General features: G+C 41.3%; 1 protein-coding gene across 6 annotated transcripts; it reads left to right on the top strand.

Moving 5' to 3' along the window:
* The first annotated feature begins 52,704 nt into the window (after positions 1 to 52,704).
* Positions 52,705 to 54,851, top strand: LOC147624785 (uncharacterized). Of its 6 annotated transcripts, none has more exons than XM_086818854.1 (2): positions 52,705 to 53,461; positions 53,862 to 54,087. In XM_086818854.1, the coding sequence occupies exons 1-2, from the start codon at positions 52,949 to 52,951 to the stop codon at positions 53,943 to 53,945; spliced, it is 597 nt and encodes a 198-aa protein (XP_086674980.1). In that variant the 5' UTR covers positions 52,705 to 52,948; the 3' UTR covers positions 53,946 to 54,087. The 6 variants fall into 6 exon arrangements, with proteins under 6 accessions (XP_086674980.1, XP_086674981.1, XP_086674978.1 ...); XM_086818855.1 differs by having other exon boundaries at positions 52,706 to 53,461; positions 53,948 to 54,851; XM_086818852.1 differs by having other exon boundaries at positions 52,706 to 53,461; positions 54,000 to 54,851.
* The last annotated feature ends 17,238 nt before the right edge of the window (positions 54,852 to 72,089 follow it).

Genomic DNA, 72,089 nt, shown 5'->3' on the forward strand with positions numbered 1-72,089 from the left:
TAAGTTCTGTGAAGAGCCTTGTGAACGTCAGGGTCAAGCTCTTCATCTCTTCAGAGAGAGGTTCTGGCTGCTGACGGCCATGGTTTCCTCATCTCATGATTCTACCAAAAATGATATATTATTAAATTTTTATTTTGATATCGTCCACGAGATCCTAATACTTAAGAGGTTTGGAAAACAATTTCTTAAACAAGATAAATGATCTTATTGGAGATCTATGACATATGTCCGGTAATAGATTTTTCTTTATCAGTTCGTCCATAAATAATCACTTATACTACATGGAATTTTTCTCCAAAAAACATTTCTTTATTTATATAAAATTTGCAATATGTACATAGAGCAACTCGGCTCCAGAAATCAAAATCTCCTCAGTAGATGCATAAGACGACGGTACAAGGCCATAGCCATAGCCATGCCTTGGTACAAACGTTCCCTGTGTTGTGTAGATTTGGCAGGCAAGTCTAAAATTTTGAGGCTTGGAGTGATATAAAATGACAGCATGTATCACTTTCAGCTTCATCAGAATCATGGCCAATGAGAGGTTCTGCGGTCGCAAGAGGCATGGACATACTGCCCTACAAACCACTTGTGCTGCCGTCTCTCCACTGGGTCAGGAAAATATAGATCCTCGAAATGGCATGTGAGACTTGCTCGGCTTGTTTGAGTTGTAGAGCAGAAGAGATGAGATGCTCGAAGGCGAATGCAGTCATATCTTGTGACTGGATGAGGTCAGGAACACCAGACAAGTATGGAACTTCCATCTATAAAACAATTTCTTTGATTAAAAATTCTTCATTAATGAAGCTCACGGAATGAAAATACAATATGAAGTTCGCTTATCCTTATTAGCTTTCAACAAGGCTCTGATACACCAGCTGCTGTGAGATCCATGTCCCCTCCGAGGCTCCTGCCGACGTCGGTCTCCCGCGCGGGGTGGGGATCCACACTCAAGGCCTCGCCCGTGGATGTCCGGGATGAGAGGCTAGCCCAGGCGGTTCCTCCGAAACTGGGCCCGAAAAAACTCCCCTCGCCCGAAACGCACAGGCGATTTCGCCATGGGAAAAATCTTCTATAACGGGGGAATTATTCTAACGAGTCAAGTCTTAACTAGCTAAACTGATTTGACCAAACCTGAAGTCACATGGTCAGATCAAGAAGAGACTTGCACTTGGTCCATGGAATCACCGCTTTTTTCCTCATTTACGAGGTAGAGCCGCTGATCCCCTCCCACAGAACAAGGTCTTCTCAGGATTTAATTTAATTAACGTAACTAATCGTATCTAATTGTTTCATAGGAATCCTCCGATCCAGCACCCCATCTGGCCCATGGGTTAGCCAACCACCCACCGACCAGTGTATTGGTGGGATTCCTTTATAAAGATTAGGTTGTGCTTTTGCTCGGGTACCGAGGAAAAGAGTTCCCAGGCCCCCTAGCCAGCGATTCATGCAAAATTTAAGGTAGGCATGCCACATACACACCCAATATGAAATTGCCATTTATAACAGATTAGACTGGCTTCAAAACAATCCTTCAAGAGAAATCATAATATTTCTGATCATCATTTTCTAAAATTTCAAGTCCATTGTATTACAAAATGTGTCCTCTGGACTCTCCATTGAAGACCAACTGGCCAACCAACGAGATCCAGTATCAAAATTTGGTTCCCAAAAATCTTTCATTTTAGTCCATCCGAAATCTTCTCCTCGATGTACGAATGGGTATCCTAGCAACCGCGAGCCTGTGCATCGCCTGGTCAAAACCCTCTAGGATCCTCCTTAGGTGTCCTAGCACTTCACTCAGGGTCGCTTCGTCGGTTCTCGCCCATCGTATCGAAAGCGCACCATTTTAACCGTACCGACGAGGCTGGTTAAGACCTTGGCAGGCTTTGCCGCGAGCGACATCCCTTGATGACTCCCCGCCAGCTTTTCCAACAAACCTCCTCTTAGTAAAACATATGCCAAATGCTTCCTCCGGCATTCTGGCGTAAAACAGTTCTTTAAATGAAAAACAGAGGTTCCAATGCAAGTAAAATTTCCAGTTTGAGATTAGTTCCACGAAGCCCTTTTCTCCATAATTTCCAGTTTCATAATGAGGATCCTTGATCTCTCATGAGGGTAATCTACCCATCATTTTGCCTGTCTGTCCAACTAGATTCTTGGTGAGTTCGGTCAAAGGAAAAACTAGTTTAGTTCTGATAGTCTATTCTTTGTATTTAGCAACTGGAATTGGTCTCAAAGTTTTTGCTTGATATCGAGAGATGGACAAGTAGGTTTACTGTCCGTCCCTCTGGTAGTCTAACCAAATTCATTCGGTTTAGTTTTAACAAGGATTCCCTTCAGAGATAAACATCTAGTTTTGGGTAAATATCAATTTAGTGATTTTACCAATTAAAATATCCAAGATATTCTCTCTGCCACATAATTTCTCAAACCTTAATTCATTAGTTAGAATTATGGTGGAAATTTATCTTTTGACACAAATTAATTCAAATCCATCTTTTCTTAAATATCATAAAAATTATTCTTTTAACTGAATACCAATTACCTATTTTTTTGAATAAACTTGAAATCCCTCTTTTTCTCATTTAATGAGTGCAATCCAATTATCATGGGAATTCCTCTTTTACCATAAATTAAATCTATCTAAAATTCTTCTTAAAAATTACATAAAAATATCCATTAATTCCATTAAGCTAGAAATTTCACTTTTTTCATTCAAATGATTGAATTCCAAATATGGTGGGAATTTCTCTTTCATCATTTAAATTATCTATGCAAAAAGATAAATTTAACTAAATTTTCTCTTAAAAATTAAATAAAAATCTCCATTAATTTCTTTACACTAGAAATTCCACTTTTCTCATTTAAATGGTTGAATTCCAATTATGGTGGGAATTCCTCTTTCATCATTTAAATTTATCTATGTAAAAATATAAATTTAACTAAATTTTCTCTTAAAAATAAATAAAAATCTCCATTAATTTCTTTACAGTAGAAATTCCATTTTTCTCATTTAAATGGTTGAATTTCAATTATGGTGGGAATTTCTCTTTCATCATTTAAATTTATCTATGAAAAAGATAAATTTAACAAAATTTTCTCTTAAAATTTAAATAAAAAAACCTCCATTAATTCTTTTACACTAGAAATTCCATTTTTCTTATTTAAATGGTTGAATTCCAATTATGGTGGGAGTTCCTCTTTCATCATTTAAATTTATCTATGCAAAAAGAAAAATTTAACTAAATTTTCTCTCAAATTTTAAATAAAAATCTCCATTAATTTCTTTACACCAGAAATTCCACTTTTCTCATTTAAATGGTTGAATTCCAATTATGGTGGAAATTCTTCTTTCATCATTTAAATTTATCTATACAAAAAGATAAATTTAACTAAATTTTCTCTTAAAAATTAAATAAAAATCTCCATTAATTCCTTTACACTAGAAATTCCATTTTTCTCATTTAAATAGTTGAATTCCAATTATGGTGGGAATTCATCTTTCATCAATTAAATTTATCTATGTAAAAAGATAAATTTAACTAAATTTTCTCTTAAAAATTAAATAAAAATCTCCATTAATTACTTTACACTAGAAATTTCATTTTTCTCATTTAAATGGTTGAATTCCAATTATGGTGAAAATTCCTCTTTCATCAATTAAATTTATCTATACAAAAAGATAAATTTAACTAAAATCTTTCTTTAATTTTTAAAATACATTATTTTAGTATTCTAATTTTTCTCTTACTTCATTGGAATACATGGATTTCCCTTGTCATGAGGATTTCTCTTTTATCATAAAAATGAATTACTAGAAATTTCTCTTTTTCTTAATTAACTAATTATGCATAAACATAAAAATCAATTTTTTCATGGTTATGATAAGAATTATTCAATTAGTAATCTAGGATGATTAATCCTAGAATATGGTAGGAAGTCCTCTTTTCATATTATGAATGAAAATGATTTATGTGTTAATTTTTCAAAAAATTTACCATAGCTCCGCTGCTGCTGCTATTACTGATAATTTTTAATAATTTTGAAAGCATAAAGTTTAGTAATACCATGTGATAGAATAACTATCATTAGGATCAATATCCAATTATGGACTTGATTCCTAAGTTTTTCATAAATTAAGTAGCATAAAAGCATTAAAAAGTCACTTCTTTGGCCTCAAATTTGACAAGCATAGAAATGACTTTTAGATTTGAGAAATGCTTCATGGAGAAGCATCATTTGAATATAGAATAGGTCATAGGAACGACCATTCTTTGGGGTGGGGAGAGATATGCTTAAAAAATATTTTAATTTAAGCATAAATGTAAAATTTATAAGATTTATCACTAAAATTCATTAGAGAGTTCCAATTGCATTAAAGAGCCATTCAATTGAATGCTTCTCAAGCTTGAGAGGGGTTAAGTGAGAAACATTTTGAGATTTAAGAAAAAAGACCATAAACCACACTTTACTTATTAATTTGCTTGATTCTTTAGTCAGTGGAGAGGCCCCCAACCAATCAATTGGTTTGGTATGTTGATGAAGACTCCAAGGAAGATTGAAGAGAGAGAGAAGCTCCAATCTCTTCAATTTGTAGAGGATTTTTAGAGGATAATAGAAAATAAGCTTAACTTAGAGTAATACCGGCATAGTTTAGTTCAGATGAGAATACAAAAGAATGAGGGTCTATTTATAGGTGAGGGGGGCCACTAACCAAGTCCAACTAAGTTCTAGAATTTTTCAGCTTTAGTTTGGCTAAATTTGGACCAGTTTGGCTTCCTTTTTTATTTGGTTTGATCCAGGGGAGAGAGGAGAGATAAAAATATCCTATTATTTTTTAGTTTAAAACTCCTCCATACATGTGAAATAGGCACCTCCTTGAAGGCCCCCCCCCTTTTCCTTACCAACGTGTCAAAAATGAATGATTACTCTAAAATATCTCATTTTTTTAGTAATATTTCATAATTTTTAACTAATAAATCTTGTACTCAGTCAACTCTTCATCTTATGTGGGCATTTACTCATTTTTGGGTATTTTCTTTTATTCATTGGATTTAGCTCATCCCAACACTTGGATTAATCTTATTGGTCCATAGGAACCTTAATTGGACCATAATCTAAAATTTTTAGAAAATCTTGACCCTTAGACTAAGGTCTTCTAAATCATTTTTAATTAATTCCAATTGCACCTTGGAAAATTTATTTTGATTTTTTGTTTCAGGGAAACATATTTTTGATATTTGTAGAATTTATATATCCAAAAATATCCCAATATTGAATTACCACTCTCTAGAAATGTTTATCTCACTAGGCAAAACAAGGAAAAATAATATTTTCTTGTATTCAGAAACATGGAATGATTACAGGGTAATGAAGTAAAGGCTTATTCATTATTCAGGCTGAGGAGAAATCTTACAGCAACACTACCAGCCCAATCAGCATTTGTGTATGCATGTAGTTGTATCTCTATACCAACCTCATAGAGAAAAGTCCATAATCAACTGTGGACTTTATGTACCTGAGAATTTGTCTAGCACAACCAAGTGTGCTTCCTAGGGGCCTGCATAAACTGGCTCACAAGTCCAACAACATAGCTCAAGTTTGGCCTAGTAATGGTCATGTAGATCAAACAACACACTATGTGCATGTATGTAGTGGGGTCCTCCAAAAGCTCACCTGTATCTGCAGAAAGCTTTGTGTTCTACTCCAATGGCACTAAAATAGGCTTACAGCCTATCATACCATACTTGGACAACATGCCCGTGCCATATTGCCTCTACAATAACAAAACGCCATGAGGTGATCTCACCACCTCTATGCCTAAAAAATACCGCAGCTTACCCAAATCCTTCATCTCAAACTTTTCTTCAAACTTTTCTTCAAAAGCCTCCTGACATCATATATGTCAACTTTTGCTTCAAAATCCTCCTGACATCATATATGTCAACATCACTATCACCAGTGATAATCAAGTCATCCACATATTTCACATGCTTGAATAAGTTTTAAACTCAAAAATAATGTGATATTTTTATCTCTCATCTCTCTTGAACCAAACCAAATCAAAATGGAACCAAACCGAATCAAAAAGTAACCAAACTAGGTCCAAATCTAGTCCAATTTCAACCAAACTGACTTGGAAAATTCTAGAATCAGTTTGTTTGGTTAGGAGCTCAATTTTTCCTATAAATAGAAGCCTTCCCTTGTTGAAAAAAATATAGTGTCCTATGCATTGTTACTCTACTCCACCTAAGCCAAGAACTATGAATTCTTTAATAATTCACTAGTTTTTGACACTTCTCTCTTTCTTAAATCCCCATTGGTGGCTCCATCAACATACTAAACCAATTGATTGGTTGGGGGCCTCTACCGTGAACAAAGAATCAAGCAAATTATAAGGTAAGTATAGTGAATTTTCATCTTTTCTATAATTTCTCAATGATTCTCTCTTCTCAATCCCTCTCAAGCTTGAGAAGCTTAATTGGTATGGTTTTTGAAATGCTTTTGAAGTTAATTAATTAATGATAGTAAAGAATTACATAAATTTCTATTTATGTTTAATTCTAATGGTTTTTTCTCTCTCTCACTTAAGAAATGGTCATACTCATTATCCATTCTCAATCCAAATGAAGCTTTTCATAAAGCTTTTTCTTAATTCAAGATTAATCTATGCTTGAGAATAAATTAATAGTTTTTTTTATCTATGCTTTTAGTTTATGATTATTTTTTTATTTAATCCATTAAGGGTTAATGATCCAATTAGGGATCATTCTAATCATTCCCTTAAAGATAACCTATCTTTTAAAATAATTGAGATTTATCAGTTATAGTAGCGGAGCTATGGCAAAATTTTATAAAAATTTACACATAAAATAAATTCATTCAAAGCATGAAAAGAGGATTTCCTACCATATTCTAGAAACTATCATCGTAGTTTAATTAAAAGAATTTTATTATGCATGGAGATGTGGATGTATGCATGTAGATGTAGATGTATGGATGTGAGTATGAATGTGGATGTGGATGTATGCATGGAGATGTGGATGTATGCATGTAGATGTAGATGTATAGATGTGGATGTGAATGGAGATATGGATGTATGCATGTAGATGTAGATGTATAGATATGGATGTGAATGGAGATGTAGATGTATGCATGTAGATGTAGATGTATAGATGTGGATGTGAATGGAGGTGTGGATGTATGCATGTAGATGTAGATATATAGATGTGGATGTGAATGGAGATGTGGATGTATGCATTTAGATGTATAGATGTGGATGTGAATGGAGATGTGGATGTATGCATGTAGATGTAGATGTATAGATGTGGATGTAGATGTATGCATGGAGATGTAGATGTATGCATGTAGATGTAGATGTATGGATGTGAGCGTGAATGTGGATGTGGATGTATGCATGGAGATGTGGATGTATGCATGTAGATGTAGATGTATAGATGTGGATGTGAATGGAGATGTGGATGTATGCATATAGATGTAGATGTATAGATGTGGATGTGAATGGAGGTGTGGATGTATGCATGTAGATGTAGATGTATAGATGTGGATGTGAATGGAGATGTGGATGTATGCATTTAGATGTATAGATGTGGATGTGAATGGAGATGTGGATGTATGCATGTAGATGTAGATGTATAGATGTGGATGTGGATGTATGCATGGAGATGTAGATGTATGCATGTAGATGTAGATGTATGGATGTGAGCATGAATGTGGATGTGGATGTATGCATGGAGATGTGGATGTATGCATGTAGATGTAGATGTATAGATGTGGATGTGAATGGAGATGTGGATGTATGCATATAGATGTAGATGTATAGATGTGGATGTGAATGGAGATGTGGATGTATGCATGTAGATGTAGATGTATAGATGTGGATGAGAATGTGGAGGTAGGTGTATGCATGTAGACGTAGATGTATGGATGTGAATATATGATATGTGATGTGAAGGAATCTAAAGTGAGGAGATGGAAAATGATGTGATTGGATGAGTACACATATAAATGGAATGTGGAATAAGTAATGTGGGTTGATGAGGGATAATGTGGAAAAATGAGAGTTAATATAGAAACTATATTTGTAAACTGTTTGTAAATGCTGTTTGTAAATGACTGTTTTATGTCAAGAATACTGGGGAAGCATTTTGACCGTCTTGTGATTAAGGTCGTGGACCTAACTGATAAAGTTGCAACTGCTGGATGGAGAGTCAATGGAGGACGTCTCGCGTAGCAAGGTCGGCCGAGGTCTTGACCAGCCTCGGTACGATTAAAATGGTGAGCTTCCGGTACGGTGGATGAGGGGCCAAGGAAGCGGCCTATGAATGAAGCGCTAGGTCACGTGCGCGACGAAGGATCCTAGAGGGTGCTAACCATACGGTGCTCGGGCTCTGGGTCACTTAGGATACCCACGCGTGCGTCGAGGAAGATATTGTAAGAGTTGTTTTCTGAAATCGGGCATGGATCTGGTTGATTGACCTTGCTGGTCTTCAATGGATGAGTCCATGGCTCTTTATATGGATCTGTTGGTTGATCTTGCTGATCTTCAACGAGAGTCCATCTTGATAAGTGATTATATTGCCGAGTATTATGGGCTAGGAACTATCCAAACGGCCCCTGAGCGTTCTAGTTGCCAATGATGCCATAGATACTCTGATGAAGGAATGATGGGAAATTAAGAATCAATTGGATAAATTGAAAGATGGTGATCAATGATACTATGGTTTTATTAAAAGATTGTTTTAAAACTGGTTGAATCTGTGAAAAGGCAATTTCATATTGGGTGTGTAAGTGGTGTGACTAGTTTTATTTTTGCATGAATTTCCGGCTAGGGGGCCTTGGAACTCTTTTCCTTGGTACCCGGGACAAAACTTAACCAAGTTCTTAATTGGATCCCATCACTACAGTGGTTGGGCGGTTGGCTAACCCATGGGATCGGATGGGGTTAGGCTGGACTGATGGATCCGTAAATCGAGACTCAAATTCTGTTACTACGATAGATAAAGCAAATCCCGGATAGTAATTGTTCTATGGATAGGAATCAACGGCTGTGCCTCTCTTGATGGGGAAAAAAGCATTGATCCCAATGATCCAAGTGCAAGTTTCTTCCTTGATCTGACCAAGTATCTTTATAGATGCAGTCGGATCTGTTTGATCAGTAAGGGCCTGACTACGTTAGAGTAAAAGTTTTCCTGGTGGAATCACCCGTGCTTTCCGGTAAAGGAAGTTTTTTCGGGTTTGGTTTTGGAACAACCGACGGGTTAGTCTCTTATCCGGATATCTGTGGATGAGGCCCCGAATGTGGGACCCCTGTCCCGCACGAGAAGTGCTACTTCCGTTGCCAGTATCCTGAATCCGTTGCGCTCGGTGGGAACAGGGATCTCACAGTTGGTATCAGAGCATTTGGTTAATAAAGATCAACTGAGAAGACAAATATGTCAAAAATTTATCAAGAAACACAAAAAGGTTATAATTGTGTGATATAATTCATACAATTTGATATTCAAACTGAAATTCGTAATTTGGTAATTGGGTCTTCAGATGGAAGTACCGCAATTATATAGAATCCCTGACTTGCTTGAGGCCTAGACATGATGGTATTTACCTTATAATTCCAAGGGCCGTGACTACCCGTATATACCGAGAGTATAACTGTAGCTCTTTACTGACAGTATATACGAGTAAATCTAAGACTTGAAATTATAAGCGTTAATGCTATCCAGATAATGATTTCGAATGTGGTTGATATGATTTTTAATTCTGTTTGACAATTGATGAATTGATTTGGATTCTGATTGAAAATTCTGATTGAAAAATGATGATTTCTGAAATTTAGTTGAAATATAACGAAACCTCAATGAGGGTGAATGGGACGAGTCCCTGTGATGATATTCATAACTGGGATGATGATAATGAATTCAGCAAATCACTATGATTGTGCTGTCAGATTGCTACTGTTAACACTTGACCGGTAGACCAAGTTAAGGGATGACAAATTGAGAACTTACTTGACTGAAATTTTCGTGGAGGAATGTTCAGGGAGGAATGCTCAGAAAGAAATTTACGGTCTAATGGACCGTTATCGCGTTAAAAATATGAATGTTATGATCCGAATGAATTATATTTAATGATGAGTTCTATATAAGGGATATTTATCCCAGTATTCTGTTGGGTTGACCAGAATATAAGGAACCCCAGAATAAAATTGGATCTTAAGAAAAAGAGTTGTCCTCTACCTTGCGAGATGAGGACATCTCGCACTTTTTTAAGTGGGGTAGAATGTAAGATTCCTCCCCAGCCTTCGAGGTATACAGGAGTAAGAATCTCCCTTTTTGATCTTATAATTATTTCCTCTCTAAAATAAAAGAAAGATTCTGTTTAAAAAAGGAAGACCCTTTTCCCTAGAATACTTCTCAGGAGTTCCACCTGTTTTAAGGATTCAGAACAATGAATTCAGAAGTAAAAATCGGTGTTTTGGATACCAAGGTTTTGGTCTTCATTCGAGTATGGCCCAAAAGAAGTTCTTTATCTATTGGGGAGTTTAAGAAGTTATCCCCCAGATATTGTGAGCCTTATCTGAATTCAAAAAAAGTAAGTGACTTAACTTACGAGCTTCTTTTACCTCCTCATCTCAAAGTTCATAATGTATTCATGTAAGCCTTCTATAGATATATGTGCCAAACACAAATCATGGAAAGACGGTAAAACTTCAGTAGCAAGATACTGTTGGCTTCTAGGTTACGCTAGCTCCCCTTTATATAAGTCGTAACTTTTACTTATCGCTCACAGTAATCTGACTTCCATCGATCTCCTTTCTTTCTTAATCTCCTTCATGGCTTAGCAGCAAGAACTAGTTTTATCCATGATGATTTCTCACCTTCAAGATGCAAGCGAGTCTGTGAAGAAAGATTTTATAGAACAGTATGAGCGCTCACTTTTTCCTCACCTAGGAACTTTTGTAGCTCAGACCAAATGGCGGACCTATCAAGACATAACTAGGGTAGCACCCTGGGGTCAGCAGCACTTTCGTAACAATGTCCGCTTGGCCATGGTTATTGAAGCTTTGGGTTTGGGTCCCCGATACTACTGCGTCATGAGATCAAGACATCTTGGGTTTTCTGAGCGAGTCTTCTTACTGGCGTGTTTTCTTCCTCATCAGAAGATATGCCTTTATCCCATTTTTGGCTTGCCTCTCAGAGATCCTTTTGTTAGATCACCTCATATCACTGAGATAGGTGCGGCAATAACCAACAGAATTATTCCCATAGATGAGTTACCTTATACGTGCGCAGCTTGTGAGTGCTGCTTTTGTGACCATATGATGGACGGGCTTATGGAAGTGTAAAGAGTTCTTCTATCTTTACTGTATATATTCCGAGAATGAATAAAGTTTAAATCTTGTTCTTGTCTTGAATCTTACTCTCTTTGAGACTTTTCTTGGTGGTTAATCTTTATTCGTGCATCTTGCGAAATTATCCCAAGTTGCAAGATGAGGACATCTCGCGTTTTTTAAATGGGGTAGAATGTAAGATTCCTCTCCCAACCCCCCTTTTGATGTCTAGTATCTTCCCCTATAATCAATGCCTCTTCAGAAATATAAAGACCTTGTTTCTAACTGTTTTAACCTAGAGAGAGAAAATATTCTAGAGAGAGAATATTTAGATTTTGAATATTTTTGGATAGAAAAATATCTCACCTTATTAAAATGAATTCCCCTGAAACAGAAATTCAGAAAGAATTTTCCAATGTGCAATTGGAATTAATTGGAAATAGGTATAAAGAACCTTAGTCTAAGGGTCTAGATTTTCAGAAATTTTTGGATTATGGTCCAATTAAGGTTCCTATGGGCCAATAGCATCAATCCATGTGTAGGAAGGAGATAAATCCTATTTGTAAAAGAAGATACCCAAAAATGAGTCAATGCTCACATAAGATGAAGAGTTGAAAATGTACAAGGTTTACTAGTAAAAAACTATGAGTAATATCAAAAAAATGAGATAAATTGAGTATCCAAAAATGAGTAAATGCTCACATAAGATGAAGAGTTGAAAATGTACAAGGTTTATTAGTAAAAAACTATGAGTAATATCAAAAAAATGAGATAAATTGAGTATCCAAAAATGAGTAAATGCTCACATAAGATGAAGAGTTGAAAATGTACAAGGTTTATTAGTAAAAAACTATGAGCAATATTAAAAATATGAGATATTTTGGGTATAATTATTCCATTTTGACACATATGTAAGGAAGGGGAGTTTTTTAAAGGAGGTGTATATTTCACATGCTTGAATGAGTTTTAAACTCAAAAATAATGTGATATTTTTATCTCTCATCTCTCTTGAACCAAACCAAATCAAAATGGAACCAAACCGAATCAAAAAGTAACCAAACTAGGTTCAAATCTAGTCCAATTTCAACCAAACTGACTTGGAAAATTCTAGAATCAGTTTGTTTGGTTAGGAGCTCAATTTTTCCTATAAATAGAAGCCTTCCCTTGTTGAAAAAAATATAGTGTCTTATGCATTGTTACTCTACTCCACCTAAGCCAAGAACTATGAATTCTTTAATAATTCACTAGTTTTTGATACTTCTCTCTTTCTTAAATCCCCATTGGTGGCTCCATCAACATACTAAACCAATTGATTGGTTGGGGGCCTCTACCGTGAACAAAGAATCAAGCAAATTATAAGGTAAGTATAGTGAATTTTGATCTTTTCTATAATTTCTCAATGATTCTCTCTTCTCAACCCCTCTCAAGCTTGAGAAGCTTAATTGGTATGGTTTTTGAAATGCTTTTGAAGTTAATTAATTAATGATAGTAAAGAATTACATAAATTTCTATTTATGTTTAATGCTAATGGTTTTTTCTCTCTCTCACTTAAGAAATGGTCATACTCATTACCCATTCTCAATCCAAATGAAGCTTTTCATAAAGCTTTTTCTTAATCCAAGATTAATCTATGCTTGAGAATAAATTAATAGTTTTTTTTATCTATGCTTTTAGTTTATGATTATTTTTTTATTTAATCCATTAAGGGTTAATGATACAATTAGGGATCATTCTAATCATTCTCTTAAAGATAACCTACCTTTTAAAATAATTGAGATTTATCAGTTATAGTAGCGGAGCTATGGCAAAATTTTATAAAAATTTACACATAAAATAAATTCATTCAAAGCATGAAAAGAGGATTTCCTACCATATTCTAGGAACTATCATCCTAGTTTAATTAAAAGAATTTTATTATGCATGGAGATGTGGATGTATGCATGTAGATATAGATGTATGGATGTGAGTATGAATGTGGATGTGGATGTATGCATGGAGATGTGGATGTATGCATGTAGATGTAGATGTATAGATGTGGATGTGAATGGAGATATGGATGTATGCATGTAGATGTAGATGTATAGATATGGATGTGAATGGAGATGTGGATGTATGCATGTAGATGTAGATGTATGCATGTAGATGTAGATGTATAGATATGGATGTGAATGGAGATATGGATGTATGCATGTAGATGTAGATGTATAGATATGGATGTGGATGTATGCATGTAGATGTAGATGTATAGATGTGGATGTGAATGGAGGTGTGGATGTATGCATGTAGATGTAGATGTATAGATGTGGATGTGAATGGAGATGTGGATGTATGCATTTAGATGTATAGATGTGGATGTGAATGGAGATGTGGATGTATAGATGTGGATGTGAATGGAGATGTGGATGTATGCATGTAGATGTATAGATGTATAGATGTGGATGTGGATGTATGCATGGAGATATAGATGTATGCATGTAGATGTAGATGTATGGATGTGAGCGAGAATGTGGATGTGGATGTATGCATGGAGATATGGATGTATGCATGTAGATGTAGATATATAGATGTGGATGTGAATGGAGATGTGGATGTATGCATATAGATGTAGATGTAGATGTATAGATGTGGATGTATGCATATAGATGTAGATGTAGATGTAGATGTATAGATGTGGATGTGAATGGAGATGTGGATGTATGCATGTAGATGTAGATGTATGCATGTAGATGTAGATGTATAGATGTGGATGTGGATGTGGATGTATGCATGGAGATATAGATGTATGCATGTAGATGTAGATGTATGGATGTGAGCGTGAATGTGGATGTGGATGTATGCATGGAGATGTGGATGTATGCATGTAGATGTAGATGTATAGATGTGGATGTATGCATGTAGATGTAGATGTATAGACGTGGATGTGAATGGAGATGTGGATGTATGCATATAGATATAGATGTATAGATGTGGATGTGAATGGAGATGTGGATGTATGCATGTAGATGTAGATGTATAGATGTGGATGAGAATGTGGAGGTAGGTGTATGCATGTAGACGTAGATGTATGGATGTGAATATATGATATGTGATGTGAAGGAATCTAAAGTGAGGAGATGGAAAATGATGTGATTGGATGAGTACACATATAAATGGAATGTGGAATAAGTAATGTGGGTTGATGAGGGATAATGTGGAAAAATGAGAGTTAATATAGAAACTGTATTTGTAAACTGTTTGTAAATGCTGTTTGTAAATGACTGTTTTATGTCAAGAATGCTGGGGAAGCATTTTGACCGTCTTGTGATTAAGGTCGTGGACCTAACTGATAAAGTTGCAACTGCTGACGGAGAGTCAATGGAGGACGTCTTGCGTAGCAAGGTCGACCGAGGTCTTGACCAGCCTCGGTGCGATTAAAATGGTGAGCTTCCGGTACGGTGGATGAGGGGCCAAGGAAGCGGCCTATGAGTGAAGCGCTAGGTCACCTGCGAAGGATCCTAGAGGGTGCTGACCATACGGTGCTCGGGCTCTGGGTCGCCTAGGATACCCACGCGTGCGTCGAGGAAGATATTGGAACAAGGAGTAAGAGTTGTTTTCTGAAATCGGGCATGGATCTGGTTGATTGACCTTGCTGGTCTTCAATGGATGAGTCCATGGCTCTTTATATGGATCTGTTGGTTGATCTTGCTGATCTTCAACGAGAGTCCATCTTGATAAGTGATTATATTGCCGAGTATTATGGGCTAGGAACTATCGAAACGACCCCTGAGCGTTCTAGTTGCCAATGATGCCATAAATACTCTGATGAAGGAATGATGGGAAATTAAGAATCAATTGGATAAATTGGAAGATGGTGATCAATGATACTATGGTTTTATTAAAAGATTGTTTTAAAACTGGTTGAATCTGTGAAAAGGCAATTTCATATTGGGGGTGTGTAAGTGGTGTGACTAGTTTTATTTTTGCATGAATTTCCGGCTAAGGGGCCTTGGAACTCTTTTCCTTGGTACCCGGGACAAAACCTAACCAAATTCTTAATTGGATCCCATCACTACAGTGGTTGGGTGGTTGGCTAACCCATGGGATCGGATGGGGTTAGGCTGGACTGATGAATCCGTAAATCGAGACTCAAATTCTGTTACTACGATAGATAAAGCAAATCCCGGATAGTAATTGTTCTATGGATAGGAATCAACGGCTGTGCCTCTTGATGGGGAAAAAAGCGTTGATCCCAATGATCCAAGTGCAAGTTTCTTCCTTGATCTGACCAAGTATCTTTATAGATGCAGTCGGATCTGTTTGATCAGTAAGGGCCTGACTACGTTAGAGTAAAAGTTTTCCTGGTGGAATCACCCGTGCTTTCCGGTAAAGGAAGTTTTTCCGGGTTCGGTTTTGGAACAACCGACGGGTTAGTCTCTTATCCGGATATCCGTGGGTGAGGCCCCGAATGTGGGACCCCTGTCCCACACGAGAAGTGCTACTTTCGCTGCCAGTATCCTGAATCCGTTACTCGGTGGGAACAGGGATCTCACAAGAAGGGAAAGAGATGGTGATGCTCTTACCTGTTTACCGCTTCCTTGCTTTCTTGTTCTTTCCTCTTTCTTGCCTCTTAGCTCTCACACGAACCAAAGCTCTGATATGATAAAGAGAATGTGGGGGAGAGAGAGAGCTTGAGTTCCTTCCAAGCAAACACACACACACACACACACACACACACACACGAGAGAGTACAAGACACAAGAGAGATGGATGGCTGAATTTTCTTCTATCTTCTTCTCTTCTTGACAACCATGTATCTAAAAGATAAGAGTACATACATAAAGGGAAAGTACTCTCCTAGAACAACATACAAAGTAGTCGGTCTGAACCTGAGTATATGAGCTGATGCTATAACTATGCCATAACTCTAGTACTCCAAAGTGGCTGTCACACAGCCTATCATCCATTATTAGCGGCATATCGACCATAATCTCACCAACTATTCTAGTGACATAAGTGCGGAAGCTATTACCCAGGCAGGTCATCAATGTCCACCGTAGCACTATTTGATCTTGATATCTCAACAAAAATTCTATCACAAATTCTATCACAAATCAGTAGGTTGGGGTTCCCTTCACGTCAAAGTCAAGAAAACATGGGGGTATTCCTTAAGTCCTAGGAAGCTTAGTGATATCCTAAATTCTCTATGGGCTCTGCTAGTTCCTTTAAAGGATCGTTTGTTTCTTTAGAAAGTCTTGGTTGAGTGCTTAATGGTAGGTGAAAAAGCTAGAAAGAGATCTATCTCAGATGGGGTATGCTGCAGGTGTCATAAATGGACCGAGTCGATAAAGCATTGTATTTGGACATGCCACCATAGTGCATGCATATGGAGGGATATCATGTGAGAGAAGTAACTAGGGTTCTTTACATCACGCAAAGATTGGGTTTTGGGTTGTTATGGGCTACCACACCTCCAAGAGGGAACTCAACACGTTCACCTAAAGGAAGAGCAATAGATCATAACTATCGTAGGGCACTTACCAATGCTTCGAACTTGAGTCCCTTGTGGCCTCCAATCTCACTTGTTAAGCTCCACCTCCACGCTATCACCGTAGAGTCGCTCACACCATCACATAAGGCAATCACTCTCTCTCTCTCTCTCACTCTTCCACACAAGCATGAATCAAACAAGTATAGAAGAGGAACAATGCTAGAATGCTCTCTCTCTCTCTCAATCTCTCTCAAGACACAAGGAAGAGCTCTCTATAGTACAAAGGGGATTGTGTCTTTTCATTATGAGAAAATGCCTTATATACATTTGGCCCTTATTCACACTTGGGCACCCAAAACTTACTTACTAGGCCTTGGGTGGCCAATATCTCATAATGTACAACTTTTATAGTGTCGTTTCATGACACTTGTTAATGTCCTCAATTGGAGGATCATGTTTGTTAATACAAAACGGGATTAACATCCCCCCTTCCTAATGTAGGTTCTGTCTGCAGAACTTGTTACCGAGGTCGAAAGAATTGGTCACCGAACTCATGTCGGTAAAAGTTCCTTCTAGATTGGAGCTTTTTGAGTGTGTGTCGGAATGCTGAGTGGGATCTCCATATTCCTGTATTCACCCCCATGTCTTTGAATGTTATATGCATGTAGCTTGGAAGACATTACAGTTGGTGGTAGTAAAGCATGATACCCCTATCAGAGCAGATGGCCCTTGGTTCATGTCGAACTTTAGGTGTTCTGCTTCATACCCATCGTAGGGCTCCTTGGGTTGGTCTATCAGCACCACCACCAATTTTAAAAATCTGACACTAGCCACAATTGTGGGGTCTGGAATTCTGTAAGCATTTGCTGTCTTTGCTCTTGTATGTTTGCAAATGATGCTAGTATGAAAATTGGGAAGTTGTAGCAAACATGTGAGTCATGCCTTTTGGCTTCTTGAAATTCTAGTGGTGGTGTCCATCTTCTTTTAACTAGCATGTATAAAGGATCCACCCGCAGTGTTGGTGGCGTGCCCATATAGACTTGGCTATATTTCGGAATTGCCAAGTACTCCTTTCGCCAGTCTGGTTGTATGCCAAAGTTTTCCAATCTAGGTTGCCCTTCATTGGTTACTATGGTGGCATAGCCACCTCTTGTGTGTATAGGGTGTGCTTTCCTCCACCTTAAGAGCAGTATCTGATCATGATTGTAACGATCCATATTTCCAGTAGATCAGCTAACTGGGGGTTTGCCAACTTTGTGTGCCTTGCCACATTCGCCCATAATGTACCCTCTACAGCTAATGTAAGTAGTTCTTCTAATTCAGGGCATGGAGCTCGAAGAGGGTATGGCACATTGTGCTGTTTTGTTGGGGTGATTTTCGAGTAAGCTTCTGGGGGGGGCGTGCGAGAGGGTTAGTGGAAAAATCTATCTCTGGAGAATTGAAGGTTGAGAAAATGCAGTCAGCTTGAGATGTGTTATAGTAAGTGGGTGTTAGGATATGGGTTAAGTAGATTAGCGACATTAGAATACATAGGGTAAGTTGATTTTGAAAATGAAGAAGAGGATTGTTCTTGACCCTTACCCGTGCTAGGGGGTGGGTGGCTAGGCTTATGAGACTTAATAAATTCTTGTAAGTCTGAAATTTCTTCGGAATTGATAGTGGGATATTCAATGTGGGTAGCATCAAAATTATATTGTACATTTGTTAGCATGGCTTCTAAGTGCTTGTAGATATTAGAGTAGAGTTTTAGAATGCCAAAAGGATGATACAAAGTGGACTCACATAAATTTAGATGCTGGTGAGTGTTATATACTTCTAGCCACCCCCATGACTAATAATCCATTTGTAACTATGTGCTACTACCTCATAGTGGGCAGGCGTCTTAGGAATGTCATCTAGGACAAACAAGTCTAATTTTTCAACACTGTCTAGAATTTTGGAATTTTGGAGAACAGCGACACCAACTACGTAGGTTTAACACTATATGATGTAAAGGGTAGAAGAAGATGTCTTGTGGATTAGTTAATATTAAGTCTCCCCAGGAATTAGATGTTGCAAGGATGGTTCGAGAAATGGAAATTTCAAACCTCCTTAGCAACATTGACTCCCGCCTACTACAAGAGTTAGAGCGTTGGCTAGTGGTCCAAGATAGAAGTCGGTGGCCAGAGCCTAACGATGATCTCCGCCTCCTCCTTGAGCGTGCCTCCGAGTTGGGTCCATTGCCAGTAACTCCTCGGGCCCCTCCTCTAACTCTTACCTGTCTTTTGTCTACACTAACACTCTCTCTACTTCTGTATGACATAAATCTATTTAAAGATATAGGCCTAGGAGAACTGACCCTAATTAAACAAAATATTGAAAGAGATGTTGACCCTACCATAAGAATGGGAGTTTTCTTATGGTTGCGTCTTCTTGGGCCCACCTGGTGGTTGCTTCTTTTTCCTAAGCTTCGGTGATTTATTGGAGCCTTTGGGTAGCTATCCTCTAAGTGTCGTGTAGTTGTTGTGTAAGCTACGCCATTGCCTCTTGGTGTGCCAAACCATTTTCTTTGTGCTTCAACCTGGCTTGCACTTATTGTGTCATTTAGTGTTCTAATCTTTTCTGCATGGGCCTTGTTTGTTTGTTCCCTCTCATGTTGTAAATGAGTTTCCCTTTCCTCTACTGCCTTTAGCTATGTTGTTAGCTGCTGGATTTGGCATTGCAAATCTTCTTCTTTGTCTCTGGAATTGGTTTGGAGCTCCTGTATTTGGTGTGCATGAAGTGTAGTTAGCTCATTTATGTGGGTGACCTCTTTCTAAAGCTGCTCCTTAGCTTGTTCTAATTTTGCGTTGAGGTCCACATTTTCCTTGATTGTTTACACGATTGTTTGGTTGAGGACCATGTTATTGCTCTCCAGGGTGTTATACCTTTTCTCTTGCTCCTCCATGGCCTTCAAGCTCTTCATGATGACATCCTTATGGGTAGCTTCAGTGTTGCTTCCAAGTTGGCTTTTAATTCTTGCACTTGTGTTGATGCATCCTTTACCTATTTACGGTCGTGGAGCATGTGCGTTGTGAGGAGGTGGCACCGCCATACCTTTTGTTCTTGCTCCCAGATTGCACTTGTTCTTGCTTCTTCTTCTAGCCCAATCTGTGGTTAGTTGAGTAGCTCATCTAGTCCTTCCATGGTCTCTTGCAGATAGTCTATGTTATACAGGGAGGCCATCTGGGGTATTCTTACTTCATCTTCCAACCACCTTCTCTTGCTTGGACTGGATGTCTTTGGACTTTGATGTCTTTTGCTTATGTCAATCGGGGCCTCTGTTTGTTGTACTAGAGCTATGGCCGCCTCAACACCTTATCTTTCCTCAGCCTGTATTGGTGCTTCTTGTTCTTCAGGCGTTGTCTCTATTGGCGTGTCTACCACAGTTGATTCTTTAAGGGGAGATAGATCTATAAATATTAGTTGAGCTAGGCTTGTCAAAGGAGTAACTTGTTGCAGGGGGGCTCCTGTGTGGCTTGGCTGAGAGTGGTCTCTTGCAATGCCTCTTGGTATGTGCGGATTTCCTGGGCCACCTCCTCCTCTAATCTCTGTGACTCAGCAACTATATCCAGAAGTACTCCCCTCATCTTCTTATCTGTCTTCTTCTTTCGCCCCTTCTTGATCTCCTCCATGATTGCCTGGGTCTCCAGCAAGATAGCCTGCCCCTCTTGCTATCTTCAGCCATAATTTGGATTGGTCTAGTAGCAGTGCCAACTGCATGTGCTCCTCTGGTTCGAGATCTTTGAGAGGCCTTTTTGCTACTTGATTTAGAACCCGTGTGAGTAGGTATGGGTTACAGAATTTGGATTGGTGGGCCTTTAAGTAGTTCTCCATCTCCTTATGGACATAGTATGCCCAGTCTTCTTCTTTCTCCTCATGTGCTTTTGCAATCCTGTTCAAGGTGACCCTGTTATATCTGTCCACCACGGGCTTCACCTGCAGCATCAAGGACATGGCCCTATAAGCTTTTTTATAGCCTCATCCTGGATGTTTTTGTACTCGGCTCCATTTGAGTTGTAAGAATCTTTCTTGAGCATTGCATCCAGAGGCATTTTGTCAATGGTGTGTGCGTGGACCTTTACTAAAACGAGAGCAATTTGCAGAGCATCCCGTTTGAGATCTTCTGTGATGAGGATTTTCTCGGAACTACCGTCAACTTTGGTGATGGTTCCCCTTTTGGTCCCCTTGTCGAGGTCTTGAGGTACTCTGCGGCGCACAGTTCTGTGTCGATACTTCTTGGGAGTATCTATGCCATCTTCCCCAAACCAACCTTGTCTAGCTTTTCTTTGACTTCAGCCTCCTCCAGTATTTGGAGGCATTCTAGACTGTGGTAATGGAGGGCTACCTTTCCATGGGCTGTGAGAGCTTCTTTGTTGATGATGGCCCCATGGAAGGCTTAGGTATAAGGGCCTAAAACTTTTAACTTAGGGCCCCGCGCTGGCCTCTTTGGCTGACTTGTTGGGGACCTAGTGGTGTTGGCTTGAGCCACAGCTGAGGTCTCGAGAGCTTTTGACTCTGAGGCCGACATCTTTACATGACCATCGCATCATCGGCTGGTGGGATTGATATCATCTTTTCTTTATCTTTTTCTCTCTTTTTTTTAATAATGGGTAATAGGTTAGTTGAATTAAGGAGTTTGTTAGTGTAGGAGCAATCATGGGGTGTGTTAATAGTAGTTAGGGGAGGCTATAGTGTATTCGTGAATCTGCAAGCCGCCGTGAAGTCAGGTTCCATGAAATAGTAAGTTTTCGTGAAAAGTTTAGGCATGAAAAGGTTAGGCGTGAAAAAGTTAGGCATGAAAAAATGGGTTTCTGTGAAAAGTTTAGGCGTGAAAAAATGGGTTTTCGTGAAACAATGAGTTTCCGTGAAAAAGTTAGGCGTGAAAAGTTTAGTCATGTGAATAAATGGGTTTCCGTGAAAAAGTTAGGCATGAAAAGTTAAGGTGTGAAAAAATGGTTTCCTTAAACCATAGGACACATCCAATTAAGAACATTTGGTATGGTTTAAGGGACCTCCAATGTTGTGCTAAAATTTTGCATACCCATTCGAGGGCATGCTCCATAACTTTTTTTGGGTTTGTTGAAAACCTAAACGGATTGAAAAAATGGAATCCACACTAGTGGGACTAGTGCATGGTGGTCTTAAAACACTGATAGTTGGTGATATCAGTATCTTGATTCACCTTGGAATGGAAGAAATTGAAAATGTTCAATTTTTGCATGTGCAAAGATCTTTTAAAATAATAAATCCAACACTATTTACAATTTTTCATTGCTTCTTTGTCCCTGCAGTTCCTTGCTATATGACTCATAAGCATGTCAAGGGTCATTGCATTTCACATTGCACACCATCAAATCCAATAGTGTGCCCTTTGGCCTATTGGTGTTTTGAAGCATTTTAGGCCACATTCCACTTGCTTGGGGGCAAGATTTTGCTGACATGTATCGCCAGAGGGGGAAAACCATGGCGGGTGAAAATTTCAATACCCCACGGACTTCCAAATTTTCAAGCCTCCCGCTCTGGCGAATGTTTTGAATAAAGTACATAACCTGGCATGATGTGTCAGAACCTGCCGCCTCTTACGTTGCAAGGTATTGTGTTCATTTTCTTTGTCTTCTTTTCTTTGCTCTGTAAGACGTCTTCTTTTCCTTACTCACCTCACCAGCTAACTGGTCTTTGTCGGATAGTCTCTAAGGAAATGGCAAGATGCAGCTCGTCCCCCACCCTACAAGCTGATGATTTGGTGTGGCATTGTCTTCTTTACCCTGGTAAGTTGTCTTCTTTGCTTTGCTCACCTGACGAGCTCGGTGGTCTCTATCTGATCGCTTTGCTTTGCTGGCCTTACCAGCTTGGTGGTCTCTATCTTCTTTGCTTTGCTCGCCTCTTAAGCTAGATGATCTCTGTCTGATCGTCTCCATGATGGCAATGGCAATATGCAGCTCTTCATGGCTTGCAAGAGAACCAAACAAAGGCGAAGAGATAGGAACACTGAAAAGCTTGGTCAAGGCACAAGGAACAGATTGCAGGACAAGGAAAGAAATGGCATGGACGAGGAAACAAGCTCAAAGCGGCAATGCAAGACACTTTTGCAAAATGTATGTAGAGGGAGAAACAACGAGAAGACATAAGACTCGTTGCAGAGCAGAGCAGAGCAGGAAGCGGTTGCAAATGGACGCATTCAAACATTGCCATCGGAGCGAAGAACAGGAGCTGTGGCCAATCGATTGGTGGGAGAATTCATGGCACCAACATCAGGCCATTCAGATGAGTACAAGTCTCGTGTCATTAGAAGCTTTACCTTGCACCCTAAAATTCATAGAGTGACAACCTTGCCAACACATCAGGAGATGCACGCACAAGAGACACTACTTTCTAACCTAAGAGAGGGCCTACAGAAAGTGAAAGGGGTGCACAGCTTAGATCAACCAGCTGCAAAGAGGGCAACATTAGCTATGATGGTATCCCCCCTGAAAAAAAGAAGAAACGGCTTGGACGCACAACGTTGAAGATGTTGTCAATCAGAAGGTCCAACGTTGCTTGGATGCGGAGTAAAAGTAATGCAAGATGATCCAGAATTGAAAAGTCTGTGGGCTTCAACAGAATGCAAGAAAAGGAAAGATAGCCTGACTACGGAACTCACTGCTAGAGTGACATCGTTCTGGCACGAGAACATGAGAGTTTCTCCAAACAAGGACATTTGCAAAAAACAAACGGGACGCAAGCAGTTTGAGGAGCACATCATACACTTGCTTGAGACAACGCAGGTCAGTGGTGGTTGTCCTAACCAGGTGGTTGTCTGTGATTCTCTAAAGCTTTAGTACAAATTGTTTGAATTTTAAAGTGATTTTCCTAAACCAGCCCAACCAGCCCAACCAGCCTGGTGGTAGGAACATCATGCAACATACCACCGAGCTGGTTTAGGTGTAACACCAATTATATGGTTGGAACAAAAATAAACAGCAATGCCATCGAGCTGGTTCAAGTCAAACAACAGTTATGTGATTGTCCTAAATCAACATGGTTGGAACAAAAATAAACAACAATAACATTGAGCTGGTGATGGTGTTAATGTGTAATTGGTTGATGTTCTCAATGTGTGTAAGTGGTTGATGTTCTTAATGTGTGTAATTGATTTGTTTTGATGTTCTTAATGTGATCGTCCAAACCAGCCTGGTGATTGGAACTGGAACATTAAATAGCAATATAGTTGATCATGTTCTAGACCAGCCCGGTGGTTGAAATTGTTTAGTTTTCTTGTAGTGAATAATTTTTTTGTTTTCTAGTAGTTGTTTAGTTTAATTACTCAATTTCCAATTGTAGCAGCAATATATAGTTCACATGTACCTTTTTGTTATTAGTATTGATGGGTGGTGAAATTGATTTGTTTTCTAATGATTGAAGGCAGTTGAAATTCTGACTGCCCTAAACCAACCCGATGATTGAAATTGTTTTGTTTTCTTGTAGTGAATAATCTAGTAGCTGTTTAGTTTAAGTACTGAATTTCCAACGGGGCTGGTTTTGGGTTGGGTGAATAGACGGAGTTGTATCTCAAGTTTATGGCTGAGAGCCCTAACGTTTCGATTGGGCAAAGGAGCTTTGAGCGTTGTAAGCCATGGTATGTGAAGAAACTCAAAGATAGGAATGTGTGTTGTTGCAAAACACACATAGACTTTGACCTGGCCTGCCGACAAGGTTTGAATGACTTGAGATCTGGTCATGTTGGAAAATTGCTCCATGGAGATAGATGCTCATGTCTCCCAGATGAATGCTCAGTTTGCAGGGCACCTGGATCCTCGTCATGTGTAGCAAGTGAGAGCAAGTTTGGTAGCCTGAGGTCTGTGTGGGAGCCAACGCTCTATCCAAAGCCTACAAACTCTCAGTGGCACTCCATGGAGATAGATGCTCATGTCTCCTAGATGAATGCTCAATTTGCAGGGCACCTGGATCCTCGTCATGTGTAGCAAGTGAGAGCAAGTTTGGTAGCCTGAGGTCTGTGTGGGAGCCAACGCTCTATCCAAAGCCTACAAACTCTCAGTGGCACTCCATTGAATGCATTAGAGGTACATGCACACGCTGAGGTGTGAAGAAACAATATGATGTCTGTCCAAATGAAATGAGGGTCGAGGAAAGCCTTGCTCTAAAATGGAGGAGATTTGAAATGGGCAATGTTGAAGGATCCGAGAAGAAGAGATGGCTACTATCGTATAAGAGCACTCAACCGAGGGAGCTTATAGATCATGTGGTTGCATCCATCCCAAAATATGTGCTTCACAATTTCACGACGGCCAGATAGCAAGATAAGCAATTCAGGATGTGCCTTGCCAATTTTCCACGACACTATTGTCTCTGTCATAGATTTTACAAAAATTTACTCATTTCAAGAACAAGATGAGATCTCCAAAGTGCTCACTGGCACAACAAGCAAATAGCAATTCTAGTGCATATAACGTACAGTCATGTGCTTGATGGGGATTATGAAAATTGTGAGGACATTGGAGTTCAAGTTTCTCCTTTGTGTGAAGATACAGTCACAAATGATGATGCACCATTGATTGGAGAGGACTTCAATGACCTCACTGATGCTCTGGAAGAGGGGGATAACTTTGCAATCATCGCTGCCTCTAGGAATAACGAGGAAGATGACCCATACTTTGTACCAAACCCAAGCACAAGGTTGAGGAAGCATTTAAGGATGATTGGGACCAAACATTTGGCAAGTGGGATGTAGTAGTTGGAGGTATCTAGTACCAAAAAACATCCAAGAGAGGCCACAATTACACTCTATTACATAAGAGTAAGCCTACATTTGTGTACTCTCATCATGTAAGAGCTATTAAGTTGGATTTACAGGCAGTGCCTAGATGAAGAAGGGCAAGACTATGTTCAAAATAGATTTGGAACATTATGGGTTGTATTTGGAGACTAAGGAAAAATTATTCTACTTATCCTGAAAAACAGAAAATGTTTTTATGGCATTCATCTCGTACAAATGAAACATCATGTGATTAGTGCGATACCAACAACCGTGCATTGGTACTACCACCATGCTGGTTATCATGCACAACCAACCACCGCGGTGGTACCACCGTCATATTGTGTGATTTGTCTGTTGATACCAACCACCGTGCTGGTGATAACTTATCCAATACTAGCACCATGCTAGTTAAACCACCGCGCTGGTGACCACTTATCCTGTACTACCACCGTGTTAGTTAAGATCCCTAAAAAGAGAGACCAACCACTTCCTAGTACTACCACCGCGTTGGTTGCGGTCCTAAATTAGCTTAATTAAATTAAATATCAATGCGGTGATATTTAATTAAATTAAATATCACCGCGCTGGTGACTACCATCGTCCTAAATTAAATATCGTGTGATTTGTTTGTCGATACCAACCACCGCGCTGGTGATAACATATCAAATACTACCACCATGCTGGTTAAACCACCACGCTGGTTATCCTGTACGTACTACCACCGTGCTATGGTTAAGATCCCTAAAAAGAGAGACCAACCACTTCCTACTACTACCACTGTGCTGGTTGCGGTCCTAAATTAGCTTAATAAGGGAAAGTTGAAAGTTGTGATCCTGGGCCTTAATAAGGGAAAAGGTGAAAGTTGTGATCCTGGGCAATAATCGAAGAATAAACATTGGCAATAATGAATTTACTTCATAGATTATACACATCAATACATTTTAGAGATTGTACGTCTCCTTTCTGCTTTGAGCTCCCTTCACCAGATTGCCTTCCGTGCTTGGGCTTCTTCCTTTCTCGCTCCTTTGGGCAGGGTGGGTTCTTTTCTTCAATTTCTTTGAGCTCCTTCAGCCTTTCTTGCTCCTTCTGGCAGGGTTGGTTCTTTTCTTCGGTTTCTTCGAGCTCTGTGAGCTTGGACTTCTTCTCTTCAGGCTTGTTTCCTTTAGCCTAGTCAAGTTCCTTTCTCTTTTGCCAGTCAAGAAATTGTGCAAGTTAAGTAGCACACTCTTGGAGATCGCCTTCGAGAAAGAGATCGGATGTTTATTCACTATCTCTACTGCTACTTGAACATGCCAGAATTTCATTGTTCCCCTCATATCTGGAAAGAACTACCTTATCTTTTTCAACTCTTTCTAATAAATCATCAAGCAAGCTCAAAACCTTGATTCCACCATCTGCACTAATCTTATCGGTGGGGAATAAATCTAAAACATGATTTTTCTTCCACTTCTTCTCCAAGAATTGTGCTTGCAAGTTGCCTCCATGAGTTTCGATGTTGATCCTGTTACCTTTACATCCTTCGTGTCCACTGAATCTATCAACTTGGTGAAGTTGACAGAGATCTCTGAGGAGGAGCTCCCATAACTCACGATATCAAGACCAAGGGGGAGATCGTGTGAGAAGTTCTCGGATTGTGAAGAGGCAATCTGAAGGCTATGTGAGGAGCTCTTGACCTGTGCAAAGGGGTTCTGAAGGTTGTGTGAGGAGCTCTCGGCCTATGGAGAGGGGACTGACACGTTTTGGAGCTCGGTGCATCCGGGGGGATCCATTGTGAGAGGGGATAGAAGTTGCAAGAAGAGCGCAAGGGAGTGTGAGAGGGGATAGAAGTTGCAAGAAGAGTGCAAGGGAACAAGAAAATGGAAGAGTGGAGGCTAAAATAGAGTGGGGAAGGTAATTAGGCCTTAGCCAGCCACCGTGGTGGCATATTGAGGACAGGCCCATTGAATATAATTCACCTTGATTGAAGGTGTCTCATGATTATTTGATTGAAGGTGTCTCATGATTATTTGAACATCTACCACACCGAGCTTCTAACCAACCACCGTGGTGGCATCAAAATACCATGCATGTGTGACCAACTAGCACCCTCATGATTATTTAGATGGCTTAAGTGCCACCACGGTGGCATCCGAGACTTAATTACAAGGCATGTGGCCTAGATTTTAATTGATTTCATTAAGATTAGAGTGCCATTAATTACCAATCATGATTAGTCACCGCGTTGGCATGTGAAAGTAAGTGGCGGCTCAGATTTTGAGTGATTGAAGGAAGACCACCATCGGGCTTGCATGCGATTAAGTTCAGTGCAGTAAATGACCAATTGCTCAGTGGCTTAAGTGCCACCGCGGTGGCATCCGAGACTTAATTACAAGGCATGTGGCCTGGATTTTGATTGATTTCATTAAGATTAAAGTGCCATTAATTACCAGTCATGATAACTTGGAGGGCACCATAGTCACCGCGCTAGCATGTGAAATTAAGTGGCGGCTCGGATTTTGATTGATTGAAGGAAGACCACCACCGAGCTTACATGTGGCCTAGATTTTGATTGATTTCATTAAGATTAGAGTGCCATTAATTACCAGTCTCATGATCATTTGGAGGGCACCATAGAGTCAATTCAGTCTCACCGCCTGGCATGTGAAATTAAGTGGCGGCTTGGATTTTAAGTGATTGAAGGAAGACCACCGGGCTTGCATGTGATTGAAGGAAGACCACCACCGGGCTTGCATACGATTAAGTTCAGTGCAATAAATGACCAGTCGCTTAGTGGCTCAAGTGCCACCACGGTGGCATCCGAGACTTAATTACAAGACATATGGCCTGGATTTTGATTGATTTCATTAAGATTAGAGTGCCATTAATTACCAGTCATGATCATTTGGAGGGCACCATAAAGTCGATTCAGTCACCGCACCGGCATGTGAAATTAAGTGGTGGCTCGTATTTTGAGTGATTGAAGAAAGACCACCACCGGCGGGCTTGCATGCGATTAAGTTTAGTGTAGTAAATGACCAGTCGCTCAGTGGCTTAAGTGCCACTGCGGTGGCATCCAAGACTTAATTACAAGGCGTATGGCCTGGATTTTGATTGATTTCATTAAGATTAGAGTGCCATTAATTACCATCATGATCATTTGGAGGGCACCATAGAGTCGATTCAGTCACCGCGCTAGCATGTGAAATTAAGTGGCGGCTCGGATTTTGATTGATTGAAGGAAGACCACCACCAGTCTTGCATGCGATTAAGTTCAGTGCAATAAATGACCAGTCACTTAGATTATTCAGACCACCACCAAGATTCCAACAGGATTTGGATCAAAGGTGCAGTCGGGTGCAGTCGGCTACATGAGTATTTGGATTTCATTAAGATTAGAGTGCCATTAATTACCTAATACCAGTCATGATCATTTGGAGGGCACCATAGAGTTGATTCAGCCACCGCGCTGGCATGTGAAATTAAGTGGTGGCTCGGATTTTGAGTGATTGAAGGAAGTCCACCGGCGGGCTTAAGTGCCACCGCAGTGGCCGAGACTTAATTACAAGGCATGTGGCATGGGTTTTGATTGATTTCATTAAGATTAGAGTGTCATTAATTACCAATCATGATCATTTGGTAGAGTCGATTCAGTCACCACGGTGGCATGTGAAATTAAGTGGCGGCATCGATTTAGTCACCGCGCTGGCATGTGAAATTAAGTGGCAGCTTGGATTTTGATTGATTGAAGGACGACCACCACCACCACCGGGCTTGCATGTGATTAAGTTCACTGCAGTAAATGACCAGTCGCTCAGATTATTCAGACCACCACCGGGATTCCACCAAGATTTGCATCAAAGGTGCAGTAAATTTCCAGTCGGCTACATGATTATTTTGGACATTTGCCATCCTATCGAGCTTGCATGATTATTTCCATGAGATTAAGTAGAGTACACAACTAGCCCAGTGGAACTAGTATTATTTAAGAGACTCCTACTTGGCTATTTCACGATACTGCATCACTTACTTTCTGCTACCTCTGCTCTTCACTCTCCTCTACTTTGCTTCATTGCTCATCCTCTCCCTCCATCGCCATGCGCCCATCCGCTCCCTCCATCACCACACCCGCTCCCTCCACTCCCTCCAATGCCACACCCTTTCCCTTCAACGACACCATCATCACGCCTTTTAACTCCACCCACAAATGCCTCCTACTCCTCATATCAATGTCATCACGCCTTTTAACTCCACCCACAAATGCCTCCTACTCCTCATATTAATGTCATCCCCATTTTGTCATCTTTTGCATTCAAATCGGCTCTTGCTAAATTCACTTGTGCACCATCTTTGGACTCTCAGTCAACTCCCCACAGGACTCTACATCGCCCATCTACAAGGTGGCCGTTTTGCATTCAAATCGGCTCTTGCTAAATTCACTTGTGCACCATCTTCAGACTCTCAATCAACTCCCCACAGGACTCTACATCGCCCATCTACTATGGTAGATGCATGAAACATGTCTCTATTGTGTCGTCCTGTATGGATGCCCTGTCGATGTTGATGAAGGGTTAGCAAGATTCATGGAGGAGTGGTCTCGTCTCACATCATGAGACTGTATTGTACATCCATTTTTGTGTATAAATACATTTTATGCTCGTCTCACATCATGAGACTATCGTAAATCCTTCTCTTAAATCCTTTTTGATGTACAAACATAAGGCCAATTTGCCAATTGTGCTGACTACAATATTAAAAGGATAGCAGCCTGCATCTTTTGTTTCATGCTTGTAATCTCATAAATTGTTCACTTTAAATGAATCTATCAAATTGTTAACTTCTGATGAATATGTATCTTTTGTTTCATACATGTCCACGTGTGCGAGAGATAGTATAGTGTTGGTCATCGTGCTAGCGATTGAAGGAGCTAGGATTTATTTGACCCTATGTAATGCCACCGTGCTGGTGAATCATGCGACCATGCGCAATTTTTAAAGAATTGAATTTGATTAATTTAGGAGTGCAGTATCACAATTGATTGATTGAAGGTGCTATGATTGGAGGTGGCTCGAAAGAGGGCTCCATCTTTGATTGATTCAATTTTGATTAAAGAAGATACCTTCGTTGAAGTTTGTTTTTTTTTTCCCACGGCAAAACACAAAAGTTTATTTATGAGAAGAGAAGTTGAAGTTTGTTTCTAAACGAATGTAGAACAAAAAATTGAGCGCAAATTTATAAGTACAATGGCGGGAGAGATGGAGATATGCGGAACCACGCGGTGGTTGAAACAGTAATATCACCAGTGCGGTTGGAATAGCAGCGCGGTTCATTCTTTAAAATAGACCCAGCACGGTGGTATTACCTACAAACACTAGCATGATGGTCATTTTCATTAGATTGCATGCAAAAACCAGCGCAATGGTGGAGAGAGTTAACCAGTGCACTGGTGGAGAGAGCCATGTAGTGACACGTGTCCAGCTCTGCGTGATGGGAAAGACCACCGCGATGGAGAGTCGCTGGTGGAGAGAGCCATGTAGTGACACATGTCGTCCCCAGTTGCTCTCTGCGTGATGGGAAAGACCACCGCGGTGGTCTTTTCTAGCAAAGAGCGAGACCAGTGAGGCCCGCGGGCTACATAGTGACACGTGAAGCTCTGTGGTGTTGAGAACAGGGAGTTTTGGCAGATTGTGTTTGCGTGACGACATCGATTAGTGACAAGGACCGTAAAATACGCACGGAGTAAATGCATGTGGTGACGCATGTCAAGGTCTACAGTGTTTAGAGCAGAGTCATTAATATGCTAGTATGCCGGAAAAAAACCGACGAGAGCGCCAACCCGCTCTAAATCCAAAATCTCACCCCCTCGCGCACGTCGCACTCCGGCCCCAAAAGTGCCCCAAAAATAGTTTCGCGAATGGCTACACCCGATCGTGCATTGACCCTGAATGATACCTTTCTTACCTCATACCCATTGTGCAATCATTGGATACCCTTCTATTTTATTGCCATGAGAACCAAGGGGTCACCTAGGCACTTTTGGGCATTTGTTGATGCAATCATTTTAGCTCTGTGGAGTTTTTAATTGTTCCTTCCACCTAACTAAGCAATGTTGTCACTGTGCCTTGTGGTGGAGGGCTTCTATCTGTGTCTCTTTGCTGAACTTCTTTGTTTCTACCTTTAGGTTCCTTGTTCAGTTCTGTAAGCAGAGTGGGTACTTTCATTGCTTCGGCAATTCCCAACCCATTTGGCTGAGTTGTCTTTTTCCTCCACACAAGGGTTGGTGAGGTTCTTGCTTGAGTTGGGAGTTGATGTTGTATGCTCTTACTACTCTCTTTTTTATGACTTGAACTGCTTGTGGTGTTGGCCATTGAGTGGGGTTTGGGTACCCATATTGCCGTATTGCCTTGGTAGTATCCTTGTACTCACAATAAGTCCTTTCGGATCCATTGCTTATGGAACCTTTGAGGTCTATTGGGATGCTTGGAGTCCTGCCAAAATCTGTTTGTGTCCTGACTTTTGAATTTTTTGCAAATTCTTCGTGTGGTCCCCATATCATTCATGGTGTCCTTTTTGCCGGGTTGATTTTTAAGTTGAATCTTGGGCACCCACTTCTATGTACCCTTAGATGTTGGGTATTGTGTGTGCAAGCTTCGTGGGCCTGATGCATGTTCTGTTTTATGAGGTGTTGCCACTGCACTCAGTGTTATTTGTTCATTAGTTATGATGTGTTTCCCTCTCCATAAGGGTATGGACGTGACCTTGTCACCCATGCTACACAACGTTGTCCTTTCATCCCATTGGATATTGCATTTACTTGCATAGATCCAGGATCATCCTAGAATCATTTCCTCTTCCCTGGTTCTTGCAGGCATGACAAACACCTTCCCGACCAAGGAATTATTTCTGATGGAGATGTTAACATTTAAAAATCCCTCAGCTCTCGTAGTTATTAAATGAACACTACGTACTTGCGTATCAGTGGGGGTTCGAGGTGTAATCTATCTAATGCTACCCAGGTTTCATAGGAGATCAAGTTATAACTTGACCCCATATCTCTTAATGCAATGCTTATTGCATGGCCTTTAGCTGTAGTAAGTCCCACCTTGAGTCATGCTAGCTCAATGTTTAGTTCCTCTTTGCCCAAAAGAGTCACAGAAGCTATGTTGACATGTATCAATCTGTTGTGTAGTAATTGTTTGGCTTTGGCCTCCCTAGCCTTAGCTTCTTCTTAAGCCTACTAGATTTTTTCCTTTGCAAGCTGTTTCTATTGTTTTAAGAGATGTTCTTGCAAGAGCATCTCTTGGGTCAATGGTCCAAAATATTTTTTTAAATTTACTTCCATTGATGTAACCCTCCATCTGTATGCTATCAATTGTCTCAATTCGAACAAACCCCTGAGGTGTGATCTCCAATACTCGGAATAATGGTCCCAGGCCTCGGTATTTGAGTTTCTTTTTCTTGGTGCTTCTAACACCATACATGTGGACAAGGTCCCCCGTTTCTAGTTTTTTTTGCTTTAGATTTTTGTCGAACCAATGTTTCCTGCGTAGTTTTTCAACCATGAGTCCATGTGATGCTATCAGCCTAGTCTCTTCAAGCTTCTCTAAGTCAATTAGCCTTTTAGCTAATGCATTCTTCATCAGACGTTCTTGTACGGCAATCCTTAAGCTTGGGACTAAGTATTCCATGGGCATAACTACTTCAACACCATAAGCTAGACGAAAGGGAGTGTACCCCGTCGCTACCTTATATGATGTTTGATACGCCCATAGGGCTACTGTCAGGTTATTTTCCCAGTCTATTCGACTTGCTTCCAACACCATAACTACTTCAACACCATAAGCTAGACGAAAGGGAGTGTACCCCGTCGCTACCTTATATGATGTTTGATACGCCCATAGGGCTACTGTCAGGTTATTTTCCCAGTCTGTTCGACTTGCTTCCAAGGTTTTTGTCAAGATAGTACACAAAATTTTGTTTGTACTCTCTGCTTGACCATTGGCCTGTGGATAATAAGGTGATGATTTTCGATGGACCACTAAGAATCCCACAAGTAAATGATCAATCACCTCATTAATAAAATGTGAGCCACGATCACTAACTAATTCTAATGGGCAACGAACCTCGAGATAATTTTCTCGTATAAAAATTTTGATGTTGTTCATGCATCAGCTCTCTTTGAGGCTCTGGCTTCTGCCCATTTTGTGAAATAGTCCATGGCCATGATCACATATCGGGCTTGGGATGGATGTGCTGCTGGACTAATAGGTCCAACAAAATCTATTCCCCATTTCTCGAGTGGTTGTCTTACAATAATAGGGGTGAGCAACATCTTATCCTTTTGTTGTGGGATAACGAAACGTTTACATTCTTCGCATCTTTTGACAAATTCTATGGCATCTCCGAATAACGTAGGCCACCATAGTCCTACTTGAAGCACTTTTCGAGCTGTGATTTCTCCAGCAAAATGCCCACCTACTATCCTTAAATGAGCTTCATCCAATATGGTGACAAACTCATCTTCTCTAACGCATCTTCTTAGCATATTATCTTTTCCTAGCTTATATAGTTCTCCTGCAACAAATCAGTTGGATAAGGTGCAACAAGCTTGATAAGCCATCGCATTTTATCTTTGTTCAAAGGTATTTCTTGTAAAAAAACCATAAGCTAGATAATCTGAGATTTCCTCACTCCATTTGGGTACCATGTCCAACTTAAACAAACAAGCATCATGGAGATCATCATCAACACCAGCTACTACTGGTTCCCCATTTGGAATTCTTGACATATGATCGGCTAACACATGCTATGTTCCTTTTCTTACCGTGACTGTAAAGTCGAATTCCAACAATAATAGCAACCATCCTGTGATTCTCCCCGTGGTGCAAGGCTTATTCACTAGGTATAATAAGGCTTGATGGTCCACGAAGAATATAAATTTGTTGGCCAAGAGGTAATGTCGATATTTCTTGACGGCATAAACCATGGCCAATCCTTCCCTCTCTATGGTGGTGTAGTTCACCTCTGCATCATTTAGCTGATGCGAAGTAGACTAGATAGTCCAATTTAAACTCACCAGGATGGGCTAGTATGCAACCAATATATCAAAATTTGATGCATCAATATGCACGTGAAATATGAGATCCCAATTGGGGGGTTGTAGAATTGGCACGCTAGCTAATGCTTTCTTTAGTCCATCATGTGCTTCCTAGCATTCCTCAGTCCATTCCTCAGTCCATTCAAAGAGATAATGAGGAGCTTGTACAATGGTCTTGCTATTTCAGCATAGAAAATTATGAAGCTTCGATAATACCCCACATGGCCCATAAATCTTTGCACACCCTGGTAATTGGTGGTCGGTGGCAGCTCCAATATACTTGACCTTGCTATCATCTGTGGATATACCATTCTTTGAGACAATGTGTCCCAATATCACACCATGTTTGACCCAAAACTGACACTTTAAAGGGTTTAGGGATATGCGATATAATTGACATCGCTCAAACACTTTCCTCAAGCAGGCCAGATGGTCTACCCATCGAGTGTGTGCACACAGATCATCAATGAATACCTCCAACCACTTTTGTAAGTAGTCCTTGTTGAAGGCTGTGCATATCAACCGTTGAAATGTTGCTGGGGCATTGGTGAGGCCGAAGGGCATATCCTTGTATGTAAATGTCTCCCACATTGTATTGAAAGTTGTCTTGTGATGGTCCTCTGGTGCTATGGACACCTGATTATAATCGAAAAATCCATCCAAGAAGCTATAAGCTTCTTTCCCAGCCACTCTTTCCAAAACATGTTTCGAATAGGGCAGTGGTGGTGGATAATGGTCTTTCCTAGTGGTTACGTTGACCTTTTTAAGATCAACACATACCCTAAGTTTTCCATTCTTTTTTGGCACTATCACGATTGGTGACAACCAATCCGTATGTTTGATTTCATAGATGAAATCGACAGCAATGAGCTTGTCTATTTCCTCCTTTACAATTGCTGCATACTTAAGATTCATATGGTATGGTTTCTGCCTAGTTGTTGGTCTCGACCCTTCCATGATTGGAATCATATGCTGTACTACCTTGACTGGTACCCCCTTCATCTCTTTGTAATTCCAGGTGAAACAGTCCTTAAATTCCTTAAGGAGAGCGACGAGCTCATCTTCTTCAGCCAAAGTCAAGTCCTTAGAAATGTATATGGGTCGAGCCTTCTTCCCTGGTCCCAAAATATCCACTTCCTTGACTTATGGCAAGCCATCGTTTGATGTGGACAGCCTATCCTCCTTAACCCTTGTTGTCGTCAGTTGGACCACTTTCCGTTTTTCAACAGTATAGGTTTTAAAGTGGTCGGGTACTGAGAGCAAGTATGGTTTATCCTCATTTTCACTTTTGGTTTTAGCCATGATCTTTCTACCCTCACGTTCTTCTTCTGCCAAGGCTTTATTGCGTTTTCGACACCCAGCTTTTGTAAGCTTGGGTGTTTCTAACTCTTGAAGGGTGACTTTGTCCTTGTGTTTTCCCTCCAGCAATATCTTAACTCCTCACCCCAATCCTTGGAGAACTCATCGTGTACCTTAGTGGCCTCAAGGTATCTCAGCCACTAGGTATCAGTGGGTTTTCTTCGTAATAGGGCATTTTGTCGGGCTATATATCGTTTCTATTTTTGCCACTGTCTAAGGCGTTGAGCACTGGTATGGCCTTGTGCTATGGTCCCCTTTGTACTCAATGTCTCCTCTTCTAATGCTTCATCAATGATCTATCAATTAACCATATAGATAGAGGTCGTGGGGACGGTTCCAGATTCCACACATTGGGTCCCCTTGGGTTGCATCACATCTATGGTGGCAACATATGCATCCAGTTTTCATTGAAGTCCAGAGGAGGAATTGATGTATACATTTCCATTTCCTCTTCTTTCTTGGAATCTCCCACCAAGGGCTGGCATATTTGTACCGAGGTGTTCCGTTTTGTTGTGACCGAATCGTTACCAAACAATTTCCCTTCCATGGGGTGTGCTTTACGCTCCCTATGCTCTTCTTGGTCCGGCCCCTTGTGATTGATCCTTTGATCCCCCACTTCCCTCGATTGGGTGGATACGGTGTCAATTGTGTCTTCTTCAGATCCATCTTGGATTGTGACCCTTGTGTCACCCTTACCCACTTTTTTCACTCTTCTCCTGCGGGGCCAGTTCTGGAAATAATCACATCCACTCTTCTCCTATGGCCAGTTCTGGAAACAATCGCATCCACTCTTCTCTTGCGGGTGCAGGGCGGCGGCCAGTTCTGGAAACAATCGCATCCACTCTTCTCCTGTGCGGCCAGTTCTAGAAACAGTCTCATCCACTCGGTTCTTTCCCTTGTCTCCTAATTGAGCTTAAGCTCTTGTTAGGACGTTGAGTGGTGTGATATTTCCAGGTTGTACACTAATGGTCTAGATGGTGGCCTGATTGGCAGTAGAAGTTGAACCACTTGCGTAGTATAGACAATCCTTGACCAATCCCAAATTTAGTACAGGTGAGTACTGGCATGATTGGGCGTAGCCACCACTTGTTGGGGTTGGTGCGTGTATGAACCATATTCTTGTTTGGGCACTCGGCGACTCGATGTGGCCCTCTGTATAGCCAAAACACTATAGCATTCCTCTTCTCAGGTTTGAGTTCATGTCCTTGCCCTTCCATTGTAACGTGGTTTGAAACATTGTAGCAGTCCTCTTCTCAGGTTTGAGTTCATGTCCTTGCCCTTCTATTGTACCATGGTTTGAAACACAAGTACTGGCATGTTATTCTATAGGACGTAATATTCAGGCATGACCTCCGTCGTTTCCTCGTAGTACTCTCTGCTAAGTTCTACTTCCTACACCATATCGACTCTTGTACCCGGAATATCCCCCTAGGTAAGTAGGAAGAGTTGGGTTGTCCAGCAGTAGCAATGATCTATACAGGTGGCGCAGGTAAGGCCAATGGGACTCTAAGTGCTGGTAGCTGTGCAACATTTTGAAATCTTAGAAATCTGCACATTGAAGTGTCATGATTTCCTAATTTTACGCAGTGGGAACAACAGAGTAATGGCCTTGCTCTTAACTGTGGACACTCAGTGGTAGTGTGATTCAATCTACACAGAGCACCACACCAATTCCCTGTGGGGGTAAAGATGATTATGCCCATGCCCAAATGTTTCTCTTCCCTCCTTTACTTTCAATTTCTCTAATATGGCATTACTAAGCTCATCCACCATCATGTTTCTGACTTGCTTACTTCGAGTTCCAATTTCTTGGTGACTCGAGACACGCGAAGTGGTAGTGCTGAAGATTTTTTGACATCTTCCGGTTGTGGGCAATTCCAGCATATTATCTTCATATTCAATTGCCAGCTTGCAACCCCTCTCTGGAAACTAGGCAATAACTAATCATCAGTTAACCTCTCCCAAAGTTTACACCTGGAATTTAAGAGCTTAAGACGAGACACATAGTCTCTCATCGACTCAACTTCCTTTTGTTTGATATTATGTAACTGTGCTACATGGCTCCATCTGTCACCACTTCGGAAAAAACTGGGCACAAAAATGTTCTTGAGTCTTGTGAAGTTAACCTTATCCTCGTGCTTAAGGGTTTGAAACCACTAATGAGCTTTCCCTTCCAAGGTCAGTGAAAAGGCATGAATCATTATCACATCACTGACAGGCCCGCAAGTTTCACATGTGGATTCAAAAATCTCTACATGTTGGATAGGATCTCTATTCCTAGAGAATTTTTGGACGAGTTTGGGAATGATATGTGGTTTTATCTGGGAGGGTCAGGATTCTAAAGCAGTGCCTAGTTCTCTGACCATTCCTCGGCTCATCTATGTTGCCATATATAGTAGGTCTATCCTTGTGGCTGCATTAAGGTCCATGGTTGGATCCATCCTTGGCCTTTGAGGAATTGCTCCAACCCTTCCTAGACCTCGTTCCCTTCCTGTATTGGCTCTTCTAGGTATTTCTAGTCTATGGGATGGTCCTGGCTATACCTTGGAGTGGCTCATCATTAGTCGCCTCCGTACGTCTTTGCAGAATCAGAAGTTCCATGTCTTGTAGGAACGTAGGGTGATTGATCATCTGCTCAATATCCTTTTTGGTGTACAGACAGTTCTCTACTTCGCCCGCCACTCTTGCCAGGTTATCCTCCTCTTCTATGGTAGTAAAACCTTCCTCCGCTCTGGATTCCTCATTTGTGGGTTCCAAGTTTGGAACTTCTCCCTCACTTCTTCCCATAGCCTATTCTAGTTCCTTACCTCGTGATTGGAGTGGGTTTAAACTTCCCATTTCCTTTTGCTCAGCTCTCACCCTTCGAGTATCGAGGTCTTGTTTCCTTAAGCTCAATTCTTGTAACTGTCATTCCACCTCGCTCCTTCTGAGATCTAACTCTACTTCCTCGGAGGTGGGAAAGAATATTTGACCCGTCCTGGCCGCACTTTCCATATCCTGTCTCATTCGAGGGGTGCTGATATTCGACAGCCTAGAATTCGACGTTTGGATGGGTACTTCTTGTCGTGGACCAAGTCCAGCATTGGTTGATGGACCCATGCTTGCAGATTGCGCTTCTTCGTCATGACTGGTTTGGAGACCAAAAAATCCTCGGGCGATATCAATGATACCACTAGACCTGGTTGGGGAGGGTGGTTTCTCCTCTTCCCCAAACCCAACGTATCTTAGCCCTTCTTCCATGGACTCTTCACTCTACTAGTTTCAACAGTGGTCAAGTTTCTTAAGACACTCAGGTGTGTGCTTGCGAAATGTCCTGATTCCACACTTCTTTGATAGAAAGATCCTAGGTGATTCGATGCACTATCATCAGGTGTAAGATCATCTCCAATGCGTTTTCCAGATCTTAAGTGCATGTATGTACGATTTGATAAGCTACTTTGTCGACCCAATTTGATTTTGCTTTTGATTCTACCGCTCTGTTTCTGAAGCCGTAAAACTGTAGAGAATGGTTCATGGGGCATGAAGTGTTAGAAAAGGGTTCACGGCATGAACGTTATTCTGCACTTTCACGTGCTCAAAGGTTTTTCCTTTTAGGGTCAGACCCCCTCTCTTTGCTATAAGCTGCCCTCCCTTTTACCGACCTTCATGGCCTTGGCCTAACTATTCATTGGATTAGACCAAACCGTGAGTCTCTAGAAAAAGTTCACGTCGTGAACACAAAAGGGTTCACGCCGTGAATATTTTCAAAGGGGTTCATGCTGTAAAGATTTTCAAAAGAGTTCACGTCGTGAAGACTTTCTAAAAATTTCATAGCGTGAACATTTTTCTGAACTTTCACGTGATCAACGATTTTGTCAGACTTCACGATGTCAAAGGTGTCAAGATAAGGTTGCCTATTTTTGGCAAGGCAATCCCATGATTTACGACATTAATTGCGGTGCTGATGTCGGGACCGATGCACGACGTTATATGTAGAAACATTTCACGGCATGAACGTTTTTCTGCAATTTCACGTGGAACTTCCCGCATTGAAAGTTATGTTTTTGGATGCAAAATACTTATCCAATTGATCCCAAATTGATTGTGCCATGCCTAAGGAATGGAATGCAAGTTATTGGCCCGGTCAATGGCTCCTTATGCTTTTTATTTTTATGATTTTTTTTAAAAATAAGAAAAACAGAACACCAGCCTGTTTGTTCACGTTAGTGCTTCCAATGATGCAAATATCAAAATTAACAAGAAAAAATAGTGAAGTTCTATCCTAAGACCACTCCACCCACAGACATACACAACATCACAACCAATTTCTCACGATTTCTTCCTACCACACAAATCTTATCGATTTATTTTCTACACAATGCACTACCAAAATGCAAGGGCAATCATGAATCTTATGCAATGGGAGATGAAACTCCAAGAGGATGAAAGAAACAAAGGTGTTTCCCCGAGACAGGGGTGCCAAAAATGTTATGGGCTACCACACCTCCAAGAGGGAACTCAACACATTCATCTAAAGGATGAGCAATAGATCACAACTGTCGTAGGGCACTTACCAATGCTTCAAACTTGAGTCCCTTGAGGCCTCCAAGCTCGCTTGTTAAGCTCCAACCTCCAACCTCCACCTCCACGCTCTCACCATAGAATCGCTCGCACTGTCACATAAGGCAATCACTCTCTCTCTCTCACTCTTCCACACAAGTATAGAAGAGGAACAATGCTAGAATGCTCTCTCTCTCTCTCTCTCTCAATCTCTCTCAAGACACAAGGAAGAGCTTTCTATAGCACAAAGGGGATTGTGTCTTTTCATTATATGAGAAAATGCCTTACATACATTTGGCCCTTATTCGCACTTGGGCGCCCAAAACTTACTTACTAGACCTTGAGTGGCCAATATCTCATAATGTACAACTTTGATAATGCCATTTCATGACACTTATTAATGTCCTCAATTAGAGGATCATGTTTGTTAATCCAAACAGGATTAACATGGGTGCTTTCCATGCTCTTGCTAAACCTATGCAAATAACTCTTATGGTTCTAAGACTTGTGGTTCTTCGTGAAATCTGGGACTTATGTAATCGCATCTTGTTCAAAGGGATCAATGGAAATTCTGTTGGTCTTTAGTTAAAGCCAGAATGCCAGTCAAGGTGGAAAGGATGGGTACTTCTAAACCTCACCTTCATAATTAGGTAGTCATTTTGGTTAACCTCCTCAAACATATGTAATCGGTGGGGTTCTATCGCTTTGTGATGACTAGTTGTGTCTGGTATCATCTCTTTTTTGGGTTTACCTCTATGGTTGTAACTCGGTTTTGAACGTCAGTCTATACTTCTGTGCAATTTCCTATTCTTTTAGCAATATATTGATTTCATACCCAAAAAAAAGTGTAAACTTTGTTAAACAACCCTATCGATGATTTCTTTATATTAAACATGCTCCATTCTACAAATCTATAAGGTCGTTAATCAACCTTATCGATGGTTTCTTCATATTAAACACTCTCCAATCTACAAATCCAGCTCAACTCTGTAAACACATAAAAAGATAGCAAACACACACCAATCCTCCACTACATTATGTATAAATGCATGGTGAAGAAGAAATCGAAAAGCTTGCCAGAGTAAAGACAAAATTATACACATACATGAAAAATGGGTATTTGGAGGCTGCTCAGCGGCATTTTACATTACTACGTGAACCAAGTGATGGTCCACCAGCTGCTCATCAACATAGCAGGCCCATCAACTTCACCATGTGAACACACCATATATCTTGTCCTAGTATGTATTTATGTGATTAGATTGTATTCATAAAGACTTGGTTTTTTTGATATCATAATGAATTCATATAATCTTCTATAAGCTTATCACCCCAATGATAAGATTGGTTGAAATATATGGTAGAAAAAAACCATATTTGGCATTGTCTGTCCCACCCTTTATATTCTCTAGCCTTAGCCCTAGCCCTAATCACCTTCTATAGATAGGCCTCAATACTTTTTTCCATTTGATAAATTTTGCCTCTTGGATGTCAAGGACTTAAAACTTACCTTCTATCTTTTGCACTATTTCTCCCCACCCTTTATATTGTCCAATCTCACTCACTTGAAGCCACATCTTTTTTCCTACAAGTTTTCATTGACCTATCAAAATTATTTTGAGAAATGGAAAAGGAAATATGGTGAGAAAATCATTGCTTCATCATCAACTAGAATCCTTGAATTTAGCAACTACTATGGTAATAATCATGTTCCTCTGCTCTCCCCATAGAAAAGAATTTCTTGATAGTTTCCTCCCTCATCCATGGGCTATAGATATTATCCCTTAAACTCTCCATTGTTCTCACTTAGAAACTGCTACATCTAATTCCTTAACTATCCTCTCATCAACACTTGAAGGTCTTTAGTGTATTCACCATATAAGAGCTTGAACTTATCATCCACTTCATTAATACACTCCCACCATAGTACTTTGGTACTCCTGATGTAGTATAGTGCCGATCTACTCGTCATTTTGCAGTAAAAAAAACTTGTTATCATGATTGACCTGGGCAAGAATATCGATATGTGCACTTAAATGTTGGTCGCTTTGATACATAAGCTTAATACAAAAAAAAAACTACTCACAATAAAAATTAGGATAATATGAGGTACCAAATCATAGTATTTCAATAAGCATAATATAAGGTCGAAATTTGAGTACAGGGTGTGAGGGGACAAATTAAACACAATAAAATGCAAAAAGAGTATAAAGGAAAAATCTTGACTTAGTGTGTAGACTATTCATCATCCTAAATAATACACCAACATCTACAAGTCCTGACATCATGTTAATATTGAGATTAAAGTCATCAGAACTGTGTATACTTTGAACAAACAATAAATTCTTTTCTTTGACAATGATATGCTTAGCATGGATACAATTAGTCATCATGTAACAAATCCAATTACTGTCTAGATAGCCATCATTACTTGGGCTAACCAACCAATCGATGGAGTTATTGTGATATTGGGCATAGTACCTGTTTGAGGATGACCTCTATAGATCTTGCATCACTCACTTCCTTGACCAGCCTTGCAAAAAGTGCCTTTGGCATAATAAACTCTATCGGTTACTTCTTTATCTCTCAAAGGGTGATGGTGCTTCCTAGTCTCCATCTTTGTTTTTTTGCAAGGTGGAGCTCTTATAGGTGGAGGAGCTATTGGAGGTGGAGAAGGGGCAACATTGTCAAATTGAGTATGCTCACTATCTAGTAGCTGGGTTTCTACTAGACTGTTTTGGGCATGCCATACTATTCCAGGACTCACAAGCAAAGAGAATGCAGTGAAGTGAAGTCCTTCACTCTTGTTATACACAAGTATGATAAGAGATAAGATTGCTACTATATTCATGATAAGAGGACATAAGTTATCAACAAAAAATAAAGTAACATACTCACACCTATATACATAAACAATAACACTAGCATCATTAGATGGTTCTCTACTTTACATTAGCAAAGTATTTACAACATTGTTCTCTACATCTATTAAACATTAGCATCATCACACTTATTGAGTTCTTTGCTCATCATCCAAATTTCCATTTGCTACCTATTCTTTCTTGAGTTCTGTCTACCAATTTGCATGGTGTTATCTTGTTATCGAGTTCTCACATCATGAATTCAAAATAAGACATCTTGCTCTATATATCCGTATACCACTTCTGACTCATTGGGTATGGACTTTAACGTCTTCTCCTCATACGTTATCTCTATCCTCCTATATCACCATTCGACCAATTATCTCATGAGATTAGCATCATATATTCCACCTCCATGAGCCATTGCCTTTTAGAAACCACATCGAGCTTGCCAATGAGATCACTCCTCCATGCCTTATGAAGACCATATTGCAAAACTACCAAATCTTTCAAGCATTCTCAACCAATTTGCATGGTTCTCTTTAGCCACCGAATTGCAATAGCATGCTTTCTCACCAAGTATCTTACTCTTTAGCCACCGAATTGCAATAGCATGCTTTCTCACCAAGTATCTTACTCTTCTAATTGCTTCTGCATTTTTCACATTCTAAGCCTCTATTCTCATGTACCACATTCAACCAATTTCCTCATAGGATAAATATCATGTATGCCTCCTCTATGGATTGTTGCCTTTCAAAATTACTAAGTGAGATTGTTCCATGCCTTGTGTAGACCATATCGCCAAATTTCCTTGCTTTACAAAGTAAAATGTGCTTTTAGGTAGTGGTGCATTGCCAAGTGTCAGCTTTAATGCACTATAATAGATGAAATGTTCACAAAACTAAAAAATTAAAACCAGTCTTATAGTATAATGTGTGATAGAAATTGAAGTCCAAGCTTTAGTCATAGAATCATTAAAAAATTAGTCACAGTTAAATATCGAAATCTTTTGCATGATCCCCCTTTTTAAACTTAATCTTTTGCATAAATGTTACCAATTTCTTGAGTCTGTAATCCACACACTTGCCTTGGCCAACCTTGTCAAGCCTCCATTATTGCAATTTGGAACAACCTTGTGTAACTTCTTCCATGCATCATACTTCTCTAGTTCACAAGCTAGCGATTTTCCCTTTTCATTCTTTGGTGTGCAAAAAGAAATTTTCTTGCCTTAACCCCATCAAAGCAAAGTTTGCATGGTAAATTTCCACTTACCCCTGATTTTTTCATATCCTTCTTGATCAAAATTAATGCTTGCAATTTGGTCTCTAACAAAACTTGATCGAATGCACTTCAATATTTGACAAAACTTAGAGAGAAGATATTTTGGGAGAAAAAAAGAGAGGAGAGAAGAGCAAAATCACCATAAATCTCCACCATCAAACCAACTCTTTTCTTTGGGAACCCACTACTAGAGAGTGTGGGCAACATTTAAGCATAGATGTAGAGAGAAAGCAATAGAAAAATTCAAGGGATTGCTCCGTGATAGCGGTGCTAAATATGTTATGGTTGGTTTCAAAAACTCTCTCTCATTCATGTAGGTATGAAGCATACAACAATCAGCGTGGGGATAAATATGTTATGGTTGGTTTCAAAAACTCTCTCTCATTCATGTAGGTATGAAGCATACAACAATCAGCGTGGGGATACTTACCTTGCTTTTGAGCCCAAGATCTCTCCTCCAAGCTCCACCATTGCTAGCTCCAAACTTCCAAGCCTCTCTCTTGTTGTCAATAAGAGGTTTGCAACACCTCCTTGCAAGCACCCCTCTCACTCTCTCCGCACTCTCTCTCACAAAGTGCATAGAAAGGGGCATGTACTAGGAGAAAGTATGCACCTCTCTCTCTCTCTCTCTCTCTCTCTCTCTCTCTCTCACACACACACACACACACACACACACACAAAAGACTAAGAGCAAGGAGATAGCAATGACGTAGCACTAAGAGGGACTGCGTCTTTTCATTATGAGAAAGTGTCTTATATACCAAGTAAGTAATGTGTGTGTATCTTTAAGACACGCACAATTGCAAGTAGTTCTAGATCATGTACTGCATAGTTTCGCAATGTGGTTTGAGTCTCTTAGACTCATATCCAATCCAGTCACTCTTCTTAAGTCTAGACTCCCCTCATTACAAATTCACTAGTGTTAGTGAATTTGAATAGCTTATCCAACTCTTGTAATTTAAAAACAGAGCTTTGCCACTAAGGTAGATTTTAATTTATCAAAAGCACTTTGCACATGGGTGTCCACTTAAATGGGACTTCCTTCTTCAGTAGTGCATAAGGGGAAGTTATTTTAGCATACTTGGGTATAAAGATTCTATACCATTGTGTTAAACCCAAAAATCCTCTGACTTGCTTTACAATGCTTAGTTCTGGTCGATCTACAACAGCTTGAACTTTGGCTAGGTCTACTGAGATTCTATCTTTTAACACTATAAAGCCCAAGTATTCAATCTATTCAGTGAAAATGTACAGTATTTCATGTGCAAGGCACCTCTTTAATATTTCCATTATAACGGGCCCGCATTGCATTACCAAGTGTCTTCATAAATTCTCACACCAAGTACCCCAACTCCATCCCAAATCACATGCCAAACCCCAATGTCATTTCTTACTAGGCACATGGTACAAGTGTGGATTCAAACCTGATTTCAAGGATTGACCCAATAGAGTAACAATCACCCCAATGGTATGTCACAACAAACTTGAGAATTCAAGCTCCCATGGAGATGGTGATGATGAGGGTGAATTAATCCTATACTAATAACAATATGATTAGGGCTAAGCTGAGCTAAGGTGGATGATACCTAAGTACAATCATAATGATGAATAAACTAAATTAATCAAGCTTTAGACTCAAGCATAAATTAGGTTATAAGATTAAGGCTTATACTCATAAAGAGAGCTTGCTTAATTTCATTGCTTGAAAATGACCCTTTTTATATGAGGTAGGTACAATAAGGCTTGCTTTGAGCTTATGGGATTTCTTTGACTAGGTGACTTGGCACTCTAGCATCACTTATTTTAACACCCCCCTTGATTCAAGATTGGTTACAATTTTTAGGCTTTCTCTCTCTCTCTCTCTCTCTCTCTCTCATGCTAGACTACTCTCTCTCTCTCTCTCTCTCTCTCATACTAGACTACTTTGGCCTTATAGCTACTTTTGGCTATAATTTTAGCTTACGTGCATCATGTGGCCTCATAAGCTGATTACAACACTTTTTGTAGAGATAAGAGGGATGAGAAACACCATGGTTATTTCTCTAGAAGGGTCTTTCTTTGTCTTCATCACAGCATCTCTAACCTCGATGTAGTTTTCTTGATTCTTTTTATGGTAGCAATCTTCTTCTAGTAGGTGACCAGCTTTACCCCGTAGAAATCACACACAAGCTTTGGTTTGTGTTTATTACAACATTTGTTTTATGTGTGTGACCAAGTTTTCCATAATGATAGCATCTTGGAAGAGGTTGATTGATTATTCCTTTGAAATTTTCCAATTTTTGCATAGATTTCTTGTGCACTTGACTATGAGGTGAATGTTTCTTTGTCCTTGAATTTTGATTCATGCTCAAGCAACGATGATTCTATATCTTGAAGCTTAGTGTTAGGTACATTTTTAAGTGTAGCCACAAGTGATTCATATGGTCCTTTATTAAAACTAAAGTAATTAAGCTTTAGACTCAAGCACAGTTAGGTTACAAGATTAAGGCTTATACCCATAAAGAAGCTTAGGAGCTTGCTTGATTTCGGTGCTTGAAAGTGACCCCTTTTATATGAGGTAGGTATAATAAGGCTCGCTTGAAGCTTATGGGATTTCTTTAACTAGGTGACTTGGCACTCTAGCATCACTTATTTCAACATGGTAGGAGTATCAACAACCACTTTAATGAGCCTTAACTTATTAAGTGTACAAGGAGGACTTATTCATACATTCTACCTTAATGCCATCACAAGGCTCCAAGTCAAGATCAGGGTAGCAACCAAGGGAGCATCCAAGGCTACTAAATAAGAAGAAAATTTACGCTTCAACATCAAAGGAGCAACTAAAGAGCATGAGGTGAAAGCCCCAATAATAGCCCCTAAAAAGGTTAAAGGACTAGAACTAAAGGTCCAAAAGAAGAAAACATCGAAGAGAACACATGACCGCTTGTGAAGAATGATGACATCTATGACTATTAAAGGCCGCCTTCCTTGGCAAAGACAATGAGTGATCTCCTTCTTAAACTAGCTCTTTCTAAGTAAAAGAGACCCATTCATTATGTAAACCTTTTCAATAAGCTTAAAGAGTACCACAACACCGTGTTGGAGAAAAAGAAAATGAGCTTGTGAAAAGAAGGTCCAGGCATGTCTACATCCTTGATGAAGTGGTTGAATGCGGACCACTAACATCCTTGAGCAAGTGGTTGAATGCGGACCATTAACATCGGTTGAGTGTACAAAGGCCTCAACTAAACCTATAACCATTCTTAAAAGGCCACAAAGAAAGAGCTTATTTTGAAGCCTCTACCTTTGGAACCAATTCACCCATACCCCACATTGCTAGATACAGTGAAGGAGGACTTAGTGGGAATGTCTTTCATGGGTCATCATAGTTATCATAATATTGATTGTGTGATGACTTCATTTTGACCCCATTAGAGGCATCACCTTGTAGAGTAGATTGGGTGGTGACTCTGAGGTGATTGGGTGATGACTTCATTTTGACCCCATTAGAGGCATCACCTTCTAGAGCAGATTGATCAATGCACATCCCTGACACATTGGTAGATCCAAGCCCGCTTTCAAGTGTGTGAAAACCAAGTGAGCGAAAATATTCCTCTCAAGACATAGCATGGCCTCATAACCTCCTTATCCTCAAGAGTCTGACTCATCTCGATAAGTTCTCTTTTCTAAGAAAATTCTTAATTTTGGAGAGACTTATCCAGCTGGATGAATGGAAATCACCAAGAGCCCATACATCTAAAGTTGAAGAGGAGGAGGATAAGCCATCAAGCCACATTGAGCACTCTCTCTCCTTCCATCCTGATAGGTTCTCTTTTGTAAGGAAATTCTCAACTTTGCAGAGACTTATCTAACTGGATAAATGGGAATCTTCCAAGATCCCATACATCTAAAGTTGAGGAGGAGGATAAGCCATCATGCAACATTGAGCATTCTCTCCTTCCATGTCCAAAATCAAAGGATAGTCAAAAGTTTCCATGAATAAGCTAGGACACTATTTCAAAAGTGATAAAATGAATGCCATGGGTGGGGAAGCCCACATGACTCGTAGACACAAGTCTCGTATGGTCAAGCCCACATGACTTCATGAAAAAGTAGGGACTATATTTCAAAAGCAACGAAAAGAATGACGTGGGGAAGCCCACATGACTTGTAGGCATAGGTCTCGTGGTCAAGCTTACACAAACACAACTAGACCATTAGGCATCCTATTAGATGTAAAGATTGAGAACTTTGGTCTAAGCTTCCACCACTCATCATTTGTTATGATAGATTTCAAGAGAAGAGGGTTGTACACCATAATTCTTGGAAGTCCTTTACTACCTGCAAGACACAAGGCTGGTTCTCATGATTGAGAAACTAATCATATTTATATACATAAAGGTACCGAATCCTTAAAAATTGGTTTAAAAACACGGAAGACTCATCCAATGGGTGAAGGAATTCATTGTATGGGATGGAAATCACATCCCTCACGCTAGAGGCATTTGAAATAGAAACAATAGTGAAACCTACTTGCCGTGAGCTAAAGTTCCTCAAAAAGACCACCCAACTACTTGCCTTAAGCTAGAGTTCCCCCAGAAAGACAACCTACTTGCTTGCTTCTTAAGCTAAAGTTCCCCCAGAAAGATAACCTAACTGCTCGCCTTAAGCTAAAGTTCCCTTAGAAAGATCACCTAGTTGCTTACCTTAAGCTAGAGTTCCCTTAGAAAGATAACCTAGCTACTTACCTTAAGCTAGAATTCCCCCAAAAGACCACCTAGCTATGTGGCATGCCTTGTTAAACATCAAGACTAGTCATAATGTTTTATCTTAGGAGACGTGGACCCTAGTAGGCCATCACCCCTCACACCATCCAAAGATACCCTCTCCATGTCCATGTAGATGCTTTAGGTCTAGCCATTGTGATTATACTCGTAGAACTCGAGGAAAGTTTGCACTCTAATTGGATAGAAAGAAACCATGCACCACGATAGAGCAAGAAGCTCTCGAAATGGTGTTGTACAATGTAAAAATTTAGGGACTATCTTCTAGAGAACTTCTTTGTGCTTTATGTTAACCACCAAGACTTATTACACATCATCACAATAAGGCAATCAGTTAGGGAAAACTAATGAGGTGGATGTTACTATTACAAGAATTTAATTTCAAGATCATTCACAAGCTCGAAAAGACCCATTTTGATGCTCAATATATGTAGACCAGTGAATTCCTAATGTAGAGCTCTTTTCAATTGAAATGATGAATCCAAAGTGGAAAGACATTGTGCTGCGTGATTGACACTAATAACAGTTGGATCAGTTGATCATCCTAAAAAGTACAATCACCGATCCAAGAGTAGAATCATTGTGATCCAAGGCTTGAATCGTTCAAAACCTAGAATCACCAAGGTCTGATTGTTCCGATCCCAAAAGTGGATTGGCTAATTCTTGAATCGTTCTCTATAGTTGAATCGTTTTAGTCAAATCTTTCTGAATAGAATCGTTTCCAACAAGAATCATTTCTAGTAGAATCGTTTATTTTGTCTGGAATCATTTCTAGAAGAATTGTTTTCAACAAGAATCATTCAAAGAGGTGAATCGCTCGAGTAGGATCGTTTGATCCTATTGGTATAAAATTCTAGAGACATTAAAATATTAGAAAACTTGTCAATGCAAGGAGTTTGACCATAAGCTCAAACTTTGACTTGCTAAATCTTAAAGAAAAAAACCATTTAAAAAATAATTTTTTTAAAAATACAAAAACATTGAAAAATCAATAAAAAGTAACAAAAAGCCATCAAAAATAGAAAAAGCATAGAAATCCAAAAAAAATAAAAAAACCCATAAAAAGAACCTCATCAAGTGATTCTGGCATTGGATCAAATGCTTATACATTTAGATTCAGGTAGAATCACTTCAACTTCATTCTCGAACCCAACGTTTGAGCACAAAATGCTATCGTACATGCGCCAACACCACTAGGAAGTGTGAAGCTCAACAGAGCTAAGTGCAGTGCAATCACTTTATTTGCAGCCTAGAAAGGCATTAAGCATAATGTTGGTACCCCTACAAAAGGGAAGGACAAGAAGTCACGAGAATAGAACCAAGGGTCCCCGCCAAAGCCGTATGTACCCCTGGAGCTCTTTAAAGCCATAGAAAGTTACTTGGAGGAAATAAGCCTTAAAGTTGTAGGTGGCTTGATCCTCAAATTCTAATTCTGGGATCCGCTAACTTTCATGCATTACTCTGTGGTAGTCTCCCCACCTCGAATGGCGAAAGCTTACATTAGAGGATGAGCCAACAAGATAGTTGTGTTGCAGAAGATTAAGCCGCTAACCCTATTTAAATTATCTCCATGGGGAATAGACCTAGCCAGGTGTTGTCATGCCATACATTCATTCGACAAACCACATAGAATCATTTGTCATACAGCCACTAGGACCATAAGCAATGAAAGGAGGATTGTAAAGCTCATGCAAGAATTAGTATGGCATACCTTTAATTAACCCATGGTCACCAAGGGATGAGATTTCAAGAGAATCAATAATATTGCAGAAATGGCAGCATGCTTCAAGACACAGACGAGCACAAACCACATTGGAAAGATGTAATTTTGTTGCATCTCATCATGCCTTGCAAATTGTACTACTACCTACCTCTCTTTTTACAAGTCACATCACACAACCCAGGTGGATGTGGGCTTCTCATGCGCTTTAACAAAGCTCATTTATGCCCAAATCCTAATCAAGCATAATTGGACAAAAGAAAACTAGGATGAGCTTATCTATGTAGAGATTAGAGCCCGAAGAAGAAACCCTACCTTAGAATACCTCCCTTGCTGGTGTATGTATTGAAGAACCTAAAGGAACCCCGCCTCGGAATGCTAAGAATAAATTATTAAGCCATAGACTCCTTGGATAAGCTCCCACCACCACTAACAGTAGCACGAGATGGTGTCTAAAGACACCAACCAAGGACAAGAGAGGACTTGGGGCAGCAGAGAGGCCAAGAGAGGACCCAGGGGCAGCAACAATGAGCAAAAAATTGCAATTGATGAGTAGTAGTGAGCAACCATCTCCCAAGAAGCAAACATTTGCTACCGATGAGCAAGGGAACATCACTATATTGAGTCTAGGTGAGAGCTTGAGACTAACACCAAAGCAGACAAAGAAGTTGAGATGAAGAAAGAAAAGAAAAAGGAAAGGTAGAAAAGGGAAAGGAGGCCATGGTCGAGGCTGAAGAGGAACAACAAGGAACATCAAAACCATGGCCAGCTCCACAACCCACAACGCAATTATAACATAACTACAACACAACTACCACCACCACCATGTCGAGCCACCCCCTCAGCATTATTCCTATCATTGCAATCAACCAGAAAGCTCTCTAAGCTTTCTAAAAATGCCAAGTAGACAACATAAGTAGGTGATGTTGTTAATTATAAGCCCGAGGCTAGAGGAGGGGTGCATGGAAGCAATAGTGTACAACACACGGTAGCTTTTGTAGTCACATAGATTGAAAGTGCAGACGTATAAAACTGCATTGAGAGATGCAGAAAACGCAGAGCAAAGGCATGGACAAGAGACTAAGGCCTCTGCGTGGGAACACATTGTGCTTGAAGACCAAATGCAACAGCTAAGGGTAGAGATAGAGATAAAATAGAATGTGTCTTCTGAGCTCACATAAAAGATAGCCCTACTAGAAGACCACCTGTCAAAGTCCAACAAAATGGTACAACATAAAATTCAAATAATCAACAAACGCAGTATAGATCTGGTAGAAGCACCCCCAAGATGCAAAAAGAGCCCTGGAGCAGAATACCAAAAATATGGTGCATCAATTTGAAGGTCAACGATATCAAGTAAAGGCCTTGGAGGAGTTGCAATCGCTCTAAAAGATGCACAAAATCAAGCCGAAGAACCTTCAACACCTTCTTGCACTCTTGCCAACAACCATACCATGAGGAGATGGATGCACCTTTAAAAGATGTAGGTTTGATGCTCCCTAACCTCCTACGTGACAACGAGAGCCGCATAAAGCTGATTAAATATAGCTTGGGCCTCACATTTATTTGCGCTCGACGAGCCCCTGTATCGGTTGCAGTTTGCCAGGCTATGCAGGCAAGTACCCTAGGCACTCGGGGTCACATACTCCAACCATCAACCATCTCACCTTGTGGGGGAGCAGGGGGAGACTCGAACTGAACACCTTTGGCTAGAGAGTTTGTCACAGCCGACTCGCTTAAAATATAAGGCCCAATGCCATATCGTCATTTACTACGGGGCCCTCTGGCGATGGCTGACCTCGAGTCAGGCGAGGAGGGGTTAAAGAGGGCATGCCCAGACGAATCAGAGAAGGCTGTGCATGATGCTAAGCTCACAGCGAACGTCCATTCAGCGAAGAAGCTGCGCCAGGATGATGGTAGCGCCATGGGTGCTGCAGAAGAGGCGGGCAAAGCAATAGAAGCAGCACATGCAGAAGAAGAAGATGAAGCAGCGGTTCAGAAGGGTGATGGTGACGGTATTAATGATGATGATGATATCGGTGGTGATGATGGTGGTGGCGATGGTAATGGCGATGGTGGACACGGGTATGATGATGGGAATGTCCATGACCCTGGTGCCAATGGGGATGGTGTTAAGACAGAGTTAACAAGAAAGGGCTCTAAGGAAGCCACTCTAGGCCCTCGCAGCTTCACATCTTCCAAGGACATGTTCTACTATTTCTTCGACTTGCTTCAGGGCTGGCCGCTCAACGTCAACATCAACAAGGTAGTCCTCCCTGCTGGTTGTCTTTTTGAGGGTAGATATGGTGAGAGCTTTATATTGGTTAAATGGACTATTTTTAATCTGCATGAGCTTGTTTTCTTTATGAAAAGCCAGCATTCTACCAAAGTAGCCACAAGACAGACTGTCTCCACCAGAGTGGCTTTGTATAGCCACATTGGGACGCAAATGTCTGACCTATTGGGGGCCTGGGATATCGCACCCCCCCATCCACTACTGCAACTAGCGTGATCTGGGCCCAGGATCCTCACAGCCCCTGATTGGTTAAGATCTCCCTTTGTATGATTTTGTTTTACTTAATAGAAGTCTCTTTCCTGAAAAAGAAAAACTCTACACGTGAAATTCAATGGTAACCTAATATACCAAAATTGAATAGAACTTGCAGAACAAAATCTCGAGGCCAAATCTGTCTTCTGATGTCCTTCGTCTCTTCCAAATGGTTGCATCTTCTATTGCTATATTTTGTTGAAGGTGAACACCAACCCTTATGTGACGCACCTGCAAGATGAGTGCTGGTTGGCAGGGTACAAAGTTCAAACATCAACCCTTATGTGATGTATCTGCAAGATGGAGCACTAGACAGCAACGTGCAGAACAGTGGGCAGTCCACGCAGCTACTAGGTGATCAGGCTGGTCAGGATTGAGTTGGGACCTTTTATTACAATTGATGGGAAATCGAAGCCGATTGCCTCAAACATGAAGAACAGTGTCTGTTACTTCAACACGAAGAATGCGAAGCACAGAAGACGCTTGAAGATCAGCGCCTCCATGCACAAAGGAGAACCTCTGCGCATGGGAGGCTCATCAACAAGCAGCTGAGGAGTGGTGTCAACAAGAGCTTGTAACCATCATTAAACAAGCTCAGTTGACATCAACACTGTCATCGTCAGTGAAATGACTCTTCCCGAGAAGATCGAGTTCAACAAGTATGTTGGTAAGATGGATTTTATGTTTTACATTTGTGGTTTGCATCAATTTACTACTTATTTCACTATTGTACAAAGGCAGATGAAGACAAGGTCTTGCTTGTGGCCATGCATCTCATTGAAGATGCTAGTTTGTGGTGGGCAAATTGGACTGGTGGGTGGTCACTCCAAGTATTTTTCCGGAGAGGTTGCATACAAGTGGTCTGAGTTTGAGGAGGGACTGAAACCCTGTTTCTTACCTCCTCAGTATATGGACTGATTGGAGGATGAGTTTCAGGGACTCCAACCGAATTCCTCACTTTTGTAGGGTTATCTAGCTAGGTCTTCAGTTACAAAAGAGTGATAAGGAACGCTTAGACGCTTTCTTATATGGGCAAGACTGACAGATTCAGTGGGATGTCTGGTGTCTTTCTCCAAAGGACTTTGCGTGTGTTGCGTAAATAGTGTAAAACATGGAGATGAAGTACAACCATGGCAAGTCCAAGACTACCCAAGGATCAGTGACCAAACCCACTCCCAGTAGGGGTAATAAGCCTCCATCTCAGACCAGTGGGGCCGGTGATTTCAAACCTGAGGAGGCTCAACCTCAATTCATACTCTGGGACATGCCAACCATTAATGCCCTAAGAAACAGGCTACACCTGTCACTGAGCCTGCCCCTTCAGTTTTACAATTCAATCATCCCCAGATCCGTAGATTTCTCCAACTCCCACCATTGGTGCCATCATTAGTCAGGAGGTGGAAACTAAGCAAGATGGGTGTCTTCCAAGGACTTTGAGTCTAACGAATTGTTCAAGTGTTATGGCTATGTTAGTGGACAGAGGGTGGTTGTCTTGTTTAACCGTGGCAGCATTGAGGATGCCATTACAAAATAGGCTGTTTGTTGTGCCTGTTTTGTTTTGACATCCGTCAACCGTCAGATAGTAGGATTCCGTGAAAGTATGAATGCTCATATCCAATACAAAGCTCACAGTGCTAATATAATGATACATCAAGTGGAATTCATACGAGATTTCATGTGGCTGCCTTGATAGGTGCCGATGTGATTCTTGTATGAGATGGTTCCAGAAGTTTAGACTTGTTCTAGATTGGGAGAAGCATTTGTTCACAATCACTTCTCATGTCACCAATGTGGTCCTCATTAGAGGGGAACTTGGCATTCTTAATTTTTGTCTAATCACTCACATTTAGGCAAAATGGAGATTAGAAGGGGTGCCAACAAGTGTGGAGTTATCTACCTTCAGTCTAATGCAGATAAGGTTAGTATAGCAGAGAAGAACTAGACACTTTTTGCCGAATTACCACGAGAGTGATCGTAGGATCATAACATTGATCTTCTCCTAAGCGCGGAGCTCTCGACCAAGTTTCCATATCACCTCAATAAGTCTATGGAGGTAGAGTTTGATCGCCACCTGGATGAGTTGCTACTATTTAGGTTCATTTGGCCTAGTGTCTCCCCTTACGTAGCTTCCATCTTATATGTTAAGAAGAAGGATGGATCGGCCTGCTTGGGTGTTGATTACTGTACCCTCAACCACTAGGACCGAATCTTTGAGGGGCACATCCTCAAGACATCATTCCGGAGGAACGGGTCCATTATAAGTTTGTGGTCATGCCTTTTGGGCTGACCAATGCACGTGCCACATTCAATCATATGATGATGTGTGTCTTTAAAACCTTGATTGGCTGATGTGTCTTTATTTTTGTTGATGGAATTTTGGTTCTCTCAGATATTGAGGAAGAACAGTGTGACATGCGAGGGATTGATCGTAGTAATCACAACCTTAGGCTCCTGCATCTCCAGAGGTTTGACAGAAACGTGTGGAGTGCGTGTGTGAGAGCATATCTTGATATAGAGTTCTACACCCACTATTGGGCACTGATGATGTTAGTGGGGATGTCATAGTATCTAGTCCATACTATGCATAATGGAGTTGATAGTTATAGTTTGTGGGTTGACTACCATGAGTATATAACATGCACATTCCTAAAAGGTGAATTTGGGCATGTTCCTAGATTCATCTAGGTGTGTGTGTGTGTGTGTGTGTGTGTATATATATATATATATATATAAAAACTTCACTTAATGATGCTTTAAGAGAGAGACAATTAGTGTCAATGCAATGCAATGCAACTATATTAGATGAATGGGTTACAATGAGATCTAAATAGATCTATGATGCTGTCCTAGATGAAGATCCTTCTCAGGATGAGAGGGATAGGCTGAATGCTGATGATGAGGACTGTTCTTGGCTCCAATGCTGAGGTCCACCACTTGAATGCTGGCTTCCCTCTATGTAGGAGGTAGGAAGATGAACTATGTGCTGAACATGCTGGCTATCCTGCTGATCTGCTTCTCCCTTGTTCCATGGATGAGAAACGCTGAGGAGAGATGAGATGCTCAGATGATGTCTACTGAAATGATGCGATTTGCTTATATATGAGGTGCTGTTGCTGGTCGGTTATCCCAACTGCAGTTGGCTGCCATCTTCACCTTCACAACTGCAATAAATGCTTATTAAATGCTCTCGGTTGTGGATAAACTGCTGTCGGCTGAATGAACTGCTGTCGGCTGTGGATAAACTGCTCCAACCTGATGCTATTAAATGGCCTAATGCTTATGTGCTGAAGATGGGGCTGAACCAGTCCCAGACATGCTGGGAATGCTTGGATTAATGCTTAAATGCCCTGGATGATGCTTAATGATCCTGAATAATACCTGATAAATGTTTATGATGCTTAGATGATGCCATGTCACTTGTACACCTGATGGGTGTGCACGTGACAAACAAGATGTCAAGAGAGTTCTCGAGTTAATGGCATAGTCACAAGAAACGGCCGTTTCAGTTCCTGGAAACGCGTTTCTCCATTTCAAGACCCCATCTGTTTCCATGGCTGTTTCTTGTTTCCCAAGTGATATTGTCACAAGAAACGGCTGTTTCCACCCCTAAAAACTCGTTTCCCCGGTTCCATTCCTCGAACGTTTCCGTTTCTCGTTTCTCGTTTCTGGTGACTATGGTTATTGGACGTGAATGAGCTATTTATCAATGCCAACAAAGTTGAATTTTTTTTGACTGAGGTTGACTACCTTGGTTATTAGTTTGGAAGGCATTTATTTTGACCTAGCCAAAGTGTCACATAAGCTTTATATTAAAAAAAACTTATAATGCTTTCTCCCTCAAAAATTGGGTGCCCCTTTCTAGAACCCCAAAAGTGGCCAAGTAAGCTTTTTTGTAGGTGTTCCTTAAAAAACAAGATGCTTTTTGTTTTAATCTATTAGGAAACTCACCCTTGAAAATAACTACTTGGCTTTCCTGGCTGCCTGGCGGCATGTTTCTGTCAACTCCTAGAGGCTTCCGGCTGTCTGGCACACCAGCACCCAGCCGCCTGCATTTCGCTGCACTAACCCTAAACTGCTGGCCGCTTGGGCGATTCTCTCCCTTTGCTGCGCTGACCAGCCCTGTCTGCTGTGTTAACAGCCTGGCTGTCCTGTTGCGCCATCTAATTCTGCTATTGCGCAACCTAGTCGCCATGGTTCTGCACCATCAATCGGTTGTCATGCTGCGCCTACAGATCATGCGCGGCTGCGCCTAGTGATCCACCATGTGGCTGCACAACCAGCCCCCATGTCCCCTTGTGCGCCTACAACCCTATTATGTGTGCAGGGGCCGAGTACAGCCCAGGGCTACACATCCAAGGTTGCCCTTGCCCACATGTTGTTTTACATGTCTAGGGTAAAAAACCCTAAAAAGCACAGCCTTCAGAGAGTTGACCAGGGTAAACAAGAGTTCTCAGATTTCTACACATCCCCTAAGTGCATGAGTCTCCTTATCCCTGTCTCACGACCCTGTGTTTTTCTCTGGACAAGATGCAGATGTGCACGGGGACATGGTGGACAGTGTGAATGGCATCAAGTGGGAGTGAAGATGGAGGCCCATGTGTGGATAACCCCATGTGTGTAAGGGGGCAAAAAGATTTTAGCTTAAAAAGGTTTAAAAACCTTTGTAATCATTTTAAAAAGCCTTTCATTAAAGAAACGTGGCCCTTATGCTATTTTTGGGGCCACGTGTGAGCTTTTTGGTAAAAGAGGGGCTGTTGGGCAGAAAAAGCAGGAGGCGCCTATCTTTTGTGTGGGGTGTGCTTTTTCACTGAGTGTCCCAATCTAAGAGTTGGGTCCTTCCATAAACTTTATCTCTAAAAATATCCCAACTGGTAGACATTCTATCATAGGCACTTTGCCAACTCTTGGTATCTGCTCAATTCCAGATGTAATGATGCAAACAGAATTTCCATCGGAGTCGGGCCAAAAATAGCAACTCTCCTAAATTTTAGGAGTGTGGTCCTTTGTATTCTAGGATAATCCCCCATTCCCAAAGCTTGTACTTTCCAAATATTTAGACATCCTGGAGTCCACAAGACCCCTTTCATATTGGGAAATGTGCAGGCTGGTGACACAACCCCTCTCATGAGGTAATGATACAATGAAGTAGATGAAGGGGGGATCCCTCCATGGTTGGCGGTTCTTGGAGGGAGACTATATTGGAGGAGGTAGGGGGATGAGCCACACTTGAAGAGAAGGCAGAGTTTCCTCGGGTGAGGAAGGGACCTGGGCTCTAAATGCGAAGGAAGGCAGCTTAGTGTTGATGCACCCTTTGAGGTGGTACATGATTAATGGCCGTGAACCCATTGAACTGAGCTCTCAAAACTTCCACAGGCCAAGCGGTCCAAGATCTGGATTAGATGTGTGGCAAATTTGGAAAGAGATACAGAGGCTCAGAGAAAGCAAGTCTATGGCGTTGACAAGAATTGTCTGGATAGCCATTTTAAGGAGGGAGATTGGGTTTATAGCTTAAGATCCAAAAGCAAAGGCCCAAGTGATTCATAGTCTTCCAAACTTGATGTGAAGAAGAATGGTACTTTTAAGATCATCAAGAAGCCCATTGACGTCGTTTTCTAGCTGGAGTTATTGAGCAATTGAAAGATGCATCTGGTGTTCCATTCAAGTAATCTTGTGGAGGATGAAGTGGAGTTGGTGGATGATGGGAGACTTCAATGATAGAATTTCGTGGTGCTCATGCTAGATCAACTATGTGGAGGAGAGAGACTCACAAAATACAAGAAAATATCTTGCTTATTAAGTTGCTCAAAATACAACTAGGCTTCTTGCTCAATACAAAATGCCTTCTAGGTCCACCTTTAAATAGATGAGCTAGTGGACCTTAAGTCCCTTCACACACACACACCCTTCTCCTCCCCTTTTACATAACCTTAGTCTCTTAATACCTCCCCTCAATACCAACTATAAAAAAATTTGAAATAGGTGGTATTGGACATAGGATGTCTTTATAACATTAGGCGTTCAAGGTTAGGAATATAGGTGTGGTTACATTGAGATTTAAAACAATTTCTCAGTGGAGTTAGAGGCTGATACAAAATTAGCCTCTTGACTCTTTGTTAGGACATTTAGAAGTGATATATCCCGTTTGTTTACACTTGTTACATTTCATTTTGTTGGGATATTTGATCCAATAATTATTTGCCAAATGACCCACCTTTTTGCAATGGACACATCTTACTTTGATCACTTGATGTGACAAAGCTTGTTCGATATTCGATGAAGTTGTTGCATTTGAAGATTCAGCTCCTCCCTTTGGCCTCTTTTCTTCATCAAGACAAGATTGAATGACTCCTTTAAGGGTGGGATTTGGTATGTTCTTCAGGGTGGTGACTAAGGTGGGGTACACCTTCTTGACTGCTTTTAGCAAAAGAGCCACTGCATCATCTTCATCCATTCTCGCATTCACTGATGCAAGTTGAGCCATAAGGCCCTTCAAGTGAGAGATGAAGGCTCCAATGCCGTCTCCCTCTTTGAGTTCCAAGCTGAAAAATTCAATTTTAAGTCAGATCTTGGAATTCTTACCACGAGCTCCATAGAGCTTATCAAGCTCATCCCATTTCTCCTTTGCAGTCGGAAGCTGGTCCACATGGTGAATAAGAGCCTCATCAAGATGAAGCATGATGATGGCTTGTGTCCTCTCATCATCTTCAATATCTTCAGCCTTAGTTCGATCAATAACCTTAGTGCCGGAGATGAATGGCCAAAAGCCTTTGGACATCATTTTGTACTTGACAAGGACTTGCCAAGTGTGGAAGCCCTCTCCTGAGAACTTCTTAATTTGGGTGTTGTCCTTTGACATTGAGTATTGAAGAAGGTTACTAGAGAGTAATGGGTTGATTTATGAAGAAGAAAAAACCAGAAATTTATGATATTTTGGCTTAAGTAGAAAGAGAAAGGCTTATGAGAGTGCAACAATCCTTAATCAAGCCAAGGATGTTGCATAAATAGGAGATTAAGATGGTAAATTTTATGGTTTAGCACTTAGGGTTTGTGCCCAACCACTAATTTTGGTGGAGATTAACTTCATTAGTGTTAAAGAATACTTTGTTTGGCGATTAAGATCACCATTAGTGTTTAAAAATAGGATTAGTGCTTAAGAGCACATTTCTAGCGTCTAATGATACTTGCATTGGTGATTAGATTCACCATTAGTGTTTAAGAACACTCTTAGTGTTTAGAAACACTTTGAAATGACTCCCCTTTGTTGGATTAGTAGTCTTATTAGTGTTAATCAACACTATTAGTGCTCATAAGCACACTTTGAAAAGCTTTGTGCTCTTGAAGATGATGTTGATGAAGCTTGATGAGAATGAGGCTCATGAATACCTCACGGTGTATGTCCACCACTTCAAGTTCAAAATAGGGTCTGCAACAAGCCCTCACAAGAGCACTTAGGTGATTAGAGCAAGAAAAAGACTTGATTTTGAAGCTTTAATGGTGAGCTTCAATGGCTTTGAAGGGGGCAGCCCTGGTTTTTTGACTATAGCGCACGATTCGGGCCGTCATTCGAGGTGTAGCTTGTTGAGACCTTGGGCTTCAAAAGCCCGAAGCTCCCTAGGGCTGCCAATGCCTACACACGTCGTATTTGTGTACGGCATCTGCTGCGCAGGAACTGGGCGCTGTGTTTGCTCAGGCGGCAATGCTGCGGCAGCGAAGGAGGGTCTCCGTCGATTGGCCGTACGAATGTGTGCGCCCGGCTGTCCTCTACATTTTCCCTGATGAAAACAAGTTGAGATATTGCCTCCACGAGATGCTGGAAGGCCTCCACTACTAGGAGGTTCAGCTCCACAAAGGAAAAGATAAGAAAATTGACCTATTCTACACCACAAAAATGACCTACTCTTGCCAAGCTCTAGATACCATGATAGAATTTCGTGGTGCTCATGCTAGATCAACTATGTGGAGGAGAGAGACTCACAAAATACAAGAAAATATCTTGCTTATTAAGTTGCTCAAAATACAACTAGGCTTCTTGCTCAATACAAAATGCCTTTTAGTTCCACCTTTAAATAGATGAGCTAGTGGACCTTAAGTCCCTTCACACACATCCTTCTCCTCCCCTTTTACATAACCTTAGTCTCTTAATATTCAAGAGGTGTTGGTATTGGAACAAGCGGTTATTAGCACAAATGAGGCTCTTGTAAAAGAAACTTTAGTATCTCTTTAAATTCAAAGATATCCAATTCAGCAAGTGCTTTAGTTTGATGAAGACCAGTTCATGGAGTCTGGACCAGCCTCGCCCATTGCTGAGTGCTTATCTGAAGGCCATGCAGCTGAGGATAGCTGCGATTCCAATGGGGAAGAATGTGACCAACTGAAACCGGCCTTCAGAAATCTAATGGGCGGTGAAACAAACACTCGTACACAAAACACTTCATCACCCACGGGAACCTGGAAAAGTAAAACAAACAGGGGAGCTAGAGTGCTCCTGCAAATAGTACAAGGACACCGATTGGCCCCAAAACGCAGTGGCGTCCCTTGCGGTATTTCTTTACTTGAACAAAATTTGAGTACAAAGTACAACTTGTCGAATCCTCTATCAGTAGGATCCCTTATAACTTCACCCAAGACTTCCAAATAAGAACTCTCGTTATCACAGCATATCATTCCATAGAGAAGGCACACTTGTACAACACCTCCCTGCTTGAAAAGGTCTTCTCCATCGCTAAAATGGATCCCACAAACCCTTTTCCAAACAGCAGTAGGGCTATACCAAACCATATGTCCTTCCCTATAGTCACAACTTGCATGTAACCTCGAGAAGACTACAACCTGTTCACATGAATCCAAAGACATGTTTTTCACATGAAACCAAAGACCTGTATCCGATAAACCAAAGACCTGTATTCCATAAACCAAAGGTTTGTTTCCTCGATACCAAAGTCCTATTTCTTCTCAAAAGACCAATGTCCTGTTTCCATGACAGATAAATCCACATATGCACCATCCAATCACGGTGCCAAAAACCTAGAGAGAGAAAGATAGAGGACGTGCCAAGCAATCCTTGAATACACATAGGTCCAGGTCGAAGAGCAACACACATCTCTTCCAAGAACATCATCCTGTGCATATGTAGCTTGATCCTCTGCATCCTAATCTCGTAAACAAAACCTGTTTGCGAAGAGAGAGAGAGAGAGAGAGAGAGAGAGAGACCCCTTGGCTGTTAGTCCCTCGGTGCCTCCTTCAGCTTGCCTTCTTCAAGAGAGAGAGAAAGAAAGAAAGAAAGATTTTATTAACGTCTTCCAAAAGACCAAACTCGGCCTATGAGACAAATCAGTGTACCTGTGTGGGGTATCCTCTGTCATCCCAACAAAATGAAAAAGTACTGAACTAAAAAAGCTGAATCTGGGTGTGCAATAAGTACAATGAGTGGGGGAGGTGATGGAGCTCTACTGCTAGGAGAATGCAAAGCTATATGCATGGAGTATACAATCATGATATGCAACCTAGCTAGCTCCATCGTGTACCATACTGGGGGTATAGAATGGTATACATCAATGAAGGGGATGTCCACAGCTCCCTGAAGAACATGCCTGGGTCTGCTATGAAGCGAGCCAGTCGCTCCGCACCCTCTCTGTGAAACTGAGCTCTGATCTCTGTCATCTCTCTGGTATAGGCGTGGTGTCCGAAAGCCAGGTGTCCTGTGTCTCCTGCGGGCTCTATGTGTCTGCTCTCTGGAGAGTAATTCCCTACTGTGTAGGCGCTGGGAGTGGGGTGGATCTCTGAAAAAATGTAGTAATCTGTGTCTGTCGTCTCCCCTCTGGAGCTGCCTGAGCCTGTAATGATGTCTCTCTGTGACGCTGTATGTCTAGAATGAATCTCCCTAGTATGCGCTGGTCTGTTGCCTCAAAGATCTGGCGTAGGGAATGTGGCTCTCTGAATAAAATGGGATATCTCTCTCTGATGGTTGTATATGCTCTGCATCTGCATACATAATGCTCCTCACTCTCCACCTCCTCTCTGCACAATCTGCATACTGTAACTCGCGGCGGGGGTGCCCGGGGGACTAGGGCCTTTGACACACTTGTTGATACCATCAATGCATATTAAAACATTTAAACATGGCCACAGCCTTAACACATACCCATCATCACTTTGCATAAAATATAAAGCTGGACAAAACATCCACAAATGCTGAAAATGGATCTTGCACATGTGACACCACATAGAGGCCGGAATGGGCCAACCCCCCCCTTGGAGTATTTTATTACCCAAGGAGAATAATATCATGTACAAGCTTTGAGGGCCTTACTCTCCCCACGGGAGATGCCGGATTATCCATATACAAATGCCATAACACAGCCAAACACAAGGCAACTGAGCCGGAACATAGGCTGTAGAAATGCCGAGCCAACAATATAATCCATATACCTCCGTGTGGGTACTGATTCTTCCCCAAAAACCACGGTTCTTCATGCAATAGAGCTGGTACAGCAAGTACAACTCTCCATTCAGCCGGTACAGTGGCTGGTACAGCAAGTACAAATGCTGGTACAGCAGGTATAGTGGCTGGTACAGCAAGTACAGTGGCTGGTACAGCCGGTACGGTGGCTGGTACAGCAAGTACAGCAAGTACAGTGGCTGGTACAGCAAGTACGGTGGCTGGTACAGCCGGTACGGTGGCTGGTACAACAAGTACAGCAAGTACAGTGGCTGGTACAGCAAGTACGGTGGCTGGTACAGCCGGTACGGTGGCTGGTACAGTAGGTACAGCAAGTACAAATGCTGGTACAACACATACAATGGCTAGAAATCATAATAAATGATTGAATACCCTTGCCTTCAGTATTTCTTCGTGATGGAAGCCTCCAAAACAGTCCCCAACAGCCGGTATTCTTCATGGGCAGCCTTCAAGCGAGAGAGAAAGAGAGTAGCCATCATTAGAGAAACCTTCAACGGTGGTAGAGGCTAGTGTGCAGCAAGAGAGCCTCTATTAATGAAGAGAGAGGGCTCCAATTTATAGATTTGGGCCTCCCATGAGCTAAAATGGCAAGAGAAGGCTACAATGACAAGTGGAGAGCCACACAATAGCTGAAGTGACAAGTGTGAGGCCACTTGTCTCACTTTGATCCACTTTCTTGCCACATGTCCCAATCTAAGAGATGGATTCTCCCATAATCTTTAGCTCTAAAAATATCCCAACTAGTAGACATTCTGTCATAGGCACTTTGCCAACTCTTGGTATCTGCTCAATTCCAGATGTAATGACGCGAACAGAATTTCCATCGGAGTCAGGCCAAAAATAGCAACTCTCCTAAATTTTAGGAGTGTGGTCCTTTGTATTCTAGGATAATCCCCCATTCCCAAAGCTTGTACTTTCCAAATATTTAAACATCCTGGAGTCCACTAGACCCCTTTCAGACTGGGAAATGTCCAGGCTGGTGACATCCTCCCCAGCTTCTTAAAAGTTGTCCGCAACTTTAAGCTGCAAGCCATATATTCAAGATATAATCATGTCCCATCGATTGGGCGAGACGAGACAGTCTCAAAAATCCAATATAACTGAAGAATCCATGTCCCAAAGAAATGGGCGAGACTAAATAAGTCTCCATAATACCAATATCAAAATCATGTCCCAAGATAAATGGGTGAGACAAAAACAGTCCCATAAGTCCAGATATCATAATCATGTCCCAAGATAAATGGGCGAGACAAATCAGTCCCATAAGTCCAGATATCATAATCCATGTCCCAAGTAAATGGGCGAGACAAAATAAGTCTCCTGCCAACAAGACATCGGTCCACATGACCCCTGGCATAGACATAAGTCCCGTCGTGTCCACTTTACCACTTGCACTCCGTGTTGGTACTCTGACCACACACCTTGGATGAGAGGTGGGCTCAAGTAACAAGATAAAAGAATCACTCGCAGGCATAGATAACCTGGTGTTCCATAAGCATTTCTGCTACACATAGTTTATAGGCATTTCGGCCACCATTAGTTTGTAGGCATTTCGGCCACCAACTCACACTACCCTCTCAAGTGCCCATGTTCCCTTCCATCTGCTCTCTATTGTTCCACCCACACATGGTAGAAACAATCTTCAAGAGAGCACGTAGGACAAGAGAACACTACACAGGGTATGTTGTGCTTGTCACTACCCTTTGAAGTGCCCATGTTCCCTTCCATCTGCTCTCTATTGTTCCACCCTCACATGGTAGAAACAATCTTCAAGAGAGCACGTAGGACAAGAGAACACTACACAGGGTATGTTGTGCTTGTTACTACCCTTTGAAGTGCCCATGTTCCCTTCCATCTGCTCTCTATTGTTTCACCCACACATGGTAGAAACAATCTTCAAGAGAGCACGTAAGACAAGAGAACACTACACAGGGTATGTGAACCATGAGTTTCATAAGTCCAATGCATCCCAAATAAAGGGAGCCAAAAAGAATAATCCATCCCAGTAAAAGGGAGCCATAGACATAATCCATAAACCTGAGGATGGATCCAAATCCCTAGAAAAGAAGTTTAGGAATCCATAGACCTGTATACCAAAATCCTTGTATACCATAACTCTTACCACATACTCCGTGCTAACCACACACCTTGGAGTAGAGGTGGACTTTATCCATAAAAGCATCATATCCATGAGATATCCAAAGATTTCTTCTCTATAAACTCGGACAGATTCGTCCATAGAAATTGCTTGTGAAGTCCAATATCTATAGAAATGTCGTCCAAGAAAGAAATCTCCATAGATATAATCCATCCCAATAAAGGGAGCCATGAAAAGAATTCATCCCATTAAAGGGAGCCATAAACAATGTTTCCCTGAAACCATCTCAAGGCAAACAACAACATCTTTCTTCTTGAATAGCTATACAAGGGTTAGTGAACATCAAAAACACTTCATAGTAAATAGCAAAAGCACCAACTTTGCAAACTCAAAGTATACTTAGCTTTTCTTTGCCAGGTTGGTCATGAAGCCAAAAGAAATATCTCGTCACTATATCCTTAACATATCCTGAGATATATCTCCATATAGCTTGTCTGTAAGCTTGATAATATAATCCACAATATCCATATGGAAAGAGTGCTAAATGTGTGCACATAAAGCCAACTTCACACTTCCACGATAAAATTTTGTGAATTCATAAATCCTTAGATCAACAAGCTGTCTACTGCTCATGCTCTTGCTTCATAAGCTATGAAGCGGCTGGCTATGCTTAACAGCAATGATGGTAAGTGTGGTCCCCACTTGAGAACTTTTCTCTTCCTTATTGATAGAAGGAAGCCTCCGCTTCCAAGAAAGCCTATGCTCTGATACCAATGTAACTCGCGGCGGGGGTGCCCGGGGGACTAGGGCCTTTGACACACTTGTTGATACCATCAATGCATATTAAAACATTTAAACATGGCCACAGCCTTAACACATATCCATCATCACTTTGCATAAAATATAAAGCTGGACAAAACATCCACAAATGCTGAAAATGGATCTTGCACATGTGACACCACATAGAGGCCGGAATGGGCCGACCCCCCCCTTGGAGTATTTTATTACCCAAGGAGAATAATATCATGTACAAGCTTTGAGGGCCTTACTCTCCCCACGGGAGATGCCGGATTATCCATATACAAATGCCATAACACAGCCCAACACAAGGCAACTGAGCCGGAACATAGGCTATAGAAATGCCGAGCCAACAATATAATCCATATACCTCCGTGTGGTACTGATTCTTCCCCAAAAACCACGGTTCTTCATGCAATAGAGCTGGTACAGCAAGTACAACTCTCCATTCAGCCGGTACAGTGGTTGGTACAGCAGGTACAAATGCTGGTACAGTAGGTACAGTGGCTGGTACAGCCGGTACGGTGGTTGGTACAGCAAGTACAGCAAGTACGATGGTTGGTACAGCAAGTACAGTGGTTGGTACAGCCGGTACGGTGGCTGGTACAGCAGGTACAGCAAGTACAAATGCTGGTACAACACATACAATGGCTAGAAATCATAATAAATGATTGAATACCCTTGCCTTCAGTATTTCTTCGCGATGGAAGCCTCCAAAACAGTCCCCAACAGCCGGTATTGTTCATGGGCAGCCTTCAAGCGAGAGAGAAAGAGAGTAGCCATCATTAGAGAAACCTTCAACGGTGGTAGAGGCTAGTGTGCAGCAAGAGAGCCTCTATTAATGAAGAGAGAGGGCTCCAATTTATAGATTTGGGCCTCCCATGAGCTAAAATGGCAAGAGAAGGCTACAATGACAAGTGGAGAGCCACACAATAGCTGAAGTGACAAGTGTGAGGCCACTTGTCTCACTTTGATCCATTTTCTAACAAGTGTCAGGCCACTTGTCTCACTTTGATCCACTTTCTTGCACATGTCCCAATCTAAGAGATGGATTCTCCCATAATCTTTAGCTCTAAAAATATCCCAACTAGTAGACATTCTGTCATAGGCACTTTGCCAACTCTTGGTATCTGCTCAATTCCAGATGTAATGACGCGAACAGAATTTCCATCGGAGTCAGGCCAAAAATAGCAACTCTCCTAAATTTTAGGAGTGTGGTCCTTTGTATTCTAGGATAATCCCCCATTCCCAAAGCTTGTACTTTCCAAATATTTAAACATCCTGGAGTCCACTAGACCCCTTTCAGATTGGGAAATGTCCAGGCTGGTGACACATACCCTCTCCTCTCGGGGGATCCGTGCTGCACTGCCAGTCTCGATCTCCAATCGATGTGATGAGACTCTAAGCTGACCAATAGCTACTCGGGAGCCGTGTGGTAAAAAGCCCTCCATGTATCTAGGCCTCTCTATAAATCCATCATCAGTGATACTCATGAAGTGATCTCTGTAGTATAGCATCTTCGGTGGAAGAGGCTGTGTAGGTGATATCCATGTCTCTCGTGTATAGAGCTGCCATAGGTCCTGTCTCAATACTCTGTTCCTCTCACTATGAGAGAGACGGATATGTGGTGCATCCCTGACGTACTGGAGTGGTGGTAGACGATCCATGTCTAGGCCATGCTGTGAGAACCAATGTGTGACCTGTGCATACCATGATCCTCTGTCTTCTGCCTCAGCCAGCTGTCTAGATGCCTCAAAAGCTCTGTATGACAATCTGTCTTGTGGCATCTCTCTGAATCTGTCTGGCAGGCATATAGTCTGGAATATGGCCTCTACCATCATAGGAGGCGCAACAAACTCTGCTCGGATAATGTCATGAGGTACCGACGGTTTGCTGTGTATCATGCGTGCCATCATGAGGGCCTGTGGTCTCTCTATCTGTGTCCACCAATGGGTAGCAAGTCCTGGCGCCCATACCGCTGCTCCATACATCAGTGCCGGTGTGACTAATGTGTCAAATAGCCACCCCTTCGTCCGGGGCTCCTGAAAATGCGCCTCGTGGCACTGTCTCTCTAGCATAGCCAATGCTGCATATCCCCGTGTCAATCTGGCTCTGGCTGCTGAACCCATGGTGAAGCGCATGGCTGCTGCAGAGAAGGTAACCCCTAGGTACACGTATGATGTCACCACCTCCACCTGGCGTCCTGCGAGAGTGAATGTCAGCTGACTCCTGCCCTGTCTCGATGTATGAGAGAGAGAGAGACCCGCGCTGGCTGCTTCCACACATGCAGCCCGCCTGACTACCCGACTGGCTATAGTGAGTCTCCTGTCTGACTCCCGCCTGGCTGCCCGTTGCTGCCTGGTCTTCCATACGTGAGGCCTCCCACCAGAAGCCTGCCTGGCTGCCCTACTGGCAGCAGCCCATAGGTGCAGTCGCTTGGTCGCTTGCCTGTCGTCCATGCGCAGCTGCACCCGCCTGGAGCCCTTGCGGCGCAGCAGCAGCAGCAGCAGCAGCCGCCGCCTGGAGCCCTATGTGTGGAGCAGCAGCAGCAGCAGCACACACTGCCTGTAGCTCTTGCGCAGCTGCCTGGACACCCGCCTGGTAGCTGCCTGGTAGCCCGCCTATACCACGCGTAGCCACTTGGTAGCCGCCTATACCACACGGCGACCCCTTGACGACTCCACACAGTGACGATCGATGATGATCCACTCGTCAACCTACCTAGTAGCCATGTTCGCTGCAGCTGCCTGTAGCCCATGCGCACAGCAGCCCACCTGGCGCTGTAGCCCTTGTGCGCAGCAGCCGCCGACTCCACACGTGCAGCCTCCACACGGCAACCTGCTCCATGATGACCACCACTTGGTGATCTGCCCAAGGAATGTGCCCTGAAGCCATGCGCCACCCTCCACCTTTATAAAGAGGCGATCGCTTTTCAAAAACGCCAAAAGCAATCAGCAAAACGCATGCTTAAAAAAATAATATTTTTAAACCTCAAAGGTTATTAAACCTTATAAACAATAAAATTCCCTTTTGTCCCCTTTCACACTTGGGCTGGCCACCATCTATGAGTTTCCTTTTCATATCCAACTGAGGCCTGTTCACACTGTCCGTGCCCATACCCGTGCCCACCTGCTTGTTGTCTAGAGGGAAAAACACAGGGTCGTAACACCAACCTGCACTGTGTGGACAGGCTGGGCAGTAGCTAGGCGTACAGCAGTGCAGGTAGTAGGGGTGGCCAGACTGGGCAGGCTGAATTGGTCGGCTAGTCTAAGGTGTCTAAGTGTAAAAGCACAACATTAATGTTGAGGTTTAATTAAGTGCATTTCAGCTAATTGATGAGCCCATGACTATCGAACAGCCCAGGATAGCAACAATCTTGAATTGAACAGTCAGAGACTTCAGCCTATAAGTATGACTTCAGCCCCCTTGTTCAGCAATCAATCATCCAGTGGATGCTTTTATTCCAGCAGTCCAGTAGCCAAGTTCTCACCTGTGTTTGTTAGAAGTTGCAGCCAGACAAGAGGAGCCAGCATTTGGGGAAAAGCAGTGATTTCCATCAACTTGAGCTTCTATCTCAAGTTTGATTCTTTGTAACTTCCAGCCATCCATTTGTGCTTTTAAATCTTGTTTTTTGGGCTTGGTCTCTCGGAGTCAATACAAGTCTTCCGCTGTACTCCTTTCTCCATTTAAACTTTCATAGTACTAGTAGGTCTACACTAGGTAATTTCTCAGTCCTTGGTAAATATTATAGGTATGTTTGAACTTGGTATGCTAAGTGCCAAGTTTGTGGACTCGCAAGCTGGACACGAGTTTGGGCAAGGTAATTTTACAAGTGATGATGATTATGGAAGTGCTGTTATGGTCTTATATAATGCTTTTAGGCCATGGCCTCTCCTATAATAAAGGTGTGAGTCAATTAACTACATTTTTTATTTTCTTTTCGCTCTAAGGAATGAAGTCTAGAGTCACCAAGAGAGTTTCCCCTGTCAAATGGGTTGATAATTTGTCTTTTTGTGCTCAGACATCTCTCCAACTTTGGTTTTGGAATGGGGCACTTCTCTTCTATGTTGGCCCAACTAATTCATCCAATTACAATTAATTAATTGCAAAACATGTTTGCTAGATGTCATGCTCATCAGCCATTCATAGAATGTGGTTAGATGTTGTATGTGTCCTGGCTCCTCACTGATATCGGTAACTTAGTCCTATCTCTTCTTAATCAGGTTCAGCTGAATCACTATCTTCTTTTGCTTGTATGGTGATGACTGAAAGCTCAATGCCTAATCTGCCCAAAATTCTTTTCTCATCCTCTGCTTTTAAAATAATTCGGGCTTTGTGCCTTGTGTAGACCATAGACTAACCTTGCCAATGCATGACTAACGGTCGTGTGCCATACCACGTCTGGCAACCACTGTTAGGGAGCTCAGCAGTTCTATAACAGCCTCATGGGCTAGATTGGATCATGACCCACACATGGTGCCTCATAGAGAATTTACCATATGCCTTCGCTGATCTCATCTCCATTGGGGCAAAGACTATATGGACCGACCACTCTCAGTTATCCTGAACTTAGCTAAGATCCATAGTCCTCAATTGACCCCATCATTTGACTCCTCAAAGAGATGACCACTTTAGTGACCATTTCATTTCCCATCTCGCTTCAATCCATGACCAAACATCTTGTTGTAGGGTTTTTGTATGTATAGAGTGGCCTTTAAGGTCCACAATGACTTGAGTTGATGTGTGTTAGTGGGCTTTATTGTAGCTACTTGATTTTGGTTGGTGTATATGTACAACTAAGCAAAAGCTTGAATGAGTGGCAAGTCACCAAGGTGGAGAGTGATTTGCTAGGGAGTTCTCCCCCATCAAGTTCAGATTAACTGATGAATGCTCTATGCGAACCATCATATTTGGGCAACTGTCCAATTTTTGTTGATCCCATGCTCCTTGTAGGCATTGAACTCACTTGATGCGAATTAGGAGTGGAGAAG

Source organism: Cibotium barometz, chromosome 24, assembly GCF_041138505.1.
Source record: "Cibotium barometz isolate CiBa-2024 chromosome 24, ASM4113850v1, whole genome shotgun sequence".
Classification (NCBI taxonomy): domain Eukaryota; kingdom Viridiplantae; phylum Streptophyta; class Polypodiopsida; order Cyatheales; family Cibotiaceae; genus Cibotium; species Cibotium barometz.

What these genes read in the sequence shown, in the direction of transcription:
- LOC147624785 (XM_086818851.1), top strand. Translation starts at nt 52,949, where the DNA reads ATGCCATATCGTCATTTACTACGGGGCCCTCTGGCGATGGCTGACCTC. An exon ending in TCAACGTCAACATCAACAAG is followed by an intron (nt 53,462 to 53,572) that starts GTAGTCCTCCCT and finishes ATGAAAAGCCAG; the next exon opens with CATTCTACCAAAGTAGCCAC.